A 70,514-nucleotide genomic window follows, 5' to 3' on the forward strand; every position below is an offset into this window, starting at 1 on the left:
AGTACTGGTTGATAACCCTTTTTAGTACAAATAAATAGCTCTCAACTGAGCCATTTTCTTATGAAAACCAACCATGATGGTAGATGAAATACAAAAAAAAAAAAAAAAAAAAAAACACCCCACAGTACCCTGAGGCTGCAGAAAGAATAGAGAGAAGCAGACATTGGGATAAAAACTTGGAGGTAGGCAGGAGACATGGCTCAGTGGTTAAAGCCGTTTACCAGCAAAGCCTGATGACCTGGGTTTGATACCCCAGCACCCACATAAAGCCAGGTGCACAAAGTGGCACATACATCTGGAGTTTATTTGCAGGGGCAGGAGGCCCTGGTATGCCCATATTCACTCGCTGTCTCCCCATTTCTTTCTGTTTGCTCCTCTCAAATAAATAAATATATTAAGACAAAAATCTTGGAGGCCATGTAGGGTGAACATCAAGTTCCTACAGCTTATCCCAAGGGCTTTGCAGCCACAGGTAGGAAGTCAGTGTGGTCCCAACTAGAGGAAAGATGAATGGGAAAGCGGGGTGGGGGCAGGGAGGAAAGGGAGCTGGGGAGGAGGCTTCAGGATCTCCCTGTTCAGAATCCTGCCAGAGGCTCTGGCTGGACCTCAGAGCACACCTGCAGAGTGGCAAAAAATAAAATCAGTCAGAATCAAGATTTGGGCTCTCATTGCAGTGGACAAGTGGGATGCATTTGCACGTGGATCACTTTTTCTATTGCCGCGACAAAACACTTGACAGAAGCAACCGAATAAAGGCGACGCTTCATTCTGGCCCAGTTTCCGTGGGGTGGGGCCATCATGGGAAGGAGGATGTGGTGGAGCACAGCAGCTCACGTTATGCAGCCAGGAAGCACAGAGGGAATGCCCATGCTTGGCTGGCTTTCTCTTGTTACCTTCTCCATCTGTTCTCAACTCATAGGATGGTTCCATCCACATGCAGAGCAGATCAGCCCCCTCGGCCAATTGTCTCTGGAACCACCCTCAGACATACCCAGAGGTGCGCCTCACCATCACGTAGATGATTCTAGATCCAGCCAAGTTGATGAGGGACATTAACCATCCCAGTCTGACTAAGGCATGCGGTGCCCAGAAGTTCAGCTTAACAGTGTATCTAGGGGACCTCTGAGGATGTTTTCAGGTAAGATTAGCATTTCCATTGATGGATTAGAGGGTCTTTCCAGGGTGTGCCAGGGAAAGCATCCACTCTACTAAGGATCTGAACAGGGCAAGAGGAGAGGAACGGCTCCCTCTGTCTGCCAGAACAGAGACATGACCCTCTCTCTCCTTTGCATTAAGCTTGATACCATGCCACCCATGCTCCTCTGGCCTTGGACTTAAACTGGAATTTACACCCACCTTTCGCTAGCCTCTAGCTGCACAACGTGGAACTTCTTATTCTGTATGATCACATAGGTTATGATCATATGAACCAGTTCAATGCTCTCTCTCCTCTCTTTTCCATTCCAACTTGGATCTGGTCAAGTAAATTGCTATTAAAACAAAAACATCAACCCTTTTAACAATATAACAGAATCCAGATTCTCACAACATAACAGTAATACCAAAATTATCTGACATTTAAAGAATCAGGACAAAGTGAGTCAGTTACAAAGAAAAGACTACAAGCTGAATCAACTCTAAGATAAGCCAAACATTGGGATTACTCGACAAAGGCTGTTGTTTAAAATTGTGATGAATGTAGGAAAGAAAGTATCTTCCGTCTCTCACAGAAGGAAGGGAAGTCACGTTGCTGAGAAACAAAGTAAAGATCCAAAGGGAAATTTCAGAACTGAAAAATAAAGCAGCATGAGAAAATCTACCTGAGAGACTCAGTAACAGACTGGAGGTGATGAAGGAAAGAGTTGTTATCTTACAGATAGAAATGCAAAAATTGGGGCTGGAGGAATGGCTTAGCAGTTAAGGCGTTTGCCTGAAAAGCCAAAGGACTCAGGTTCGATTCCCCAGGAACCACGTTAGCCAGATGCACAAGGGGGTGCACATGCCAAGTTCATTTGCAGTGGCTGGAGGCCCTGGCGTACCTATTCTCTCTCTCTCTCTCTCTCTCTCTCTCTCTCTCTCTCTCTCTCTCTCTCCCTCTGTCAAATAACTAAATAAATAAAACATTTTAAAAATGCAGAAATTGCCGGGCGTGGTGGCGCACGCCTTTAATCCCAGCACTCGGGAGGCAGAGGTAGGAGGATTGTCGTGAGTTCGAGGCCACCCCGAGACTACATAGTTTATTCCAGGTCAGCCTGGACCAAAATGAAACCCTACCTCGAAAAACCAAAAAAAAAAAAAAAAAAAAGCAGAAATCATTCAATCGGAAAGAAAGAAAAAAGGGCATCATGGACATTTTTATTAAAAATCTCATGTGAGCTGGGTGTGGTGGTGCACGCCTTTAATCCCAGCACTCTGGAGGCAGAGGTAGGAGGGTCACTGTGAGTTTGAGGCCACTCTGAGACTATATAGTGAATTCCAGATCCGCCTAGGCTAGACTGAGCCCCTACCTTGAAAAACAAAACCGAAAACAAATCTCATATGTAAATATAGAGATCTCAAAAGGAAAAGAAAAAAATGGGGAAAGGTTGAAGTAATGCCCCCACACTCACCAAATTTCATGAAAGACATAAATTTACAGATTCAAGATGCTCAAAGAAGTATAAATCAGACACATTCATAGAAATGTTATTTATGTGCATCAAGCCTAATGGCTAGAACCCAAAGATAAAGAGCAAAATGTTGGAAGTAGAATTAAAAAAAAAAAAAAAGACAAAAAGAGAACACAATTTAAATGATCTCAAATTTCTCATTAGAAATAATGGAGGTGAGCCTGACATGACTGGGCATTCCTGTAATCCCAGCACACACCAGGCTGAGGCTGCAAGGTGATGAGTTTTAACGTCACTTTAGGCTACAGAGTGAAAGTGTTCAGAAAAGAAAAAAAAAGAGATAAGAAGATAAAATAGATAACATTATCAGAGGGAAAAACATATGGGTATTTGAGTATGAATAAAGAGCCTCAGAAATGGGCGACTCAGAAGTAAATACAAAAAGGCTATTTCCCCTCCATCACTAAAGCACACAGCCTGGTTTAAGCATAAATACCCAGCATGTGATGGCCTGATAATGTCTGTGAAGTGACATATTTGACCGTCTCCACAGCAGGAACAGAGTGTGTGTGGAGCCATAGGAATGTGAAGTAGTGGTTGGCAGATGAAAAAATTCGGGAATGACAATCATCACCCTGGGATAGCCACCAATGCAAAGATGGACAACTGACAGCCAAGGGGTAAACTGAGGAAGAATTCTGAACATGGGTCAGGTAGCCCAAGAGAAAGAAGGAAAATAAGATGAAGAAAGGAAGGAACAAAGGAAGGAAGGAATGAAGGAAAGGAGAAAGGGAGGAAGAAAAGACAATGAAAGAAGAAAAGGAAAACAAGAAAAGACAGAAAAATTCCTAAATATCAGTAGAGTACAAACTCCAGAGAAAAAGTTAATCAGAATGGATTTTTTTTCAAAAGCAAGACCCACCTGAACTCCATTTACAAGAAGCACTTTAAATATTTAATTTTGGTTTGTTTGTTTGTTTGTTCGTTTGTTTTTCTGGGGTAGGGTTTCGCTCTAGCCCAGGCTGACCTGGAATTCACTATACAGGCTCAGGATGGCCTCAAACTCATGGCAATCCTCCTGCCTCTGCCTCCCAAGTGCTGGGATCAAAGGCATGTGCAACTATTCCCGGCTAGAAAAGTACTTTAAATATAAAGACAGGCTGGAAGTGAAGGGATGAGATCGATGTAGTGAGGTCAGAATCAGAGCCCTTTATCATGTCAGCGAATGTGGACCTCAGCACAGGGAGCCATTGCTGTCAACGTTAGGTCACATGCTTCACAAAGCTGAAAGCACAACTTCTCAAGAAGACAATACTCTCGCAAGTGCATATGCACACAAAAATCAGAGGCTCAATCCAGGCGTGGTGGTGCACACCTTAATCCCCACACTCGGGAGGCAGAAGTAGGAGGATCACCATGAGTTCGAGGCCACCCTGAGACTACATATTGAATTCCAGGTCAGCCTAAGCTAGAGTGAGACCCTACCTCAAAAAGAAAAAAAAAAAATCAGAGGCTCGAAATGTATGTTATACACATTGACAGAACTGAGGGATGACACAGATGCTCACCCACATGGTCTTCATTCTTAGATATCACGTATGTATGAGGATCTGCTCAGCTAGATGGTCCTCATGCTTAGATATGATGTATGTATGAGGATCTGCTCAGGCAGATGGTCCTCATGCTTAGATATCACGTATGTATGAGGATCTGCTCAGCTAGATGGTCCTCATACTTAGATATCATGTATGTATGAGGATCTGCTCAGCCAGATGGTCCTCATGCTTAGATATCATGTACGTATGTGGGTCTGTTCAACCAAACAGTCCTCATTCTCAGATACCATGTATAGATGTGTGTCTGCTTGCCCAGAAAGTCTTCATTCCCAGCTGTGAAGCAAATAGAGAGTATCGATGAGAACTAAGTAGCCGTATGTTTTCGGGCCACCATGGCATTTAATTAGTTGAGCCCCTCCTCCCTCACATGAATGCCAACACACTATTCCTAAGTAACCCCTGACTTGTCAAAGAAGAAATCACATGGCAGTTCAATAAATATCTCAAACTAGATAGTAGCAAAAGCACAACATAGGTTGTGCTGAACACAGGTTAAGATGTACTTGGAGGGAAATTGATCATTTTAAAGTGCTTGAAAATGAGTCAAGTTCTAAAATCTGCAGCCTATCCAGGCAGGACTTGAACTTGCTATGTAGTCAAAAATGACCTTGAACTCCTTATCTTCCTGTCTCTACAACCCAAGTGTTGGGAATCACAGATGTGTGCCGCCATTCCCCGTGTGATGGTTAATATTGACTGTTAACTTGACAGGCTCTAGCATCATCGAGGAGACAAACTTCTGGTCATGTTTGTGAGAGTTTCTAGATTGGTTAACCGAGGTGGGAAGACCCACACCCTTAAGTGTGGGTGGCGCTGTTTCATGGGAACTGGAGAAAGTGAGTGAAGTATGAACTCCCATCACTGCTCGCTAACTGCAGAGGCAATATGACCTCCTGCCATCGTGCCTTCCCTGCCATGATGAACTGTGTCCTTCATAAACTGTGAGTCAGAATAAACCTTCCTCCCTTGAAAAACTCTGCAACTTTCAATTCCCCAGCACCCACGCACCTGGAGTCCGTTTGCAGTGGCTAGAGGCCCTGATGTTCCCATAATCAGTCTCTCAATTTTTCTCTCTCTCCCCCTCAGCCTCTCCCAAATTAATAAAAATGAATTAATAAATAAATACTAGAACTTGGTAGATAAGTCAGTGTTTAAAGGTACTTGCTTGCAAAACCTGCTGGCCCAAGTTCAGTTCCCCAGTACCCACATAAAGCCAGATGCACAAATTGTCACATATATCTAGAATTCATCTGTAGTGGCAAGAGGTCACGGTGCACCGTATTCTTTCTTTCTCTCTCCCTCTCTAGCTCTTGCTCTCTCTGTTTTCACAAATAATTTTTTTTTTTCAGAGAGAGAGAGAAATCACACGCCAGAACCTCAGCCACTGAAGTCGAACTCCAGATGCTTGCACCACCTAGTGGGCATGTGCAACCTTGCATTGTCTCATCTTTGTGTGTCTGGCTTACGTGGGATCTGGAGAGTCAAACATGGGTCCCTAGGCTTCACAGGCAAGCATATTCACCACTAAGTTATCTCTCTAGTCCCTAAAGTTATTTTTAAAAATTCAGCAGCCCCAAGTCTACCTCAAGAACTAAAAGAAGCACACTCAGAGTAAGAAAGAAAAAACTAATCATGGAAAAGCAATCAAAGAAACAGGAAACCAACCACAAATAAAATTAACAAGGCTAAAGTCAGCTCTTTGAAAAGACTGAACACTTGAATACACAAGGTAAACAGTGAGGAAACAACACACAAGCCATCATCAGGAAGAAGAATGGCTATTTCAGATCTTACAGACACCAAGAAGATATCATAAAGAACAAAATGTCACAAGCTAAGCATCCTTTAAAAAAAATGAAAGAATGTGATGAATAACTGGTACCAACAAATTTGACAACTTTGCTAAAAGGACAAATTACTTTAAAAAATACAACATGCCAAAATTTATGCTGCCTGAAAAGAAAATCTGTATATCTGTATATTAATTTTTAAAATGACTTTTTGGGGGCTGCAGTTCAGTGGCTATCACCTGAGTTTGAGCCCCAGAACCCATGTAAAAAGCCAGGCACATGTCATAAATCCCAGCACTGATGTGAGCAGAGACAGGAGAATCACTAGGGCTCCCTGGCCAACCAATCTAACTAAAAAGCAGGGAAAGCCAGGAGTGGTGACGCCCGCCTTTAATCTCAGCACTTGGGAGGTAGAGGTAGGAGGATCAAAATGAGTTCGAGGCCACCCTGAGACTACATAGTGAATTCCAGGTCAGCCTGGGCTAGAGTGAGACCCTACCTCAAAAACAAAACAAAAAAAAAAAAACAGGAGAGACTCTGTCTGAGGGAAATAAAGGAGAAAAGTGATGGGAGGCTAGAGAGATGGCTTAGAAGTTAAGGCACGTGCCTTCCAAGCCTAAGGACACAGGATGAGTTCCCCAGTATCCACATAAACCAAGTGCACAAGGTGGTGGTGCGTGTGTTTGGAGTTTATTTGCAGTGGCTAGAGATCCTGCTGTGCCAGTTCTCATTCTCTCCCTCCCCCACTCCTTTCTCTCTCTCTCTCTCTCAAATGAATATGTAAAATAGCTTTTAAAAAATAATAGGGGAAGATATCCAAGATCCTCCTGTGACTTCTGAATGTGGGCACAGAGGGCGCATACATCTATATACACATGTATAACACACACACACACACACACACACACACACCATACTATACAAACAGACCAAAAAAAAAACCCAGAAAGCAAACAAAATTCAAGGTCAGTGCTGCTGCAAGTGTGGGGTCAAGGGACCCTCACTGCTGCCCCTGCCCCATTACCACTTCTTGTGAACCAGTGCCTCCCCAGTGTTCAGAGTAAATATGGTACCAATGCAGGCTCCAGCCCAGTCCAAAGCATCACTTGGAGAACCAGCACCCTCCCCGCAAAGGACCTCTGCATGGTCCTCCCATGGGGTCATGGCTTCTCAAGCATGGAAGTGTTCCATTTCCATCTAAGTTTCAACCACTATGCATAGGGACACTGGTGCTGGTAACTCAACATCTTTTTTAATTTTTTTTGAAATGTATGAATGTGGGTCCGTGGGGTTTGTGCAGGTATGTTGTGTGTGTGGAAGCTACAGACTGACGTTGGGGCCCCTCCTCAATTATTCTCCATCTTGTTCTTTGAGTCGAATGGAGGGGGGGCTCTCAATGAAGCCTAGAGTTCACCAATTCAGCTATACTGGCTACCCAGCAAGTCAAGTACCCCCCTGTCTCTGCCTCCCTCAGCACTGGGATTACAGACACACCCTGATGGCTGAGGGCCACAAGCGTGGAATTCCATTCAGAAGCAGTGGCCAGACCAAAGCAGAGTGATACAGGGAAAAAAATATTTATTTATTTGCAATGAGAGAGAGGGAGAGAATGGGCACGCCAGGGCCTCCAGCCACTGCAAACTATCTTCAGACGCATGCGCTCCTTGTGCACCTGTCTTACAATGGGTCCTGGGAAATCGAACCTGGGTCCTTTGGCTTCACAGGCAAATACCTTAAGCACTAAGCTATTTTTCTCCAGCCCACACTCAGCTTTTTAACATGGGTGCTGAAGTTCCCAATTTAGGTCCTCATGCTTGCATGGCAAGCATTTGACCCACCAAACCTACCCAGACCCATAACCAAGGTTTTGTTTTGTTTTGTTTTGTTTTGTTTTGTTTTGTTTTTTAAGTAGGGTCTCACTCTAGCCCAAGCTGTCCTGAAACTCACCCTGTAGACAAGGCTGGCCTTGAACCCATGGCAATCCTCCTACCTTAGCCTCCTGAGTTCTGGTATTAAAGGTGTATGCCACCATCCACCCCTCACCCAGGTATAACCGAGTATCTTAATTAAAAATTGGCAAAGGACAGAAAGGTCAAGCAATGACCTGCTTCATCTTGATGCACTGGGAGCCTCAAGAAAGCTTGCAGCAGCAATTATTCCCAGGGAGCGGGTTTAGTACAAAATCTCTGTCCTCCTCCTCCTCCTATACTCCCTTCCCTCCTGCCATGGTTAATGCTGACGGAGCGCAAGTAAGAGCAACAGTGGATATTGATGCCCCCCCCCCCATCGCATCAATCTTTACAAGTGCATTTAATATCCTTTGGTTTGCTTTAGGTCTTTATTCTCCAATTATACCCTGGGGAACCAGCAGGGGAAGCCTCGGAGACATGACAGCCCCCTCTCTGTGGACATACCTTTGTGATGAGTGAGACCCCCATGGAAGGGGGGGGGGAAGCTTAGATGAGGGAACTCAAGGGAATACCCCAGATGCAGATCCTGTGGGTCCTGGGATTGTGGTGGCCTCTGCCATTTCCTGGTCCTGTGACCTTGGTCCAGAAACCTCCCCCCACTTCCACCCTACACACACACACACACACACACACACACACATACACACTCAATTCTGTCTCAGTTCCACACCTGGGCAAAGAGTTGGCAGCAGTGCCCAGCTCAGAAGTGGGTAAAGAGCAAGACACCACCGTTGCATGGAGCTTGGCCCAGAGCCTGTGCAGTTCAATTCAGAGAGCAGCAGCTTGCTCTGGAATGGTCCATGTCCCCTGATGGCTGAGGGCCACAAGCGTGGAATTCCATTCAGAAGCAGTGGCCAGACCAAAGCAGAGTGATACAGGGAAGAACAGACAACCCTGAACCTCACAGAATTGAACTGGGGCTCTGTCACAGTCTGGGCCAGGGATTTCACACCTCTAAGACTCAGTTTAAGAAGGTGGAGGTAGAGAAGCTTAAATATAGACCAAGTGAGGATGCATGTTCCACACACGTGCCAACACACACACATGGTCCCTGGCACTGTGATCTGTAATCAGATCAGCAAATGCTCATCTTCTCCCTCCACCCTGAGGAACCCTGGAATCCAACAGTCCCACTTCCCAGAACCCACCCACCGTCTGCTGAGGGTCTTCACTTCCAGGCAGGAGCCAGGGAACCCAATCTAACAGTGACCTGTGAGGGGGTGGGGACTGGCTAGGAATGATGAGTTGTGGGGCCACTGCCAGCGACCTGGAGCCCTCCACCAAACCTGCTGAGCGCCATGCCATCTGTGGGAATCCATCAAGGATTCTTAGTCACAGTATTAAGTGACCCCGGGGCAGCTTTCTCTGGCCTGAGCTGCCCTGTGGCCCTGGACTTCAGGTGGACTCCATAAAAGCTGCCCTGTCCAAGGCTCCTGTTCTCACAGTCCTGACGGGAAGCGGGAAGTGGAAGGTTCAAAGCTAGTGTCTGTGGACGTCCTTGCTGGAGAGCCCACTGGATCCCTTTGGTGTGATATGGACAGTTGCCTTGAGACAGGAAGACGTGAAGAAATGGGGAAGCAGGCGACTGTGGCTGAGGATGCTTGGTAACTTGGCAGATTGTGCCAGAGAATTTGTTCATGGGTCAGATGCGAGGATGGTAAGAGCCCAAGAAGCCGGGCCGAGGTCCTGGAGTTTCATCCCAAGCAACAGGAAGAGCAGAAGCAACGTCCAGAGGACTGGGAAGAACGGGGTGGAGTCAACCTCGTGGAGATGGCCTGCCGGGGCGCCATCAGCTGCAGACGGAGTTTGAGGGAAGAGGTCATATACTATGCATAAGAGGGGCGGTACCAGGTCCAAAGAAATATCCAGCAGGAGGCACTGAGGCCTGAGCCTAGCATCACCCCAACCTTTACAGATGGCAGAATGATGAGAAGGGTTAGAGGGCATTGCCAGAGATCAAACCACATCCAGAGGGTGTCAGGGCTCCAGTGAGGAGGAGGAGACGACCTTAATCCAAGCCTTGAAGTTCTCCGCACACAAGACAAGATGTTGGAAGACATTGTTGTTGTCCAGAGCAGTCTTGAGGCGTGGCCTCCACTGCTGGGGAGGCTGTGGGCTCAGTCACTGAAATCCCCCAGTTCTGCACAGGCAGCCACTTCCATCCTGGATGGGGACACGAGAAATGAGTTCAGTTAGAGGGGGCGGCAGGAAAGAAGGGTTCTTTGCTGATGATGAGCCAATGCAACAACACTGTTGGTGCAGGCAGAATTGGACAGGCAGAGAAGAGAGGGCAGGTGAGTCAGGAGAGGCTGGTCCCCTGTGGTCTGGAGTTCTGCCACCTCCATGATGGCATGGGCAGAGAGAGCCCAGTGTGTGGTCATGGATGTGTGGACGGCCGCACAGCAGTAACCCGAGCACTGCCAGTTGGCCTTCCCAGTGGAGTCTGGGGAGGAGCAAGCTGGAGTGGGAAGGAGGGTTGGGCCATCTCTGGGGGCGCCCGTGGGCCCTTGGGCTGGGAGGTCAGCAGATCAAAGTGCGAGAAGAGTCCATAACGCTGGAGTAGGGGAGGGGAGACAGGGAGCTGGGTTTACCACCACAGCTGGCGTGGCCTGGAGGGGCAAGGTGGGGACAGCTGGGAGCTGCTGTGCCAAGAGTCTGGGGAATTGGAGGGATGTTGAGAGACTCTGGAAAGACTCTTGAAGCATCCCAGGCCTTCGTCAGACCAAGGATTCATAAGCTCCTGGTTCATGCCCATGCAGTAAAACTAATAAGAATTACAAAGGAGCCGGGCGTGGCGGCACACATCTTTAATCCCAGCACTCGGGAGGCAGAGGTAGGAGGATCACCGTGAGTTGGAGGCCATCCTGGCATTACACAGTGAATTCCGGGTCAGCCTGGACTACAGTGAAACCCTACCTCAAAAAAAAAAAAAAAAAAAAAAAAGATTTGGATGGTCAAATGGGTCTGGGTCTTTGTGGCCACGACTCTCAACTGCAGATTCAGTACACAGAACACAGAGATGAACATGGCTGCCCTGCCTCTTCCTAATGGCTTCCAAAGAGAAGCAGCTGGTCCTGATGCCCAAGTCTACTGTCCTTGGTATAAACCCTTCTGCCATTGCCCCAGGGAGATGGGCATGTCCACAGTCCTAACTAACCAGTCTCTAGCCCAGCCCAGGAAAGGCAGCTATTAAATAGTTGGTTCTCAGTAAACAGCTCTTGCTCCTGAGACTTGGTACAACAAGGACAGTCAGGGGACCCAGGGAGCTGAGAGGTGGAGCAGAAGCTTTGAGGTGCCAGGCTTCCCGGGGTTGCCCAGCTCAGCTGCACCCCAACAGGGTGAAGCTGCAGTCTGAAGGCTCTGCTGGTGACAGAGCCCACGGAGGCTGGACAGCTCCGGAGGTTTCAGGCCCCATTTGCTAGGAAATTCAGAGAGGACCAGGGAGTTAGTGCCGTTGCCTTGGCAACACTCTGTCACATTATAACGAGGCTGGGTGGTAGCAGGAGGCCTGCCTTAAAGGAGCACGAAGCACATCGACTCTCTGGTGTCGCGAGGAGGCTCAGCAGGAAAGTGGCTGCTTCCTTCCTAGTTCTCGCTGGCTGAGTCCATCAGGAAGACAGTGGGAAGGGGGAGGAGGCTATCAGAGGGGTCGGCACTGTGCCAGCCCAGGAACGCAGTAGTTCTACTGGCTGGGCACCCACTGAAGCATGTCTAGGGCAATTCTCCAAGGGGCTCTCTCCAAGGGTGGCTGAGGAGAACTAGCATCAGCCTGCAGCACAGGACATGACTGACAAGGCCCACATGAGGACCTGGGACAGAAACATGCCTGGCCCTGATCCATCGGTGGTCTCCACAATCCTCTCAGAACCTGTCAGAATCGCCCTTCCTTTTTACTGCTGAGTACGACTCCATTGTGGATAAAACACATTTCTCTAACAATTCATCTGCTCAGGGATGATGTCGCCTGCTTGGGTGTTTCCACTTTGGGCTATTATGAGCAACGTTGCTATGAGTGTGTGTGTGTGTGTGTGTGTGTGTGTGAGAGAGAGAGAGAGAGAGAGAGAGAGAGAGAGAAAGAGAGAGAGAGAGAGAGAAAATCGCTGTTGGGGGGAGGGGTCCTGCATTTTATTCACTTGGTCAAATACCCACAAGTGAAGTTACTGGGTCATGTGGTGATACAATTTAAAAGCTAAAAGCAAGCCTTGCTACAATCGGATCTCTCTACCTGAGGAAAGCCATACTGTCTTTCCAGCCTTTGAAACAGAACCAGTAAGAGCAGGATTCACACCCTAGTTCTGTGTCCCACATCCTGCATCTCTCTCGCTCTCTCTCTGAGTCTCTGTCTTATCCTTTACACACATGGGCAGCCATCCCAGAGCGTCACATGACAGCTGAGGAGAACTTGGGGGGCCAGCAGCTCTTGCATTCAGAACTCTCCTTTCAGTTCCTGATCTCCACAGCTAGTAAGATACACAGCACCCACATCATTCATTACTGTCCATTCCACAGATGTGGAAACTGAGACATAGAGAGAGCCAGGACCTAGAAGAGTCAGGACAAGACACCAGCCACTTGGCCCTATGGAGTAGTCTCTCATTAAGGCCATGGACTTGCCAAGGGGGGTCACAAAACACTGTTCTTCCTTAGTTAAAAATGAAGTTGGGAGGCTGGGCATGGTGGCGCACACCTTTAATCTCAGCACTCGGGAGGAAGAGGTAAGAGGATCACCGTGAGTTCAAGGCTACCCTGAGACTACATAGTGAATTCCAGGTCAGCATAGGCTGGAGTGAGACCCTGCCTCTAAAAAGAAAAAAAAAATGAGAGCAGGGTTGGGGGAACCTGGAAAGATTGCTCAGTGGTTAAGAGCACTTTGTGTAAAAGCACGAGGACCCGAGGAATCCTGTGAGACCTCTCAAATTTGATCCCTAGGATCTACACAAACAGTTGAATGTGGCCGCAAACATCCGTAACCCCAGTTCACAGAGGAGCAAAGACTGGAGAATTGTTGGGGCTCGAGGGAAAGAAAAAAAAAGACAAGCTCCAGGATCAGGAAGAGACTCCTGCTCAAGTGAGAATGGGCAGGAGAGGGCTGGAGAGATGGATTAGTGGTTAAGGCTCTTGCCTGCAAAGCCTAAGGACCCAGATTCCATTCCACAGTACCCATGTAAGCCAGATTCACAAGGTGGCACATGCATCTGGAGTTCGTTTGTACTGGCTGGAGGCCCTGCCATGCCCATTTTCTCTCTCTCATAAATAAATACAGACTGGAGAGATGGCTTAGCAGTTAAGGTGCTTGCCTGCAAAGCCTAAGGACCCATGTTCGACTCTCTAGATCTCAGATAAGCACAAAGGTGAGGCAAGTGCAACGTCGCACAAGCCCTCAAGGTGGCGCAAGCATCTGGAGTTTGATTTCAGGGGCTGAGGCCCTGGCATGCCAATTCTCTCTGTGTGCCTCTGTCTCTCTCTCTCTCTCTAAAATAAATTAATTAATTAAATATTTTAAGAAAAAGAATGGGTGGAAGCGTGATGGAGGAGGTCACCCAATGCTCCCTCTGGCCACTGCAGGCAAGTGTACCCCATCAATGGTGAGTTCATGGGGCACTGCATGGACACATATATTTGCATATCACACACACACACACACACACACACACACACACACACAATACAATCAGGTTAGGGCTGTGGCACTGGCTCAGTGGGTAAGCGTTTGCCATGAAAGCCTGACAACCTGGGTTCAGATCCCCAGAGCCCATGTAAAGCACACAGTAGCAAGCATCTGTAACCCCAGCCCTCCTATGACAAAACAGGAAGTGGAGACAGGAGAAACCGTTGGAAGTTTTCAGGTCAGGTAGCCTGGAAAATGCAGTGCTGAAGAGCAAGAGACCCTGTCTCAAACAAGGTGGAAGATGAAGATGAGGAGGGCCGAGGAGGCCCTTAGTTAAAAATCCCATCTTCTCCTTAAGCCACCTCATCTTAGACCCACGGGGGCCCGACCTGCCGTCCCGTCAGAGAGCATAACCCCAGAAAACCCCAGAAACTCACCTCCTCCTCGACTAAAACCCAGCTGATCCCTGCTCCCCCATCTGGAGTCTGTCCTCGGGAGTTCAGAGGATGAGTCCCCTGGTGCAGCCCCTCAAAGGGACGTGATGCCACCTTCTCTTCTCAAAGGACCCATGCTGTGATCCCCCCCCCCACATTGGGAGCCCAGCTGCTTCACGTTTTCCCTACAGGAACTACCCCAGAGCTTGCTCCGAAACTCCCTATGTGACTTGAGTAAGCAGCACCCCAAGACTTCAGTATCTCACCTGTGACGTGAGAGGGTATGACTTATGACTCTGCGACACCCCCCCCCCCCGCGCTCTGTAGCTCTCTCCTTGCTTGTCCCAGGACATTTTCTGTATGCATCTTATTTTCCAAAGATGGCAGGCCAAACAGTAGGGAGCAGATGAATAAGATGTTTTGAGATGCCACTGGCAACCAGAGCTCCTCAGGATAACAGAGGTCCCTTGAGGCTTCCTCCCCAAGTGCAGAATTTAAATAAACAAACCTGGCCTCAAGACGAGGTCCTCATGGTCTAAGGCTGTAAGTACCAGGAAAAGGATGGAGGTGCCTCCCGGATGGAGGTCGTGCTTTCAGAGAATGGGAAGAGGACAAGGGCAGGTTGGGCCCAGGAGAGGTCTGGTAGCCCCAGCGCTCTTGGAGAGTTTCTCTCCTGGCCCCGACCGCAGCCAGCGAGTCACCGATACCAGGAGAGGTGTGTCACACACACTGCCTAATGATGAACCCCCATCAGCATGCGTGTGTCCCACACACTTTACCCAAGAACAGACTCCTGTCCCGAGCCCCACCTAGGGGCAGAACCCGGCACCTTCCTGCTCCCTTCAACCTCTGGCCGACCACCGACAGGGACAGGAAAAGACCCCTCGCTGTCCCAGGTGACCTGCATTCCAGTCCTCCCTTCGCCTCTGCTTCTGGAAACATCTAAGCCTTAAAGACCCCACCCCAGCCCCTCTGAGGACCTGTGCAGATTAGGCGCCCTACCTACGGGCGATGCCACCCTAGCTCCTCTCTCCCAGAACCTCCCCACACGGTGGTCCCCGGACTGCATCCTAGGTCCAGCGTCCCCACCAGCTCTCAGAGCCCCCTAGACTCAGGCAGGCCAGCATGGAGTTGCCTAGCCCAGTTGAATTTCCCCCGCCTTTTTGATGTCACATCCTGTCCCAGCCTGCCTCCCCGCCGGCCGCCGCCCTCCCTCCTCCCCGCGCGAGCGAGTCCCTCCGCCGGGCGCGCGGGTCCCTCGGCGCCGCCCCCGCCCGCGCCCCGCAAACTTTTGGCACCGCCGCAAGCCGGGCGCGCGCGGCCGAGCTCCGCAGGGCGCGCCTCTCCGCCCGAGCCCGGGGCGCGCGAGCAGCGAGCGATCCGCCGAGCGGGGAGAGCAGGCGCAGCCCCCGCCCAGCCGGCCCAACCCTGCCCGGGAGCCACAGCCGCGCCGGAACCCGGACCATAAATATGCGGAGCGGAGGCTCGGCGCAGCACAGCCCGCGTGCCGTCCGCCCCGGCTGCTGAGCAGGCGCCGCTGGAGCGCGAGCCGAGCCCCATCCCGAGCCCGAGCCCCAGCGCAGCCCGCCGGCCCGCTGCACCCAGGCCCCCCGCACTCCAGTACCCCGGAGGGACCGCGAGACATGCAACCGGCCAGGAAGCTCCTCAGCCTCCTCGTCCTTCTCCTGATGGGCACCGAACTCACCCAAGTACGTGCGTCCAACGCCATTTTCCTCTGCCAGGGCCAGAGAGACTCGGAAGCCCGGGCAAAGTCGGGGAGCTACCCCGTGCCCAGCTCGGGGGTGGTCTGCAGGGCTGCAAAGGGGACCCGGGTCCCCGGCTGCTCCTGGGTTTGAGGGAGGAGGGATGCAGGCCGACCGAGAAGTGGGGAACCCTCTAAGCCCTGGTCCAGAGGGGCATAGCTGGCCCCTCTCCTAGGATCCCCCTCCACCCCCCCACTCCCACCGAGAAGTTCAGGGCAGCGTGCGGGGGTGGGGAACTGTTTGCTGTGGTTGTCACCTGGGGAGAAGGCAGAGGAAATAGCCCAGTCTTCTGGCATTGTCCTAAGCAGAGGGACCTAACTCCGACCTCCCTACACACCCCCCTCGGTGGCCGTCCCTCCCTTTGGGTCAACAGGGGCCCTCCATCCAAGCTGGGAATGGTGCCACGGAGCACTGGAAGGGCAGGTTCATAGTCGGCTGACTGTAGAGGGCTTGAGGGGCTGTGGCCACATGTGGGGCATGAGGCGTGAGCGATGAGCTCGTGTGTGTGTGTGTGTGTGTGTGTGTGTGTGTGTGTGTGGACGCTGGGCATCTCCGGCACTCGTCATCCCGGAACAATGAGCGTGTGTGGAGGGGGTGATATTCTCCATGTTAAAGATGCAGCTGGGGAGGCAGGTCTGGGAGGGCGCTGTCTGTGAGCTCCCAGCTGGGATGCTGCTTTGGCACGGGTGGCTCGCTTGCTCCAAGGAGCCTGCCAGCTTTGGGCTGCTGGGGAGTGACATTAAAACGCCCTTTCCGTGGTGCTGCTGTGGCGGGGCTCTGAGTTGAGTCTCTGACCCTTGGGAGTTGCAAGTTCAGGATGAGGATGGGCAGCCTGCCTCCTTGGCCCGAACCCCAACTGCCTGGACCCTCTCTGTCTCCGTGTGTGTGTGTGTGTGTGTGTGTGTGTGTGTGTGTGTGTGTAAAAAAGACAACAAAGGGAATGGAAAGGCGCTAGAGCAGGAGGAGGACCACAGACAGAAGACTCTGGAACAAGCTTCTCTTGTTCACCTGGAAGCTCTTGCTGGCTCGAATGGCTCTGTCCAGAATGTACAGTCCAAACTCAACCCAAAAGTGACAGCGGGGTTTATTGTCCCACTTGTCCTCTGTGCCTCCTGACTGGTGCCTCCTGGGCAGCTGGTCAGTCACACCTAGAGAGGCTCCATGCGCCTCGGGGAGTTTCATTAGCCCCTGTGGGAAAAGCCTAAGGCAGGGTGCTAGCTGGGCACAGGGCATGGGCAAATGAATTCTACACACACACATACACACACACACACACACACACACACACGCACGCACATACATGCATGTACCCATGCATGTATGAATGAGCACATGTTTGTGGAAAATAGTCACACAGGACCTGCTTAGCAGTGGGCTGTATTGCGAAGGGTGGTACCTGACTGACACATCATGGCAAAGAATGGCTGGCTCCGGGTGGCCCAGGAAGTGGCCACCTCCAAAGTTCCTCCAGGATGTAGGCCCCTGAGCTTGCTTGCATTGTCCGACCAGAAGGAGCGATTCCTCCCAGAGCCACTCTGTGTCTTTTCAGAGACTCCCCCTGTCCGGGGGAGAAACTTTTGGTTCAACTTCAATTAGAGGCTTTGTCTAAGCGGCGGTGTTTTTCCATCCATGCTAATGGAGCCCGCGCTCTCAGCTCGCTGCTGAGTCCTTCAGGGCCCCTCTCCCCTGCGGGCTGCCATCAGGACCCTGGTCAGCTCCTGCAGCCAGCAGGCTCCGCTGTGGCTAGAATTGTTTTCTTTGCTTGCCTGGGAGGCTCCACTCTTTGAGACGGAGTCACCACAGGATCTCCCTAGGGTTTGTGTCCCTCAATTCAACCAGGATGCGCCTCCCCTCCTCACTTCTCTTGGGCCCTCCCTTCCCCCAGGCCAGTCTCTGAAGAATCTTGCCTTGGAAGCCTGTTACCCCTGCTAGCAATGGGATTTCAGCACCAGCTCAATAGGGCCAAAATCCCTCCAACTGCTTGAGTCCATGAAGGGTCAGAGAGGAGCTGGCTCTGTGCCAAGCCCTCAGATATACCCTGGCTCTCCTTCCAGAAAAACTGGGGACAGATGTAAGCATAGACCACCCGGGGTGTAGGATTGGGCCATGCTGAGTCTGAAAGTGCCGTAAGGTATCCATACCCAGGAATTTTGCTTTCTTAATCCCAGTGTGATTAGTGACAAGTGACACTACTCACACACCTCCAGGCCTTGGGAAGAGCTTGTCTTCCACCTCTCCAGCAAGAAAAGTGTCACACCTTATCTTTTGGCTCCTTCAAGGGATGGAACCTAAGATCCCAGGGTACTGAATTTGTAGACACAGGAGCCGGTCCAAGACACATCATACCTGTCCCCAATGAGGGCTGCTTGCGGGATCGAAGCAGACAGGTGGGGACAAAGAGCACGGGCTAGCCGTCTGTTCTCCCAACAGCTGGCTCAAGATGAGCCACCCAATCACATGACAAATACTGATTGACGGCTTGCCATATGCAAAGCCCTAGGCCCATGTGAACTTTGTCCTCAGGCAGAAAGACAACATGGTGCGGTTTGGCTCTGTGATTTTCAACTAAGGGCTGGCATTTCACGCTCCTTGAGGAGCAACGTAGGTGACATCATCACATGCCCCATTGGGTGCTGAGCTGTTGATCTCAGTCCTGGGGTGGGAGCAGGACTGGGGATCCCAGAGCTGCAGACCCACCCACAGCCCACCCAGCCCCCATTCAGCTGGAAGCATGATCTGTGTGTGTGGTGTGAGAAGGGCTGGGAGGCTCTGTAGCAATGACCTTGAACCAGGGGTCTCTGTTCTTACTCCCATCTGGGTAAGCACTGGCTGGGTGACCTTGACACAGGTTCTCAACCTCTCAGAGTCTGATCTTCCATCTGTTTGGGACCAGGAGGATTAAACTAGATGACTTCTAGGATTTTAACCTCACCACATACCCCCCAAACCTCTTCCTGAATCTTGGCACTCGCCCTTTATTCCAACAAGCTTTTCTTGGCCACCAAATGGTTGGATTTAACCCCATCATATCTGGACTTACAGTGACAAACTAACTCAAGCTATTGCCATCTGGCATCTGGGGGTGACTTGGTCTGTGGGGAGACCTGAGGCTTTGCCATGTGGTTTGACACAAGATTTGCCCTCATGAAGTACGCTGGCTAAGGAGAAGGGTGACGTTCCAGCCGGGTCCCCACAGTGACTGTAGGTGAATCCCAGGCAGGAAGATGAAAATGAAGGAAGAAGGCAGGACAGAGGCTGCGGTGGACAAAGGACTGTGCAACCTCGACTCTCATACTCTGTGCTCCTCCGCTGTGTGCTGAGGGCGTCTGGTTCACTTTAGGACTAAAGTGGCACCCTTGCCAGTGGCCGTCACATCTGCCCAGCCCCCTCGGATCTGCCATTGGTGTGGAACATCCCCATGTGCTGCAGGGTGCCCTTTGCCTTCTGGCTTTATTGAGTGACAACTGTATGTTTGGGCCTGAAACTTGGTGGGTTGTTTGCCACTCTGGAGACCTGCATGGAGTTGTGGATATAAGCCCTCGCCAACACTGGGCGGCTGGCCACACCAGAGGACAGATTGCGTGAATGGGGCAGGTGCGTGGGCAGGGCAGCTTGTGGGTGGGGCGCTGGTTCCAGAGTAAGCCATGTTGACTTCACATCTTGGAATCCTGTTGATTCTAAGCCAGGTGGTCCCATGGACACCCTGTCCATCTACCAAGCCCTCCTCTCCCTGCCCCTCCCCCCACCAGCCTTTATCCCATCATCTGGCTCAGTCAGCACTGGGGGACAGAGCCCCTGATAAATGGAATGACAGGGAGCTGGGCAGAATTAGGCTCTTGTTCTTCAGCCCTTATTTCGGAACACATGGGACTTACTCTGTCTTTGCACATTGGAGCTGGACATATGTACTCAGAGCCACGGTATTGGGCCGGCTTCCTTGGGGACAATAAGGATGGTCGTGTTGTGAATCCCCCACACCTGACAATTTGCTACTTATTTCGACTTCAGCCTTCCCCTGTCAAAAACCCAGCAGCTATCTGCCTTAGTGGTGTTTATTGCTCAAGTTATCAGGCCCTGTGATCAGTATTAACATCACCGTGCAAAGTAATACAAAACTAATTACCAGCCTCACTGAATTAGATACACCGCAACCACGAGCTGAGCTGGCAGGGAGAGGAGCCGGTTTCCGGCCCTGAGAGACGCCATGGGTCCTGCGGGTACCTAGATAGCAGCCGTGGACTGACTGACTGTCACAGCTGCCAGGCGACCTCGGTCACCACTGAGGGGAAGAGCCTCTTTTTTACTTTTTATAGATTATTACACATGTGAGAAACTCTCCCCAGGGGTTCAAGACACCAGAAGTTCAGCCAGTGCCAAGGGCTGGCGCTGTCCCGGCCTTCCTGGTGTCAGGCTCAAGCTGTGAGCCTGCTTTTTTTTTTTTTTTTTTTTTTTCATGCCATAATCGTCCCTGCAACCTGGGGTTATTGTCCTCATTCTTGAAATGAGGACACTGAGGCTTGGGGAGGGTAAGTTACCTGTGAGCACCCTGCCCCCTCAAGGGCAGCCCCGGCTCTGTCTGACACTTGGGACACCTGAATTCAGGTGCCTGTTAAGACAGAAAAAATAAACAAGGAAACAAGTCAGTGTTACAAGGCGCCAGGAAGAGGAGGCGCTTGCCCTGCCCTCAGATCACGCTTTCCTCTAGAAGTGCATAGCAGAGCCACTGACATCTCTCTAGTCATATGGCCAGATGCTCTGTGGTGGCCCACCCAGAGACTTGGCTTTCAAGGGGGAGCGAGTTGCAGAATCAGAACTCCGAGGCTGGGGTTTCATCCCCCACGAAGGCTCAGGCCTCTCCCTCAGAAACTGAGGAGCCTCCGAGAGCACACGGGGAGCTCCTCGCCTCGGTCTCTCGGTGTAACATGAGGGCTTACATGTTAGTTCAGTATCCCCTCAGCATCCCAACATTGGGGAAGTCATAACTAGGGCCTGCACTTAAGGAGTAGATGTCACCTCCTACCAGGTCCCCAGGCCTCGGACACACACGGGTCTGGCCTTGTCACTTGATATCTCTATGCCGTTTGGAAGGGACCAGTGCTGCCTGCATGTGACCTACCCCATCTGCTTCTTTCCACACGCAGGTTAAAGCTCACGACCACTGTCCGTGTGGCAGCTAACTAACAGAGGTGGCTTCTTTGTAGATATAGGCGTGTCTTCTTGCTTGTTCCACAAAGCTGTCGGTTTGCTCTGAACCAAGGCCTGGCCCAGATGTCTCTTGTATCCAGTGACGAGGGCTGGGAGATGGATCAGTGGGTAAAACTGCTTCCGCACATATACGAGGACCTGAGATCAGTCCCAGAACCTGCACAGTCAGCTGGGTGTGACCAGCAACCCCCGTGTTGAGTATAGAGACAGGACATTCACTCAGGCTTACTGGTCAGCCAGTCTAACCAAAAGACGGAGCTCGGGCTTTAGTAGAGACTCTGTCTCAAGGAAACAGAAGCGCTACAGGAGGATTCTCCACATTCTGTTCTAGACTCTAGTGCCCCCCCGCCCCCCCACACTCCATCTGAAGCTGGGCGTGGCAGCTCAGGTCTCAGGCACTCGGGAGGCTGAAGAGGAGAATTGCTGAGAATTTGAGGCTAACTGGAGTTTGCAGAATAAGAGCCTGTCTCAAAACAAAATAACCAATTTGATAACAGCAAATGACCAGTGAGTTCCAAGACAGAGGCAGGAAGATGTGGATTTCCTAGCATTTCAGATTAGGTTATAGTGCCCACCTTGGTCACTGAGTGTACTTCCATACTGTCCAGTGGTCTGAGTGGGCATACCCCTTGCCCTTGAGGACTTGCCCATTGCAGAGTGGTCCCCAGCATGAGAATAGCTTTCGTACAGTTTCTCAAAAGAAGGAGATGCCCACTGTAAACCAGTGATGCTCCAGTGTGTGAGGGTAAAAATAAAAGAGAACACAGGTGTGTTGGAAATTATCTTTCTTGGGCCAAAGAGATAGTTCAGTGTTGCAGCCAAGTTCATTTTGCTGGCAAAAATCACCTGACCAAGAGCAGATTTGGGGGTTAAAAAAAAGGGTTTATTTTGGCTTACAAACTCGAGGGGAAGCTCCATGATGGCAGAGGGAAACAATGGCATGAACAGAGGGTGGATATCACCCCCTGGCCAACCTAAGGTGGACAACAGCAACAGGAGACTGCACCAACCACTGGCAAGGGGACACTGGCTATAACACCCATAAGCCCACCCCCAACAATACACTGCCTCTAAGAGGCATTAATTCTCAAACCTCCATCAGCTGGGAACCTAGCATTCAGAACACCTAAGTTTCTGGGGGCACCTGAATCAAACCCCCACACATGACTTTGCTTTGTACGCATGAGGAGCCGAGCTCAGATCCCCGGCAGCCACGGAAAATGCCAGGCATGGTGGCATGTGCAAGGGAAGCCAGGGTAAGAGGATGTCTATGGCTTGTTGACTAGCTATCTAGCCAAATTAGTGAGTTCTAGGTTCATTGTGAGACCGTCTCAAAAAAATTAAGGTGGAGAATGACTTAGGAAGACATCCAGCGCAGGCTTCTAGCCTCCACCTTCATGCATACACATGTGCACGCACATACCTGCATCTACACATGAATAGGCACACCACACACAATACACACATGGAAAAGGATCATCTCTCTCAAAGCGCCCCACGTAGCTAGGACGCTTACTAGGACTCAGTGAAACAGAGACCCCCTTTGCCAACGTCCGTGCTGACGGGCATGAGAGCAGCTGCGGCATCCCACATACGTCTGTAGCTGCTCCAGTCCCCCAGCCTCTGAACTGGTTTCATGACTCAGCTGGGCGTGGCGGTCAGCACGAAGGCTTGGTTTGGGTCCTGTGTCTGTCAACAGCACCCGGGACAGGGCGATGCGGGGGTAACGGGTTCTTTGATAGAAGGAGCCGAGAAGAGCTCCCGAGGCCCAGCGTCGGCTCATCACTGCAGCGAGGGACAAGCAGCGGAGGGTGACGGTTGGGAAGGGAGCCCCTGCCTAGAGAACAGGTATCCTCGAGAGCAAGGTGTTCATCTCCAGCACATTGCTTTTTTAATTTTTTGCTTAATTAATTAAGTTGAGAACGACAGGCAGAGAGAGAAAGAGAGAATGGGCGCGCCAGGGCCTCCAGCCACTGCAAATGAATTCCAGACGCGTGCGCCCCCTTGTGCATCTGGCGAACGTGGGTCCTGGGGAATTGGGCCTCGAACCAGGGTCCTTAGGCTTCACAGGCAAGCGCTTAACCGCTAAGCCATCTCTCCAGCCCTCTCCAGCACATTTAAGTGTTCTACATGGGCAGCTGGGCCTGTGGTGGACTCCTAGAAGTTAGTAATGATTTAACTCGCATCTGGGCCCCGGGCTCTTCCCACAGAAGGCAGGCAGGCTGCCCTCAGCTACGGACACTTCTCTCAGCTGGGAAGGTACAATGTTTGTAGCTCCAGAAACCAGAGTTCTGAGAAAAAAAGACACTGAGTTATCTCACCAGAGCTCTGCAAGGTGCCACTTCCCAACCTGAGACCCAGTTCATCTGGGAGCTCGGGAAACTGGGGGCTGTGCTTCCCATGGACATGTATTTTTATTTTTTTAAAAAAATGAAATATTTTACAAAGAAAAAGAAAGGCACTCCCAAGAATGGGAGTAGGATAGTCAGCAGGGAGAAGACATACACTTCAAAACCGCCACTGGCATTTATGAAAGCAGCGTGGAATGTGCTAGAATAGAGGGACAAAGGATTGGGTCAGGTCATGTCACACAGGGCCTGGGATGGGGACAGTTGGGCATTCAGCTCCAAGGATGAGCAGAGAACAGGTGGGACTCAGTGGTCAAGGGTTGCAGACGAGGTTCCCTGTCCTTTGGCATCTCAGAGTCTCCCCTTAGAGGGGATGTGCCTCCCAGTCGCTCTGTCAGACTGGAGCAGCTCAAAGCCAGGTGGAAAGTAAAGGGATGAAAAACGAGGACATCCACTCCCTGGGTTTGCTCGCCACCAAATACAGGGCTCTGAGGGCCACGGGGCTTTTCCTGCCCACGGCCAGCCAGACAAAGCCAGTTCAGTCTTCCAACCCACAGGCCTCAGAGGAGGAGAGCTCCTAGCTCCCTTCCTATTGTAGGATGGGGAGGAAGGGCACTGCCAAGATAAACGTGACCGTGACCATCTCTCAGGTCACCAGCCTCTCGCTTGCCACATGACAAAATGGCACGGCACACAACCAAGCGAGGGCTCCGAGGGGTGAGGGGAGATCTTTGGCCCACAGGTGGCGGTGCAGGATGCATGGAGCCAGAGGGGCAGGGGGGAGGGGAAGAGAGAGAGGAAGAAGGGCCCCCACCACCTATGATCCCAGAGGCCACAGGGAGGAGAATGCAGGAGACAGATGTGTGGCTCGGCTGCCCACGAGACCTTCTGTGGTTGCTGGGAGAGTCGGGAATTCATCCTACAGACTGTTCTGTCCGTGTGAGCACTCTCTCTCCCACCTCTCTGCATCCCTCTAGCTATCACTCTCTACATGTCCATATCTGTCTCTCTGTCCTTCTGTCCTTCTGTCTCCAGCCCTCTCTCTTTCTGTGCCTTTATCCCTACCTCTGTTGTTCTTTGTGTCTCTGAGTTCTCCATCTCCGTCCTCTGTCTCTGTCTCCACACCTCTGACTCGCCCTCTCTATTTCTAGCTCTCTTTCTCTCTGCCTGTCCATGTTTCTGTTTCTATCTATTCTCTATCTCTTGTCTCCTTCTGTCCTTTCTGTGTATCTTTCTGTCTTTCCTTCCTCTTTCCTGCCCCAATTTTTTTTCTACTTCCCTCCTAGTTTTTATTTCTCTCTCTCTCTCTCTTTTCTCTTGCCTCTCTCTGTGTCTCTCTATTCATCACAAACTATTTGAAAATAGCCCACGACTGACATGCACATTAACGCTGCACAGTGCCATCTGGATTTTTGTCCTTTAAAGCTGTTCCTTTGACAGAGAGCATTAGGGAGTGACCTGGAGACCTGCTTCCCTCGAAGTGGCCGCTGATTAATTTTACCTTGGGACCTGAGCAGCTTCTCACATTGTGACCTCAAAGCTCCAACAGTGAGGCCGTGCCAGTCTGGTGGGTGTTCCTGGTCACGGTGGCATCTAGTGATTGTCTAACACCCCTGTGTGCCAGCCTTGGCAGGAGGGCGGAAAGATTCTTTCCCAGGGAGTAGATTCAGCTTTGCTTCTGAGCTGTGGGATGGGCACTGCAGAGGTAGGTCCCCCTTGTTGTTTCATAGGATCTGGCGAATTTGTGCAGAGTCCGGGCCAAAGCTTGTAAGAAGATGGCATGCGGACAGAAAGAGAATGGCACAACGCCTCAAGGCAGGTGACAGCACCATAGGCTGATACCAGGAATTGTGTAGGGACGAGCTGCCTCCTGTCCTTCAAAGCTTCAAGGCCAAGAGCCATGGAAGGCTCTGACCGATACCAGAAGCCACCAGGCCTCTGAGCCTTGTGCAGGCAACACCACTCCTGGAACTCGGGAGACTGAGTGGTGCCAAAGCATTGAGAGGCAGGGACGCAACCGTGCATATGGGTTTGGCTGTGGGAACAGGCTGTCCCACCACATGATGTGGGCCGGATCTGGTCACTTCTGAAGCTGAGACACTCACACGTACAGTGTGGTCGGCAGTAGCACCACCCCACGGGATTCTGTGGGGGATCAAGTGGCATCGTGTATGGCAAATCCCCAGGGCCATCTGGGCACAGCACCTGCTCTGCCAGTGTGATGACTATGCAGGGGAAGTCGTGTGGAAATGGGGCTCAAGTTCCTCCCTGGGAATACTTAGTGTTGGCTGGCACCACGGATGCCTTGATGAAGATGCCCGCTCTCCTCAACAGGGCTCTCTAGGCAAGTGCTGTGTGGCCTGCTGGACCCAGTCACTCCCTGATGACCCTCACCAGCCTATTAGGAACAGGAGCTCCTCCTGCAGAATCTGGATAGGACTTTGGTTTGGAGTGGGGAGCTGGAAGCGACTTGCATGAATGCACCAGTTCCTTACAAGTGCAGGTGGAGTGCTCCAGGACAGGTGGAGCACTTCAAGTTCCTGTGCAGCAGCTCAGAAGCAGGTGAGCAGGAGCAAGTGAGAGAGGCTCAGGCACAGGTAGGGAGCATCTGGTGCAGGTGCGCTCCTCAGGTGCATGTCGGGCTGCTTAGGCAGGTGAGAGAGGCTTCTAATGCAGGGGAGTGGCTCAGGTACAAGCAGAGTGACTAAGACACAGGTAGATAGGCTCCACGGCGGCTGAACAGTTCAGATGCAGGTGAACATCTCAGGTGCACGTAAGAGGCTCGGATGCAGGTAGAACCGCTCTTGTGCAGGTGAGACACTCAGGTGTGGGTGACCGGCTCAGGTGCAGAGAAAACGTCGCAGGTGCCTATCCAGCAGCTCAGGTGCAGATAAGATGCCCAGGTGAAGGTCGGCAGCTTGGGGGGGGGGCAGGTGAGAGGCTCAGGTGCAAATTGGAGGTGGAAGGCTAGTACTACATTCACTGTACGCCCCTGCTTCGTTCTCAGTCTCTGTTGGGGGTTGAACCTGTGTATCTCTTCCGTTCTCTGACTGCAAACAACATGGCGCTGACCTTGTTGGACATGTATCAAGGTTGGCATTACTTTCCATCTAGATAAATGCTTTAACCTCCCCAGCCAACTTAGTTCCCAGGGATCTTAGGAATTCCACAGCCCAATTCCCATCTGGAGAGCTCGATATGAGTCACCATCAACTGCATTATGCCTCTCAGCCATGTCCTTAGGGGAGCAGTGCACCCCTTGGCTCCCCAACCTGTCAGAGGGCTCAGGCGAACTGTACTACCTGGGGAATCAAATTTCCAGATCAAGCCCTTAATGGCCCGTCCCCCAGAGGGTGGGTGAGAGTCCCGAGGCCAGCAGTACTGGAGACTGTCTGGAGATCCTGGGTCTTGAGCTCCATTGTTGCCAACAGCTCAGATTCCATTTCCTTTCAAAACTCCACCAAGTTAAGCTCTTCAAATTCACAGCACCAATCCTCAATCCTGTGAGGCATTACTGACCTAAAGCCAAGCCAACCATTCTTGTAAATCAGTCAGGGGCCGGATGTGGTGGCGCACGTCCTTAATCCCAGCACTCGGGAGGCAGAGGTAGGGGAATCTCTGAGTTCAAGGCGACCCTGAGACTACATAGTGAATTCCAGGTCAGCCTGGGCTAGAGCGAGACCCTACCTCGAAAAAAGAAATAAAAGCAAATCAGTAAGGTCACATGCCTCCCCTGCCCCCACCAGTCCTAACCCCTAGAATGGAGCTCTTTTTATTCTTAGTACTCAGCAGTGAAACTGCTCCAACAACACCGCTTGTCCAGGGTCTGACTGACAGCAGCTCTGGAGTGACCATGGAGGTCTCTGAGGGCATCACACCTCACATCTAACCCCGGCTGTGGATGCTGGCTGAGGTCATCTCAACATAGTTTTCCACCTGCACAGTAGGTGACAATGATAGTCACTTTTGCTGCATGTCACGTTTCTTCCCGCGCTGGTTCACTAATGGCGTCTCAGAGAAGAGAGTCACTATCATAAAGGCCATGGTGCCGGTGGGGGAGGTAAGGCAAAAGCTTTAGCTGGGCCTCCACCTCCTCCTGTGCTTAGCAGAACCCGGCTGGACCCCAGGCGAGGAGAATCCAGCATCTGTATGTGGAGCCATCAATCGAGTGGCCGCCTTGCCAGGGACCACCTGCCCCGTAGGTGGCAGGGAAGGTTTAACAATAGCGCCTAGCCATGGTGAGCTATTGTGATCTGTGTCGCATCTGTACAGGGGTCTGGGGTGGGGGGGCATCTTGGCTTCTGAGATGGTCTGAGGGTTTTTGTGGACTGTGTTGCATTTGAACTTGTAGCAGAATCAGTGGTCCTTGACCTTGTGTAGTGAGAAGCAGGTGAGATTTGAGAAGGCGTGGCTGTGGCCCTGAATCTGTGTAAAATATGGCAGAACAGGCGGCCAGAGCGCTCCATAGAAGATGACTCCTGCAGGCCAGCCCGGTTTGACTTGGATCCCGCTGATTCTGAGCTAGGCTGCAGTACCGGCTTGCACTGGGAGGTGGCGCGCTTCCCCAACAGTTGCAATTTGCTGGCATCCAACCCAGACCCGTAGCACACAAGCTTTGTATTAACCACAGAAACAACTTGGGGTGAGGGGGGTGAGGACTTCTCGAGCTAGGGCTGATCCTCACACCCAACCCTCGAGCCACAGTCATCTTGGCTGTCATGGAAGTCCTCTCAATCAATGGGAACTGAGCACAGGAAAGCCCCAGGGAGGTGCAGTGTCCTTCCCAGCGGGCACCAGGGAGGGCTCCCCTGATCTCAGCATCTCTTCCAAACCTCCTTCCAGGTGAGGGATTCACTTTCACCCTCTGGAAAAGAGTGCTGGGGTGGGGGTGGGGGGCAGGATTGAAGGCGGCGCTTTCCTTACCGAGGGCCAGACTGCTTAATGGTACCCTACAGGATTGAAGGCGGCTGCAAAGTACAAAAAAAAAAAAAGTGCTGAGATTTCGTGTCCTAGTACAGGTGCTGTTGAAGGTGGAAAACCGGGAGCGCCTGGCTCCAGCCTGTCTTGTCCCTTAAAAGGCCACCCGTCCATCCATGACCCTCAACACAGAGCCAGACCGCCCCGCCCCTCCCCTCCCCTCACTCATCCCAAAGTCCACACCCAAACTCGTGGGTGTGGTTCCTGAGCCCCAAGCCTACATTCACTCCTGCGGGGGGCGGGGGGGGGTGTAACATTCACCTGAACCCCGTGCTTCACACAGCCATTCCTCCTTACTACCGCGCTTCAGAAACCCCGTAATCCCTGCTAGGAATGGCCAGCTGTGTCCCCTCCTCCTGAGACAGCTGCCCCAGCGTTCCAGGGGACCGTCTTCTCTTTACACCCATCCCTCCACCCCTGCGCTGGCACTAGAAACCCCCGCCAGGCCTAGGAGCTCCATCTCTGCGCAGGTCCAGGCCACGACCCAGGTTGGGTGGAGAGCAATCTACCTGGGAGGAAGCCCCCCCCCCACACACACACACCCCGCAGCAGGGGTGGCGCGGTGCCCACCAGCCGATCTGAGGAGCTCTCGCCGCCGCCGGGCAGGGCGGGGAAGGTGGCCGAGAGCGAACGGGGACGGGTAGTGGACCCAGGAGGGCCGCCTCGCGGGACTGTTTAGTGATCTGGGGTTGTGTTTTGTCTGTCCTCCCGGGTCACTCCAACTCCCCGGGCCGGCAGGGTTTGCAGACCTCACTGCCTGCAGCCAGGGGGCGGCGGGGAGCCGGAGCGCAGAGGAAAAATCCACCCATTTCCTGGGCAGATTGCGTCGGCCGCCGCCCGGCCGTGTCCCCGCCTCCCGGCCGCGGCCCCCGCGCGCAGCCCGCGCCGCGCTCAGAGCCCGGTGAGCCCTTCTTGGCGGCGGAGCGCGCGAGGACCGCGGACCGGCAGCGCGAGGCGGGCAGGGCCGCCTGGCCACCTCCCAGCGCCCGGGGCGGCGGCGCGACGATGGCCGGAGAGCGCGGGGCTGCGGTGGCCGGCGGGAGGCGGCGGGCGGAGGGGGCGCGGGGACACGGCCGGGCGCCCCTGCCCGCCGCGGTGCCCGCCGCCTGAGGCTGCCCGGGGACGCGGGAGCCGGCGCCGGTGCGGCGCGGGCGCAGGAGGCGACTGGAGGCGCGATGTCGGTGCCGCTGCTCAAGATCGGGGTCGTGCTCAGTACCATGGCCATGATCACCAACTGGATGTCCCAGACGCTGCCCTCGCTGGTGGGCCTCAACACCACCCGGCTGTCCGCCGCCAGCGGCGGGACGCTCGACCGCAGCACCGGCGTAAGTGCGCCCTCCGCCCGCCCGCCCTCGCGGCCTCTCCTCCCCACTGTCTTCCCGGTCCGTGCTCGCTCGGGGGCGGGATGGGGCATCCTGGGAGGGCCAGATGCCCCGGGGGCTCCCCCGGACAGGGGTCGCGAGCCGACCCTCAGCGCTGACTGCCGACGGGGCGTGACCCCCCACACACCCCTGCGCCTCCGGGGGGATGCTTCCCCTCGAGGGGCTGAGGAAGACCATTCGGCGGAGGTGGGGGGGGGGAGCGCTCGGAAGTCTTCACTCACTAATATTAGGAAGTCCGTGTTGAAAAGCTTAGGAAACTGAGGCTGGGGACTTGGGGACTCATCCAAGGTCACTCAGCAAGTAAGGAGTGGAGGCGCCTCTAGACCCCAGGGTGGGTTCTGTCCAGCCAGCACTTGCTCCGCTCTACTTTGTGCACGCAAGACTGGGCCCTCTGGGATGAACGCTGAGCTCGTGGCTTCACTGGTGTCCCCCAAATCCCAAGCTACCCTTCTCTCCCCATTCCCATGCGAAGGTTCAAGAGTCCACTGGAGGAGGAGGAGGATGCAGAGGGGCTGGGCGGGGCCCAGGCACTCCGTCCCTTGGTGTGCTTCCTCAGCCCTCATCCACCCCTCTCTCTTGGCCTCTGAAGTCGAATCTCTTGGACTCTAGCTGGGGGAGGAGGAGTGACGGGAGGGGAGGAGGTCTTCTGGACAGGGCTGACTTGCGTGGTAGTCGGAGCAGGTTGCGGGGTGCTGGCCCTCCCCTCTCAGTGGAAAGGAGAGGTGAAGGACAAGGCTCATCTCTTCTCCCTTTCTGCTCTTCGGGGCTCCATGCTGGGTCTTGGTGACGTGACCCTCACCTGTGACCCTTGTTTGGTCTACCCCACCTGCTGTTTTAAAATCAGTTCCTTCCTAACCACTTTGCTGTGCCTCCGAGTCCTGAGCTGCCGGGGCTGGAAATGAATGAGATGAATATATCACTACTATAGGTTCTCTGCCCAGCCCTCCTCCTTGTCCCCATCTAAAAATAGCAGGGAGGTGACTGATGCCAGGAAAGGGCTTGGAAACAGTGGGCAGGCTGCGGGCTCAGGAGGGTGTGTGGCGTGGGCTCAGGAGCAGCGAGGCCTTGTGGTCCCTTCTCTCTGGAGGTCAGAGCTACTTCGAGGGGCTGCAGGGGAGCCCAGATGCGCAACAATTTTTGGTTTCTCCATGGTCTTTGGGCAAACCTCAGGACTGACGTTGGGAGTGACCCTTGCACAGCATGTCGCCGGCGGTTTGGTGACATCCACCAAATGTCTCATGGGTGGGAGCCACTTGGAGTTGGAGGGCAGGCTGCCGGGGCGGGGAGACCGCCCAGGTCTCAGCACACAGGCACGCACCCGAGCTGTCTCCCAAGTGCCAGGGAATGGCAAAGTGGGGATCAGGAGGGGAGAGTGTCATGATTCCCTAGGTCACCAGCTACTGGCTCTCTTGCCTTGTCCCCCTCATCCATCTGCCAAACCCTTCCCATCTCCCCAGGCATCAATTTGGTTAGATTTCAAAACTTCAAACATCCTAGGTTGAACTTGAATCTTAAAAGCTTCAAGGCATCTTGCTTCTTTGACTTGCTTTAGCCCCGGATGCTCTGGTACACTGATTTCTGACACCCCTGTCCCTCTGAGGCTTGGGAACATATGCTTTTGGACCGATCTCTTCCACCTTCTTGCTGAACAGGACATGAGCAGTGTCACCAAGTAGTTGCCTCCAATGCCTGACCTGGTATTCTTTTCTCTCTTTCCCTCTCCCTTCCCCACCTGCTCTGTCCAGGTGTTGCCCACCAACCCTGAGGAGAGCTGGCAAGTGTACAGCTCTGCCCAGGACAGTGAGGGCAGGTGTATCTGCACGGTGGTCGCCCCCCAGCAGACCATGTGTTCACGAGATGCCCGCACAAAACAGCTGAGGCAGCTACTGGAGAAGGTGAGTGTATGTAGGAGGCGGGCAAGCTCACGTGCTTGTTGCCATGTGCCAGCGCCAAGGAGGCCTGGCCAGCCTGTGGGGCCCGTCCCAGGCTTCTCCTGGCATGTCCCCGTTCCCGGTATTTATGAATGAGTGAGTGGGTGGATGAGTGGACAGATGGGGAGACGGAGAAGCCAGAGGACAGCCCTGGGCGGGGGATGGTGACTACACCTGCCTCCTGGTCCCTGGGGGAGGGGGGCTCCACAAAGAAGCCAGGGACAACATGGCAAGATGGATGCTCATGGTCTAATCCAGAAGACTTAGGATCAAGGGGACGGTAGACCCCGGGTGCCTGGCGTGTGGGTTTTACATGAGGTAGAGGGCAGCTCTGCCCCAGCTGTTGTGTGGACAGTTCTGGCTGTCCAGGCGTTCCTACCATGGCGTCATCCAGGTGCTCCTTTGCAACCCACCTAGGGGCAGCATTTGGACTCTACTGTTTCACCTGAGTTTTACAAGACTCAAGTACAGCTGATGAAGTTTGTCACTCCAAATCTGGGTCCCAAAGCCAGGTGTGACAACACACACCTTTAATCCGGGAGGCAGAGGTAGGAGGATTGCCATGAGTTCAAGGCCATCCTGGCGTAGTGAATTCCTAGTCAGCCTGGGCTAGAGTGAGACTGTACCTCAAAAAACTAAAAAAAAAAAAAAAACAAATTTGGGTCCCAAGAGGAAGGCTGACATCTCCAGGCTATACAGAGCCCATTGGCAGGGGAGCTGGCCCCAGACACTGGCCCATATTCCCCCCTCTTTGGCCTCCACTCCCCAAGGGTGTATACAGGCCACTCCAGGGACCCAGGATTCTGCATGTAACCTCAGTGTCCACATTCCTTCCCAAGCTACCAGGGGGGGAGAAGGAGAAATAAGGGGGTTTTCTGTTCTGCCTCCCTCCCTACTTCCTTCAAAGAAAGGTACCTTTGGGGCACAGACCCTTCCCACCCAGAGAGAATGGTGTCAACACCACACATGCGCACCACCACCACCAGAAAATCCCAGGCATTCGCTGCTGATTGACTTTGGACTTTGCAAAAGGCAAAGACCTTGAGCTGCTGGGGAGGGGGTGGACTGTCCTCTGTGACCGTGGGGCAGACACAAGATAAGTACAGCAGTGGAGGCCAGCTTCCCCGGGGACCAGTCCTCCACAATCTCAAGCAGAGGAGTCCCTTGCTTGGACTCAGTTGCCCCAGCTGTCCAGGAAGGCCACAGGCTGGAGGACTCCCAAGTTGCTGCCAGTCCCTTCCTGGGAGGGCTGTGGGTGTCCACATGGCCACCTCACACTCTCCTTGAAAGAGTGTATTTTTGTTGGTTTGGGTTTTTGGGGTTTTGCCATCTTTAGCACCAGAGTAAATCACTTGAAAAGAGCTCAAGTAAAATGCATTTAACAGAGCCATGAACATTTATTAACAGCAAACTAGATGGGAGCCTAATTAAGCTTTTTAATTATTCACAACCCTAGAGAAGGGGGTGGGGCTAAGAAGGGTCTTCTGGGGCCTAGGCAGGAGGGGGGCCCTGGTGGGAGTACAGAGCTAGGACCTGGTTCCAGAAAGCTCTAGGAACCCCTGGGAATGAGGCCGCACAGCTTTCCTTTCTGCCTACGCAGGCCACAGCGTTGCTGCTTAAATTTTTAAAGCCCTATTTCACGCCGTGCGCCACTCTATTTTGGGAGGGCCTAAGCATTGGCTGGGAGAGGGCCCTTGGCTTACTTGCGCATGCCCAGCATTGATGGGGCCTCTCCTAGCCCTTCTCTCATCCCCTGGCATGGGGGCCCGGGCCAGGCCCAGCGCAGAGGCTGGACCGGAAGCACTGGAGTCCCACCCAGCTCCTGGGCTCTGCCCATGGGGTGAGGCCCCGCAGAGCATCCTGTAACAAGTTCTTTGTCTGGGTTAGACACACCTGGAGACATGGCAGAGGAAGCAAGTCCTGTCCCGGGTACTCAAAAGAGTCTGCTTCTGTCCTCTGAGGGTACTGGCACAGGTGTAGGCACCAGGATGCTGCTGTAACCCCTCCAGGGTCTGACACACAGCCAAGGTGGGAAACGTTGGGGGATGAGGACCAGAAGGAGAACTGTGTCTTCTAAAGAACACACATTCTGAGTCTGAGAGCAGAGACTTCAGAGGCCGGAGCCTTGAGCTGGCTGTGTGACAGGATCAAGTTTCTTAACTTCTCTGAGCTGTCCCATCCATGTGGGCAAATGGGCTTCAGCACAGCCCCTGGATTTTGTGAAGACAGAGTGCGAGGAAAGAGGCTCAGGCCAGGGCCTGGGACGTAGAAAGTGCTCCAGGAGTGCTAGCGGTTAGTCACCTTGAGAGGCCGGGTGTGTGACGGTGAGTCTGGATGCCCCCTCCACTGCCCAGTAACGACTGCTGTCACACCGGCCCAGGTTCCAGGTGGCATTGTGACAATGAGGTTGGCTTCTCAGGGACAGAGGTAGGAGGGGCCCTGATGAGAGGTGCTCCCTAGGTGGGACCCCAGGATCCATTATGATTGGCTGAGTGGTTGGCCAGAAAGCGTGCATTCGGGGTCAACCATGGGTCATTTCAAGCAGTCAGGTAACTTGGCACCTTTAAAATGTGCTTTCCAGGGGCTGGAGGGAGGGCTGTACAGGCATCGGGAGCCCAGTTCATATTCCTGGAGCTCATGCTGAAGCTGGGTATAGTGGCACATACCTGTACTCCCAGCACGGGCATGGGGGAGGGGGGCCAGAGACAGGGAGTTGCCAACCAGCTGAGTCCGGGATCTTCAGGTTCGGCGAGAGACCCTGCATCAAAAATAAAGCCAAGCACCAGGCGTGCTGGCCCGTGCCTTTAATCCCAACACTTGGGAAGCAGCGGTCAGAGGATCACCGTGAGTTCAAGGCCAGCCTGGGACTACATAGTGATTTCCAGCCTGGGCTAGAGTAAGACCCTACCTTGAAAAAAAATAATAAGTAAGTTCAAGAGTGTAGAGTTAGACATCTAACATCAACCTCTGACCTACACACACACACACACAGACACACACACACACACACACGTACCCATACATATATACCACACATACCTGTTTGCACAAAGATAGATATGTTTTTGTTTTTGTGGGTTTTTTTTTTCTTTTTTTGTCATTTTGGTTTTTTGAGGTAGGGTCTCACTCTGGCCCAGACTGACCTGGAATTCACTATAGAGTCTCAGGGTGGCCTGGAACTCATGGCGATCCTCCTACCTCTGCCTCCTGAGTGCTGGAATTAAAGGCGTGTGCCACCACACCCGGCTTGTTTTTTGTTTGTTTTTTTTTTTAATTTATTTAAAGGCTAATCTTTAAATTTTGTTAAAAGTATTTTCCCCCTGGGGGACAGAAAGCCCTCACAACTGTGTGGTCTCCTACAGAAGAGGTGGCCAACACTCCTTGTGCCAAGAAGGCCAGGTTGTTTCCAAGTAGTGCCCAGCCTCCTGTGTCTGAGCCCATCCTGGAACCTCCTCAGGAGGCTCTGGCATTTACTGGGACTTGACGAGGGGCCACAAGCAAACTTGACAACTTCCTGGAAGAAGTGCTGGAGCTATTCCGAGATGGAACAAGGGGAGCAGGCAGAGAAAGGCCCCAGAGCAAAAACAACCCAACCCCGCATAGAACACCTAACAGGGGGCTGGGAAGATGGCTCAGTAAAATGCTTGTCTTGCAAACAGGAGGGAGGACCTGAGTTCAACCCCCAGAACCCATACAGATGCCAAGTGTGGAGGCACACGGCTGAAATCTCAGCTCTGGGGAAGTGGAGACAGGAAGATCCCTGGTCAGCTAGTCTAGCTTAATTGGTGAGCTCCAAGCCGATGAGAGACCCCTGTCTCCAAGGAGGTGGACAGAACTCCTGAGGATGATAACCAAGGGTGCCCTCTAGCCACCACATGCACACGCGTGCGCGTACGCACACACACACACACACACACACACACACACATCATACACACATACACCTGAAAAAAAAAAACTAAGAAAAGGGCGCAAAGACAGGGTCAAAGTCAGCCCCCCCAGAGACTTGTAATATTAAGGTGAATTTCTGCATGGTGCTTTCAAGCCCCCGAGCTCCAAGCAGCTGTAAGTGCTGAGAGAAGCAGTAGTGCTCCTCACCTTCCAAAGGCTCGTCCTCTTGATTGTACTAACTGGGCCTGGTGGACCCACAGTGAGGGGGGAACCCCATCCTGGTTCTGACTACCCACAGTGAGGGGGGAACCCCATCCCGGTTCTGACTACCGAGCAGCCTCACCATGTCGTTACCCGGATGACTTTGCTCCCAGAAGGAGAGTCTTTTCAAACTCAGCAGAAATCAGCAAGGAAGAAGAGCTGTTCCCGGCGTCCCTTCCTCACTAGTAATTGCATTAGCTTCCGAGAACATGACCCGGCCCACTTGCAGCATCCTCAAGCTGCCTTCCACCTCCTCTCCCCGGCGCCCGGAGCGCATTTCCACCTAAGCGAACAACGCTTTCCTGGGAATGCAACCGTGCTGGCAGGTGGGCACACCAAAACGGTTTTTCTTTGAAGCTCTCTGGAATCCTGTTGAATATTTAAGGCCCATCTTGAGGCTACACTCCATTCAGTTCTGCCTATAAGGATGTAAAGCAGCCATCCTTCATTTGCTGGGTGACTGATTCGTGACTGTAGGTTCTGAATGTGTGTGTTTGCCGAGCAGTCATCTGCCTATGATATTGTGGGGGTGGGGGGTGATGGATGGCAGGCGTGCAGCCTAGCTGGGAGAGCAGCTCCCTGTCCCTTCGTTCTATGCTCTTAATGCCACCAACCTTCTCAGAAGACACTCAGGGAGATTTAAAAGGAAGGAGAATTTGTGCCTGGGGTGGATCCAGCATCCAGCCTCTATTCATCTCTAGCTGTGCGTGCTCGCCTCACATCCCCAGACAAAAAGAGAATAACAAAAAGAGCCCCAACCCCAAATACAAGAGAGAAATCACCCTCAGCTCTGTGCCCAGAAGAGGACAGAGAGAATGATCGCCCAGCCCATTTGTTTGGGGAGTTCTCGGTCCTGGTGATTGATGAGTAAATCACGCTTGGGCCATTTCTAGCTCCCAGGGCTGGCGTGGCGGCCACGCAGGCAAATGAAACCGTCTGGCATCGGCTACAGCTCTTGCCTTGAACCTGTTGCCCTTTTGACAGGTACAAAACATGTCTCAATCCATAGAGGTCTTGGACAGGCGGACTCAGAGAGACCTGCAGTATGTGGAGAAGATGGAGAACCAAATGAAAGGGCTGGAATCCAAGTTCAAGCAAGTGGAGGAGAGCCATAAGCAACACCTGGCCAGGCAGTTCAAGGTATGTGTGTCCCTGTATGCCCACCCCTCACCCCCCCCCCGCACCTAGCCACTCCGCTTCCTCTCCTGCCCTTCCTTATCCTCCACTAAGAATAGAGTTCGTTCCCTTCCTGCTTCTCCTTTCTCCACAAAAATAGTGATTTGGGGCCCAGAAAAATCCAGCAAGAAGTATTCTTTTTTTTTTTTTTCCTTGTAAACCTTTGCCACCTGGGAGCAGAGAGGCCACCCACCTTGGGCCTGGACAGACAGACAGCAGTCCCACTGAAGTGGGGGGCTTGAGAAGCCCATCCAGCATAAACTGCCCCCTCCCTTCACCCGCCCATCTCTTTCCACCTGGCTTGGAGCTGGGTTCCCGAGCCGTGGGGTTCCTCTGGCCAAGGCATATCAGCCAGGAAGGAACATCATTGGCGGGTTGGGGGGGGGGTTGTCTTTGCACAGCTGCCGCAGGTAAATCACATTATCTGAGGATTAGCTTAATTGATTAGAGCCATTTCTGGGCCCTGGATCACTCAGGGCAGTTTTTCACATCTGACCTAATTTAGCTGTGACAAGGCACACTGTAGACAGAGGGAGAAAAGCGAGGGGCACCCACGGCGTCCAGCTCGTGGTAAGTGCTTTGCATCTGAGGGTGAATCCTGGCCGTTCGAATCCAGGTCCTTTGACCTGAAATGACATATACATATGTACAAGTATGTATGTGTACACCCACCGTTTGCTGTGACTAAGTTGGGAATTATCTGCCACCTTAATTAAGGTACTCATGCATGTTAATTAGGCATCGGCCCAGATGTAAATGAACAGGTCAAATTACACAGCCACTAGGCTGGGAATGGCTGATGGGCTTCTCCGTCTTCCTGTCCTTTTATGCTAATGTTATCCTTTGATGCGCTCCCTACGTGAGTCAAGAACTAATTCTCCTTTAAAAGCGATACATTAGGCAGGCAAAATGGCAAGCTAATGAAGTTATAAATCTGTATTATAAATAAAATAGTAGCAGGCTGATCCCATGGAGGTGAAATGAGCCAGGTGCTCTTGACCTGGGCAGGTGAACACTCTGTCCTTGTTTACCTTGGAGAAATATTTTTGACCTTAAGTGATCAAAAAGAAGGGGGACTGGCATACTTCTGTGTTCTGCAGATTCTGCTAAAGATGGGGTGTCTGGAACAAATATGAGGTAGATCCAAAAGTGGGGACACTGAGGCTCTGGGACAAAGACAATAAGCCTTTGCTTTGCATGCTCTACTCATTGAACGAAGGAATTCCGGCAGGGCTGTGAGGAAATCTCACCATTATTAAAGCAGCTGTTTTGCTAGTATTAAGGTGTGATTTTTTTTTTAAAGTGACCATGCAAATATGTGTCTTTTAATGGTTATCTGTTTAAGGCAGGCTAGTGAGCTAGCTTTTCAACGGTGTTTCATTTTCTTGCTTGCAGGGCTAACTTAAAAGAGTTTTTTCAATGCTCCAGTGACTGAAGAGGCAGTTCACTCCCATGAAAGAGCCAGAGAGCTTTTTGCACCATGCATTTTTACTATTATTTTGCAATCCTTAGCACCATTTCACTAAGGAACCTTGAATCCAACCAGGATCCTCCTTTGCATGCGACTCTAGATGCATTTCATGAATAGTTTGAACCCTTGTCAATGCATTTTTTGAAAAGAAAGAAAAAAAAAAAAGAGAACTTTGTGTATGTGACTTAACGCATGTAACCTTAAGATGTTGCATTCTAAACTGACAATAAAGACCTTTCCCAAATATGTTGGTGTTCTGAGGACTGTTTAATATGCTCTCCTGACTCACTGGGACCAGGATAAACGAATAAAGCAGGAGTGTGTGCACCCCTTCCCTCGCATAGGGAGCAAACGGCAGGCCGAGGCAGGGGGTTTCGAGTTCTTGCATGCATCGCACTGAACCAGCTTATTTTAACCTTGCAGGCAATAAAAGCGAAAATGGATGAACTTAGGCCTTTGATTCCTGTGTTGGAAGAGTACAAGGCCGATGCCAAATTGGTATTGCAGTTTAAGGAGGAGGCCCAGAATCTGACGTCAGTCCTTAACGAGCTGCAAGAGGAGATTGGCGCCTATGACTACGATGAACTTCAGAGCAGAGTGTCCAATCTTGAAGAAAGGCTCCGTGCATGCATGCAAAAACTAGGTAGGCCCAGCCCCCTGCGCACACACACGCAGGTGTGGGGAGCGGTGCTGAAGGGACAGCACCTGCCTGGCCTCAGCAGGTGATGGCTGCATTAGGGCTCCTGGGCAGGGCCACTCAGAGAGACAGCAGCAAGAGGTGTAGGTAGCACCCGCCCCAGGGCACCCTGCCCAAACTCCGTGCCAAGGCCAGTTACACTGAATTGCACATTTAGGAAAGCGAGGATGGTATCAGACGTCGCGGATTGTGGTGTTGGGTGAGAAAGTGTGCAGATGTGTGTGTGCATGTGGTGTGTGTGGGCGTGAGCGTGTGTATGTTTGATGACCCACTGAGGTAAATTGGGGTTGCTTACATGAGCATGGGGGGCCGTTTACTGGGCAAGCTGTTAGTGGTCTCGCCGCTGAAGAACATGCGACCTCCCCCTTTCCCAGCAACCATTAGCTCCAGTGGCTCCTCTGGGAGGAGTGGAATCTCATGAGTCCATCCCCTATCCATAATGGACTGCTGATGGGCTCAGGCTTCTGCAAGGAAGCAGAGCCGCTATGAATTCACAAGTATAACAGCCATATATCCACATGATTGCATTCCACAGCACTCCTCCCCATCCTCCAACTCATAAATCCTTTTCCGCCCCCCTCTCCTGCAGCATTCCTGGAGCCTTGGAGGGGGTGTTGTAGGTGTCTCATTTAGGGCTGAGTAAGCATGTATTTTTAAGACAGGCCTGAAAGCGCTGGAGACACGTTTCTAGGAGGGCCAATGACATGCCTTGAATAAAAAAGAGAGATGCCCACATATACCATAGCCGCAGGTTACAGTCAGAGCAGGTAAGGACCCTCCACAGGGGAGCAAAGGGGTTTCCCTTTTCAAGGTTTTCGTCCCAGGCCTGATGGGTTAGCCAGGGGATAGCTTCAGCTGACCGCACATGCAAGCGCTGGGTCAGCTTCATGTCCCAAGCCCAGCTTTCATGTTGGGCAGCCTTTCCCGCCAGCTATTTCCTAACACGAAGCTCAGTCTTCTCTATAGCATACACTTTTTACGATGGCTTTATGGTTCTGTGGGATTTTTTTTTTTCAGGCTCCACCTCATGTTCTGGTTTGTGTCCCATGCCATAACCACCCCCCCAAAAAATCTTTAAAATTCCTGGTGCCAGATGAGAGAATATTCAGGAGGAAAGGAGAGTCTTCTGGCTTCCAGATACTTCCCAGTGCTTGTGCCAGGCTGGTCCCCAGGAAAGGTAGAAAGCTTTGGCAGCTAGGAACTAATTGTTGGGGTTTTTTAAAATATTTATTTTTGTTTATTTACTTGAAAGAAAAAGAGATGTAGGTAGACAGGGAGAATGGGGCATGCCAGGGCTTCCAGCCACTGCAAACGAACTGCAGACACATGTGCCACATTGTACATCTGGTTTACGTGGGTCCTGGGGAATCAAACCTAGGTCCTTTGGCTTTACCAGCAAGTACCTTAACCATTAAGCCATCTCTCCAGCTCAGAACTAATTGTTTTAAGGGGACACTTGCAGGACCATTTGAGGACTCGTCTCTGAGTATGTTCCTCCTGCTTTGCCCTCCCATGAAGCCCACAACGTGTCCCAGCTAGTGTGGCCAGGCCCGTGGCCTCAGGCAGCCTGAGGAGGGGTGTGGATGACAATGCACACTGACATTCTGGAGGCTGAGTTCGTGTCAGCAGGGCTGGGGCACCGTGGCTGTGGGCCCACTCCATTGTTTGCCTGGGTTCCTACATGGCTCTGAACCGGGCACTGCCTCTCTCCCAACCTTCCCAACACTGAGCACCTCAGGGTCTCTCTGGCCTCTGAAGAGCCCAGAAGTGAGATGGTGTCTGGAGTTTGTTATTTATCTTCCTAAAAGCAGTGTTTCCCCCTTGTTGATGTCCAGGCTGGGCATAACGAGAAGTGGGGGGGGGAAGCCATGAAAATCCAACAAACTCTCTAGGAGCAGAGGGTACAGAGCAGAGTCCAGCAGTGGGAAGCCATCAGCACACAAGCTAAGGCTCTGGCGGGGAGGGGGCCTGGCCCTCCTGGCCAAGCCAGACTTTCCCATCTGTCCTGGCTTATTTTTAGCAGCTGCGTGAGTTTACCTTATGGTATAGGATCTTGAGTCTTTCGCATGGCTGTCCTTGGGCTGTTAAAACCTGTGATTTAAGGAGTGAAGAGAGAAGATCAAGGCCAGAGCCGGATGTTCCCAGCCTGGGGTGCAGTGACGTGATTACCTGGGCACATCATTCTTCCCCTTGGCAGGGCAACAGCAGGCAAACACGCTGGGAGGCAGAGCAGCTATGGGCAGGACGGTGGGTTCCGAGCCCCGATCTGGACAGTGCTAGAGGGGCCAAGCTAGAGAGGAGGAAGAGCCACTCCACAGCTGGTGCCTCCCCCCGGGTCTTTGGCATCTGCAGTGGCAGCTGCCTCCTCACTTGTGACACAAAGGTCCTGGGGTCACTGTGAGACGTCACCACAGAGGAGTTGGAAACGATGGTTCCGTAAGAAGGCTCACAGGTAGAGGTGGGGATAGGAGGCAGGTGGAGGGATGGAGGGAATCTTAGCGGGTGGATGGATGGATGGATGGATGGATGGACAGACCGGGACATGCTTGGTCAATGATTGAGCGGTGGGTGAGTAGCTGATAGAGAAAGGTGACCAATGGTTGACTGATAGATCCAGAGACAGGTTGAGAAGCTAGTTCTCCTCTCAGCCTTCCACGCTTAATCCCCTCCCCCGACTGCTGCATTCTCTTGCTTCAGCCTTGCTGAGAGGTGCCCATGGCAGCACCACCCCAGCAGCCCAGTGCCAGGACGGTGACTGTCCGTCAGAGTTCTGGGCAGCCCTACAAGGTGGGTGGGACTCTGCACTGCACATGTTGAAGCTCCATAGCTCTGTGTCCCCCCCCCCCCACCTTGTGCTCTGCCCCCCTCCATCCTTGCCTTGCGGTGCTGTGAGATCTGATAGAAGAGTCCCTGGCCTGTAGCCGTGCAGGGTCTCTGCTTCTTCCCTGCGGCTTGCTTAGTCAGATCTGTCCTGGCCGCCTTCTTCCTTCAAGTTACTTCCTGAGAATCCCTGGATGCAGAATACGTGCAGAAACAGCAATTCATGGACCAAGGTTCCAGTTGCTTCTGGTCCCTCTTGCCAGGGCAGCATGCTTTGTTTTTTGGATTCCCCCCGCCACCCCCCCACCCCGTGGCCCAGTGGGGACCTGGAATCTGAAACTTATGAGATCTGGCCTCTTCTGGAAGGCACATTGTTTTCCCAGTGTCTCCTGGAGCAAATCTTGATCCCCCAGAAAGAGAAAAGACAGTGTGTCCCAGCATCCCATTCTTATCCGCTGAGAGGACATTGCAAGGTTAGAGCCTGCAGGTCACCAGAGAAAAGCCAGGACAGGGGAACCTCAGCACCAGCTGCTCAATATGGTGGCCTCTGAGGCCTTGGCTGAACCTTTCCCACAGGCCTCTGTGGTCCTCCCTACTGTGAGCGTGAGCTGGCTTGGGGCACCTCCCAATCTCACCATGCTGTCACTGGTACCAAAAACCACCTCCCCTGGTTTCTGCTCTTTTAGAGGATGGGGCTGATGTCCCCAGACATGTAGAGCCAACTGGAAGGTAGTTTTGCTCCACCCAAGGACACCTCTTAGCAGCCTGCGAGCTCCAGCTTCTCAGGTCCCTGCCAAGCCGGGGAGCTGTGGCCACCCAATATCTATGCTGATTGTGACTGCAAGGTTTCCCTCCCCACCTAGTGCTGGGCTCTGGTGAGAACCCTACACACTCCAGGGAGACGAGTGACAGGGTACCCTCCTGTGCCTCTTCTGGAAAAGTCACCTGGTGGAAGTGGACCTTTGCCCCACCCCCAGGGCCATGCACCATACTGAGCCAGTGAGCCACTGGCAGGCGTGGGGGGAGGGGGGTGACCTAAAGGTATCTCAGGGAGACAAGCTGCACAGTGGCCATGAGGAGGCGAGCTAACCCAGAAACCCTGCAGTCCATAGCAAAGAGGAGGCTGGATCCTGCTGGGCCAGGCGTGGCTTCCCCATTCCTTCTGGGCTGCGGTCAGGGTGGGAGGCACTATGTGTCGTTCCCCCCCCCCCCCCGGGGGCCTGGCCTTTGCTAGCCAACTCAAGAGGGGAAAGGAGACTCCAGAGTGAGTTCTGTCTCCGGCCCGCTACAGGCTCTGCGTCAGAGCATCAGCCTGAGGTGGGGAGTGCTCACATCACAGCTATTTTGGCTACATCTTGGACTTGTTTTTGCCCAACCCTGCAGACTTTGTCCTACTTACCTCTTCCCCAGCATCAGGGACCAAAACCTGAGAAAGGAGTGTGCTTCAGACCTCCCCCCAGCAGGCCTCCACCTGCCCAGAGAGTTCCGTCCCGGTCTGGGCTTCTGTTGGCCTTTCCTTCCGAGCCTCACCCCTCAGGTAACCCAGGCTGCTCTCAGAGCAGCCTCTTCCCAGGAAGAGCTCCAGACGCATGGCTTCATCCTTGGGTTCATAGGCTCATCCAAGTTCCAGCTTGACTGGGCATCCCCTTCCTAGGACTCTCCCAGCTGGGTGCTGTCTTTCTCTCGGGACACTTCTCAATGTCCCAATGCTGCCCCCTACCCCCTACGTGCCTGTGTCTTGAGCATGTGACTGCAGAGGGGCACTTTCCAGAACCTAATGTGCCAAGATGCCGCCAAACCTCTGCTACGGGCTTTTTTAGATCCCATCAGTTCCTGAGGTCTTGGCAGAACTTGTCTGGATGGAGAATCAAAAATAAACTCCTTGAGCCGGGCGTGGCGGCGCACGCCTTTAATCCCAGCACTTGGGAGGCGGAGGTAGGAGGATCACTGTGTGTTCGAGGCCACCCTGAGACTACATAGTGAATTCCAGGTCAGCCTGGGCTAGAGTGAGACCTTACCTTGAAATAACAAACAAAAAAATAAATAACTCCTTGACTCAAGGAGAGTGGGCAGCCTCCAGCCCCTTGGGTCCTGTGCCCACCAACAGCAGATTGGTGATCCAAGTGCATGGTAGCCGCGCTTCCCTGCCCTCCTCAAGCCTGCTGCCCAGGGCAGCTGTGCACGTGGAGGGTGGGGTGTCTGTGGCCAGTGGGCTGGAGCCACTGCACAGCCTTCCCCTAGAGCTCAGGCATGGGAAAGGGATAAGTGGGCAGGATCTGGTAGTCTTAGCCAAGGCTGCCCCTGACCTGGACCTCACAGAGCAGAGCGCCAGTTTCTGCAGGTTCCCGGTGTAGCTCCACAATAGAATGTTCCAGGAGCCCTATGCTGCTCACCTGCTCTGGCTTTTACAAGGCCAGTGCGCTGAGGGTACTGGTGGCATCTATCTGTCCTCTGTGGCTAAAGCAAACACAGACAATGTGCAGAGCAGTCTGTGTCCCCCAGAGGCTCACCTGTGTCCCCACCATCCCTGGTCAGACAGCGCACAATAGACTGAGGAGAATTTTCCGAGAGTGGAGTCATTCATTCATGCATCCATCCATCCATCCATCCATCCATATAGTCACGTTTGGAGAAATAGGGTGACTGCAGAAGGGTTCTTACTCAGAGCAACAGAGCCCAGACAACCCCGTTGGTAACATCCAGGAAATGTGGGGTCTAGATGAGGTCACTGCGATAGGTATGAATGAGTTCAGGATGAGGACACCCTTGGGGAAAGAGCATCTGTCTGGGCCCAGCCCTAGACGCTGGCTGGGAAGGTGGAGCTGGTGTTCCAGGGCCAGAGTAGTGTGGGCAGAGCTGTGCAAACCCGGAGGGCTGGGCCCAGGGCCAGGGATCTGAGCTAAAGTGGGTGTCCTCCTGACGCCTGTGCCGTGTGTGGGTATCGCATGGGACATATGTCTGGACTGCTTACGGGGAGGCTGTCCAACCTAGGATGGAGCTTAGAGTGAGTTGACATCTCTAAAGACCTGGTATTCATCTGGGTGTCAAGCCATGACACCTGTAGGTGATGGCTACTTAGGACCTGTCCATCCAGGCAGCCAATAGACCACATCCCTGCGTTCAGTGGGAGACCATCCATGGAAAATCCCTGGAGAGCAGAGAAGGGCTGGAAAGAGGAGTGTGCAGTGGTGGGGAAGTCGGCCCTTCTTATCTTCTGCCATCTGCCACCCTCAGGAGCTTCTGTGTCCTGCTAGCCCAGGACCTACACCCAGGAGCAAAGGAAGAAAGTGGGAAGGGTAGAGGCTTGCTCTGGCTTCTGTCTCCCCAGGCCCTCCCTCAACAAGCAGTCCTTGGTGAAACCATCCAAGCTCCAGGAAGAGAGAGAGAGAAAGAGTGAGAGAGTGTGTGTGTGTGTGTGTACACAGGTACACATGTGCGTGCATGTGTGGGTGAAGTTGGTCTGAGCTTTCCTGAAAGCGATTACTGGAAATTTCTAGCCCCTGAAGATGCTGGTCAACCTTGGCCATCACCCTGTTCCCTTCTTCTCCCTCCCCTTTGCCTGGACATGTCTCCTCCAGACCCAAAGCTGGGTCACAGCAGGGCTGGCGTACCTTGATCTCTGTGATGGGCCTGGAAGACGCTCACACCCACATTGCTGGGCAGCTTCAGGCCTTGGACTGAGTCGATGTGGGAAAACCAGGAATCCCTCCAGGGAAGAGGGGAGGTGCCTTCGAGGAAGGTCTAGAAGAGCCAGCATGGTACTTGTGTCATTTCCTCCCAGGCTGGGCAGAGGCCATAGTGCCAGGGCTACAGTGGGAATCCAAGCACAGAGCCAACTTTCTTCTGCATGCAGTGGGCTCTTGATCTCACTAAGCTTCCCAGGGACCCACTTTTTGCCAATACTTGGGCCAAACCTAGCAGTCTTATCTTCCTAGTCTTGGACAACACTGCTGTGGATATATTCACTGTAGGATTACCCTCACCTCCCTGTGGTCCCAGGTTAAGTCGCTGACAATCTCCCATAAACGCCTGGATCTTCTCTGAACTTTGCAGATGCTGTGTACATATGCTAATGTGGCCCTTGAGGGGTATCCCATAAGACTTACAGGGGGGTCACACACAGACCTAACCTAGAAGGATGGGGGCGGGGGGAACTGTCCCTGCAAGTGAACAGCACACCACCTACCCAGAATGAATGAGATGCCCCCCAGTTCTGGAAGCTGGATGCGGCTTGGGCAGACTAGCTATTGGTATTTCTGAGCAGTAGCAAAATATGGTGACAGTCTTGCATCTCAGCCATGAGCTAGAGCCCCCTAGAGGGTTACAAGTTGAGGCAGAAGTGCTGGGCTCCAGGCTTAGCCCTGCCCGAATGAACCCCGTGGCCCTGAGCACGTCCTTCAACCTCTGGTTGCTGTCTGAGACTTGGGAGGGCTATGGAGGTTCACGTCCAGCTCCCCAAAGACCAGGCTAGAGTATTCAAACCCCGCCCGGGGCTTCTATAGACACTACCCAGCAGGAAGGTAATGAGCCTTCTTCACCCTGGGCTGGTTCCAAAGGACAGAAAGGTATGTTCACAGGGGAGAGTGCATTCCTGGCCCGCTGGGGGTAGTCCTGTTGCTTCTTGCCCCTGGAGCCTAAGTTGGTATCTGCTGCCTGCCAGGCTGTTTCAATGCTGTATTCAGCAGTACACAGGGAATCTAGGTCTGCTGTCCCATTTCCCGGAGGAGAAAACTGAGGCTTGCTGAGGCCAACCCAGCCTTCCCCAGCTCTCCTGACCTCCCATCCCCAGCCTTCTCCAGGAAGGACGAGGTCCAGGTAGTTGCTCACTGCTCTTCCCTGCCCATCTTGGCCTTGGGTGTGCTGTTGGAGAGGGGTTCCTCAGGCCTCAGAGACCATGACAGGACTTGTGAGAATGTCCTGAGTCACCGGTCCACAGTATCCACCTTGAAAGGAACAGGACGCGGTGCCCATCCTCAGGGCCAGCCTGTGTGCTGGCAGAGGTGGTGTTGAGGGTGCGGGGCCCTCAGTCCCTGTTGGTCCTGATCTCTGTGTGGTCTCTTCCAGCCTGTGGAAAGCTGACAGGCATCAGTGACCCGGTGACCATCAAGACCTCAGGCTCAAGGTTTGGGTCCTGGATGACAGACCCACTGGCCCCAGAAGGTGACAACAGGGTAAGTGTCCCCAGGGCTCTCATGGAGAACCTGGTGTCTCTCAATCCAGTGACAACCATGCAGTCAGGTTCGCATTGCTGGCAGAGATCATCTGACCAAGATCAGCTTGTGGGGGGAAAAAAGGTTTATTTTAGCTTACAGACTTGAGGGGATGCTCCATGATGGCAGGGGAAAGGATGGCATGAGCAGAGGGTGGACATCACCTCCTGGTCAACTTCAGGTAGACAACAGCGACAGGAGAATGTCCCAACAACTGGCAAGGGGAAGCTGGCTATAACACCCATAAGCCCTCCCCCAGCAATACACTGCCTCCAGGAGATGTTACTTCCCAAATCTCCATTAGCTGAGAACCTAGCATTCAGAACACCTAAGTTTATGGGGGCACCTGAATCAAACCATCCTACCACCTTCCAGGCAACCCAGTCCATAGACTATAGATGGGAAGAACCAGAGTAATTCTAGGAAGATCTGGGGGAGGACCCTCTAGAACCTGACTCAGGTCCCTGTGTTAACCCAGAGTCCCAGCCAGTGGAATAGGGGAGGATGATGGTAACAATGAGGGAGCCAGCAAGGGCTGCTTCAGTACCTCCCCAGGCTGGGCTCTGTCCATTCATTGCTTGGGGCTGTTCCCAGAGCAGCTGCTTCTGCTTGGGGAAGAGACTCCATCAGCCTTTTGTGTTTTAATGACATCTCATTTGTATTTCATTTGCCTTTCCTTTCATGGCTGATAGAAGCTGTGTTCCCTTTTGATTTCGGGAAGAGCGTTCCTCCTGGGCAAACCTCAAAAAAGGAAAGGAAACCAGACACCTATTCCTCTTGCCTGGGGCCTAGTTTACTGTCTCAACCTCTTGGGAACTGAGGCACCAAGTGCACGTCCATCCATCCCCATCTGGTCCCTTGGTAGTTCCAAGTGTGGAGCAGCTCAAGGCCTGAGGGGGTGGGGGGAGTCTCTAGGATACTTTCCCAGAGATGGGAGAAGCTGGGTTTCAATGCCTTGCTGTGCTTTGGTGTCGTGACCCCAATTACTGTAGCCAGATTGAACCCCCCCAGAGTCTGGGCACTTCTCCCCCCGCCCCTTTCTGTTTGGAGGTTTATAGGACATCAGACCGTAAGCACTTAGCACTCACAGCTCATCCTTGGGCCCAGGGGAAGGGGCCTGATACCCAAGACCCTCTAAGCTTCATCACAGTTCTGGCATGGCAGGTACAGTAAGACAAGGGCTCCGGGCAGCTGACCTTCTCTTTCCATGGAGGTGGACTGGAGCCAGAGGCTGGGGGACCAGACCCTCCAGAAGCTATTGGCACAGGGTGGAGGCATCCAGCAGCTCCAGTGTGGCCTATGACTCCCCTAAATGCCAAGAGCCTCCCATGCTTTCTCCTTGGCAGTTCCAGAGGGCAGGCTGGGCAGCCCCAGGACACACATTTTTGGGCACAAGTCTGTGCCCTATTTCTTGAGTGGTGATGGCAATGCAGTTGAGTTGGCAGTTGCTCAGATTACACCTGTATCCCACACCCCACCAGGACGCCAACCTGTGCTCAGAGTTTGTTAGCATCAGCCCTTTGCCACAGATGGGGTGTGATACTCACAGCAACATGGGGATAAAAACAAACAAACAAACAAACAAGCAAAAAAAACAGCAGCAGATTTTAGAAAGCCTACCCCATGTGCCAGGGCTTATGTACCAGCTCCATCTCTTGCTCACAAAGGTGGTAACACTGTGTGGTTCAGCCACATCTGCGCCTCCTCCCCAAGTTCTGTATGTGCCCTGCAATACCAGGCCTTCCTTCCGTGTTGCTGAGAAAGTGGTGACCACCTCCCATGCCAAAGGGCCATGTCCTGCCCACCGGCCAGGAGCTGGTCACTGGCTTTGCCAAATGTCCCTGTGGCATTTGGGGATGAGGTTTCTGACAGCACTTCCAGGACCCTTTCCCCACTGCCTGTCTGCACTCTTACCCTGCTCACTTCACGGAGCAGGAAACCACCTGCAGACCCACAGTGGCGAGCCAGGAAGAACCTCAGTCCTGCCTCTGCTATATCTGACGTTATCGATGGGCCTCAGCCTCGGGGCCACAGTTCCTTTGTCCTAGAGGTCACTAGCCAAGTGGTCTTTTCTCAGACACTAAGAGTCTGGGTTTGCATTATAAGGCAGCCCAGCAAGGGTATAGTTCTACGAAGCTGTCGGGTGCCCATGGGTGCTTGTGACGACTGACATCTATTGTCTGCTTCATGGGAGGAGGCTCTGGTGGCAGACAGAGTGCCGAGAAGACGCTGTGAAATGACTGGTCTTTGCGGGGGGTGGGGGAGAGGCTGACAGCGCAGGAAAGGGGGGTCAGGATGCATAGCATCTGGTACTCCAGCCACATGTAACCCGCAGTGGCCTGTGTCTCCCAGCCTGCTAAGTGACATGTCACCAGTCCTGCCATTGATCTGCTCTAGCAATGTTTTGTTTTGCTTTCTTCCAAACTCCTATCCACTTTTGATCACACACACACAGGAGACCGATAACTTGACACACACACAAAAAAAGAGAAATCGATGTTGGCTTCAGAGCATGCTGCTGTGGAGGGCACTGTGAGATGGGCTGTGACAAGGCAGAGTGGTGGGGAGAGAAATCACCTGGGACCACTGGGGAGAGACCGCAGGGGGCGCCCATGCTGAGGGACTGTGCCCATGCCAAGCCAGCCTACAGTCCTGACTGCCTTCATGCTTAGCTATTTGAACAAGGTCAACTTGGGACACTTTTACATGAACCATTCTTCCAACCATTTATTAAGCACCCACTGTGTGCAGATACTGAGCTGAGCACCAGGACCTCCCATTACTTCTCCAGCAGTGAGCTACCCACTGGCAGAGGTCTGTCCCATTTCACCAGCATTTGGGGTCAGCAGGGGCTTCAGGGAGGCTGGCTGCACTCTACTCCTAATACATGAATCTACCAAGCTGTCTGCCACCTCACTCCCCAGAGATCCAGGGGCCCTATTCCTGACTGTGAGGTGCACAGTCTGCTCCAAGTGGGCTACCCTGACAGAACCATATTCCTCTTCCTGCCTTCATACTCATTGCCCCCGCAGAAGTCCCAGACTAACTCACATGAGACGTCAGAAAGGGGGGATGTGCTAAGCTCCCACCATCCCAGAAGGTCCGTGTTCAAAGGGGCGGCATAATTATTGTGATCCTTTCTGCACACGCAGCGGAGCTTGGCTCCACATGGAAAGGCCTTTTCCCCTCCATTGTACAGCATCAAAGCTTTCAGATGCTTATAAGGGTCTTAGGAATGGAGGCTGGAATTATCCAGAATGTTCTAGATTATGCAAATGCACCAGTGCCTGCAGCTCCATCAGTGATGGGGCATCCCTCCTAACCCTTTCTCTAGAGGAATAGGGACTAGGATGGTCCTGGGGCTGCTGGCCTCTCTCCAGTCAGCTCCAGCCTCCACCCCTGGTCTCTACCCCTTCGCTAACAGCTCCCTTCAGAGCATCTTTGCCAGCGCAGAGCTCCTTGATGTGAGCAGTTCCAGCAGGACTTGTGACAGATGCTTGCCAAGCCAGAGGGAAGAGCAAACCTGGGGCCCAAGGTACTCAGAAAGGGCCTTAAAATAGCATCACTCTGCCCCATACCCTCCACTCTTATTTCCTAAAGCACTGGGCAGAACCCTTGGCAGCTCTGTCCTGGCCCCCTCCTTGTTGAAAAGCCACTGATCACAGGACAGTTAGGCAACCACACTTTGGGTAAGCACCATCCTATGGGCGTGAAGGGCAGTCAGGACGTGGGAGACCCAAGGCTGGATGCTATTGCTGAGAAACCTCAGAGAGAACCCCATGCAGGCTGGTGTGCGAGGGAAGGACAGCCAAAGCTTTGTTCTCTCCTTCCTTCAAGGTGGCAGAGAGAATTGGGTGGGGTAGAGAGGACCCCATGGCGGCAAAAGGCTGCCCTTAGCTGCTTAACAGAAAGGAGTCCGTCTTGGGTACATCCACCGATCCTGGGCTAGAAACAGAAGTGGCAGGTGTAGTTAACATGCTGGCGTGGCTGTCTCTGCCACAAGGGGACTGAGACAGGCAGAAGGCAGGCTGCCCAGCCTCGCTAAGACCTCTCACTCCCTGGAGTCCATGAGGGCCTGTTAGTAGGAAAGCGGGGAGGCAGGTCCCCTTAACTAAGCTATCTATCCCTCAAGCACTGGGAGGCACTTCCTTGTTCATTGCTAAGGGCAGCCAACTCTCTCAGTCTGTCTGCAGGCCAGGCTTGGAGTGTGATGTGGGGACACGGGATTTGCTCTGCGGAGCAGCCGTGGGCAGAAACGCTAAGTGAACAAAGGGAGTTCATGGGCAACACCCTTGGTCCTGACTTCTGGGATCGGAGCCTTCTGTGCTATTTGATGTCCTGTGAGCTGGAAGGGAGTAGCCCCTACCTGCTGGATGCCACCCACAGCAACCTTCTCTCCACATGTGACGGTTGCTCAGTGTTGTCAAGGAAAGGTCTGGGGATCCTTTGGCTCTGCCCACTGGAGGGCTGCCAGACCACTCTGGCCTCCGATGTGATCTGGGGGCTTGGAAGCTGTTTAACCTGTGGCTAGTAGGGTAGGAGTTTCGTCCTTTCCTTTTGCCTATACCTGGCGAGGGGTGGGATGCACGTGTGTGTGCATGCGTATAGAGCTCAACCTTGGGCGTCTGCACACATACCTTTTTGAGACAGGGTCTCTCATGGGCCTGCAACTTACCAATCAGGCTAAATTTTCTGGCTAGTGAACCCCAGGGATCCTTCTAGCCCTGCTTTCCCAGCACTGGAATGACAGTCTGTCACCAACCCTTCTGCTTGTCAACAAACTCAGGGCCTCGCGCTTGCAAGGCAGGCCCTTTCCAGACAAAGCCATCTCCCCAAGCCCTTACTTCTCTTTCTTTTCTACTGAGTGCTGTCTTTGAAGAGGAGACTTTTGTAGGTCCACTGTATAGAGAAGGGCACCCTAAGAGAGATAAAAGGGGATCCTTGTTTTTACATGGGTCACAGGGGGGTTAGGCTTAGAGCTCGACTCACACGCTGTTTAACAAGCTCCCTTGTGAAGCTTCATAGAGAGGGGCGTACAGATAGCCTTGTCAGTTCTGTCAGATTTCCTAGGCATCAGCGAGGGAGAGATGGAAATCAGGACAGGATGGAGGGGCCCTTCCTTCTCATGAGCCCTCTGTCTCCTAAGTGGATGTCCTGCTTCCGAAACAGCCCTACTGGTATGTGGGCTCATGTGAGATGGTGCTCAAGTCCCACACAGTTTAACAACCCCACCTGAGGTCACACAAGTGCCCATGCACCCCGACACCCCATGATGTTTAACTGGTCACCTTGCGTCTAGTTACAAAGAACCATAGGTCTTTCCAAGAAGGCATGAGAGCCAGATCTCCCTGAAAGCAAGCACTATCTGGGGTACTGACTCCCAAGGACAAAGGTGGCCAGTGCTGAATGGGCTTGTTCAGAGCTCTCGGGTTTTGGAGAAGACATAGGCACTTCAGGTGGGGTGTCACAGAGCCTGGAGAAGGGCAGCCCCTGTGGAAAACGGGACCCTCTCATGAGGCTCTCCAGATTTGGGGTCATGTGGCTCTCTCCTGCAGTGTAGCTTCTAGAGTAACAGGTGCCATTGTCACAGTGGGAGCATTCGCCACCTTTCTGACCAGAATCCTCCGCCCCTGGTGTCGCCTCACTGTGTGTTTTCACAAAGTGTTGCATTTATCAGTGTCCTGAAGAAAAGGCCATTGAAAACTCCTTAGTCATTTGGAGGCAATGTTACCTGGTTCTGCCCACAGGAAGGTGTCACTGGGCCCTGAGGGCACAGAGACAAACCACTGGATCTCACTGCTGAGGGCTGTCTGTGTTGAGATGGGGAGAGGGGCTTGCTGCACAGGTGGGTAGGCTGGAGAGGGCTGGGCAGAAGGTTGTTGGAACAGAGGCTACAAAAAGATAAAGAGTTTGGGCTTGGGCTTTAGTGGTAAAGGGCTTGCCTCACAAGCATGAGGACCTGAGTTCAATCCTCAGAACTGGTGTTACAAAGACAAAACAAGAACTACTGAGTGTGGATACGTGCTCTTACAATCCCAGCTCTTAGGGAGGTAAGAGACAAGTGAGTCCATGGAGTTTGCTGGCCAACCAGTCTAGCCTGATTGGCAAGCTCCAGGCCAATGAGAGACCCTGTGTCAAAAAAAGGGGAGGCTGGGCTGGAGGGATGGCTTAGCGGTTAAGCGCTTGCCTGTCAGTCCTAAGGACCCCGGTTTGATTCCCCAGGACCCACGTTAGCCAGATGCACAAGGGCCACACGCATCTGGAGTTCCTTTGCAGTGGCTAGAGGCCCTGGCGTGCCCATTCTCTATCTGTCTGCCTCTTTCTTTCTCTGTCTGTTGCTCTCAAATAAATAAGTAAATAATTAGGGAGGCTGAAGAGCTGGCTTAGTGGTTAAGGCACTCACCTGCAAAGCCTAAGGACCCAGGTTCAATTCCTCAGAGATCACATAAGCCAGATGCACATGGTGGCGCATGCGTCTAGAATCTGTTTGCAGTGGCTAGAGGCTGTATATGTAAAAGAGGTGGAATGACGTTCCTGCCAAGGTTGTCCTCTGGCACATGTACCCAGGTGTATGCCCACACATACTTATGAGCATGCATGCATACCATGTACGTACATGCTCCTCCCCCCTCAGGAGGTGAAGAGCTGTCTGTCTCATAAGGCAACCAAGTAAGGTGGGGCAGAAGTGACAAGTGGGCTGTTTTTCAGCAGGAAGACCAAGGCAAGGGGTGGCTGTGCATAGCCTAGCACCTCTGTCGCCCTCCTCGTTCTAATCCATGACCCACATCATTGAGGGCTGATCTGAGGGAAGCAGAGGATAATAACAGCATCGAATGAGACCCAGTTTAAAAAGGAAAATCTCATTAAAAACAAAGGCGCATCTGCTTCCGGCGTCTGAATGGATGTCTCAGGAACAAGGCTATGATTTAAAAAAAAAAAAAAAAATTTAACGCATGTGTCATGCCGAGCCGGAGAGCTGCCGCAGCCCTAATCCCTGCACAGCTTCCCCGGCTCTCGGTGGATAAGACAGCTGTCTTTATTGCTAGGCAGATGCCGGAGCAGCATTAGGGGCCCGGCCTCCTCTGCAAACTGCTTTTTCATTTGCTCCCATATTGGTTGAAAATGATTAAAGTGTTTTGTTCAAAGTCTAGACAGTTCTCCGGTCAATTGGCATCCAAGCAGTTGCTGGAAATCTCTTTCCCAATAACCCCAACCTCGGTCCACTGCCGGGCTTGTTATCTTGGTTGGTTTCCACAGGCAGAGCTGGCTTCAAGGCCCACGTTCCTCCCTCGAGAAGTGCTTTCTGGGATAAGGGCAGAGCAATTACCCCCACAACAAACCAGAGGTCCAATTAATGACGCTCCCCCTTGCCCCACCCAGACACAGTGACTCAGACTGGGCCTCTGTGATGGTCTGATGTGGGGGAGAACCTCATGCATAGTGTCTCATTGGCACCTAGGAGACAGCTCGTCCCTTTGACCTTGAGAGCTAGTCAGCCCTACAGACAGGAACTACCCAGTGTGTAAGCATCTGTGCCCATCAGGGCTGGCAGCTGTGCCCTGTGCAATGCTATCTCCCCACCCTTGGGCTCCTCTACTGATGCGGCTCCTTTCTCCCTAGCTCTTGGCTATAGGACAGTAGCTACAACAGCATGGTGACATCCCAAGCACAAGGGGGCCCTGCTTGGGTTTCCTGGGCCACTCGCTGTTTTGTATAAAGGTGGCTACGGCCACCGCCCTGGCAGCTTCCCATGCCCCTCACAATCGTGTCCCTTTTCTCGCCTTGGATGAATCCTTCTCAGGGGTGGAAAAATGGACCTGTCTTCTGGAGGGAAAAATTCAGGGGTTTGCAAAGCCTGTTAGCCCCAGGTTCAGTTCAACAGCCACTCACATAAAGCTAGATGGGCTTTTGTTTGCGGCAAGAGATCTCAGCATGCTCACACGCATCTGCTCGCACACATATACACACACCACACACAAAAAAAATTAGTTAGTTAATATGAAAGGTCCTGTGGCCTTATAGGTAGGACAGGGTGCCCTACAACCTTAATGATTTCCAGCTCCGTTGGTAAATTCCCAATGGGAGGACAGATCCCCACCCCCCCACACACACACACCCAGTGTTGTCTCCCTAGTCGTCCTCCCCACCTTCTGTGGGGTGCTAATCAGGTGTGCTGTTCTCCGCACAGGTCTGGTACATGGATGGCTATCACAACAACCGCTTTGTTCGCGAGTACAAGTCCATGGTGGACTTCATGAACACGGACAATTTCACCTCGCACCGCCTCCCACACCCCTGGTCGGGCACGGGCCAGGTGGTCTACAATGGCTCCATCTATTTCAATAAGTTCCAAAGCCACATCATCATCAGGTTCGACCTGAGGACCGAGACCATCCTCAAGACGCGCAGCCTGGACTACGCGGGCTACAACAACATGTACCACTACGCCTGGGGCGGCCATTCTGACATCGACCTCATGGTGGATGAGAACGGGCTCTGGGCCGTCTACGCCACCAACCAGAATGCGGGCAACATCGTCATCAGCAAGCTGGACCCCGTCTCGCTACAGATTCTGCAGACCTGGAACACCAGCTACCCCAAACGCAGCGCCGGCGAGGCCTTCATCATCTGTGGGACCCTCTACGTCACCAATGGCTACTCAGGGGGCACCAAGGTTCACTATGCCTACCAGACCAATGCCTCCACCTACGAGTACATCGATATCCCCTTCCAGAACAAATACTCCCACATCTCCATGCTAGACTACAACCCCAAGGACCGCGCGCTGTACGCCTGGAACAACGGCCATCAGACCCTCTACAACGTCACCCTCTTCCACGTTATCCGCTCCGACGAATTGTAGCTCCCACTACCCGGAAGCCAAGGGCCCGAGTCCTCTCCTCCCCGGGGGGGGGGGGCGGGCGGGGGGGGGGAAGCTCCCAAGAAACAGCTGTCAAAACGATGCTGAGAGAACTAACGATACTTATTTTGAGGAAACATCAGCAATGATTTCATGTCATCGAGGGATGGCATTGACCTCCAGATTCCTCCTACCCATGCCAGTAGGCCACAGATTTCGCAGCCCCCCACCACCAAAAAAAAAAAAAAAAAAAAAAAAAAAAAAAAAAAAACCTCCCTGTATTTGTGGCTGGAACTTGCAGCCCAAGGCCTCCTGGCTGTCCGCACCCCGGTCCCTCACTGGTCAAATAAGATACTAAAGAAGCAAGGCGATGACTGTTGGTCCCTCACCCGAGAACAACCCACTGTTAGGATTGCATGGACATCTCCTTAGGTTGTGATCAGCGCGATGGCGGTGACGGCCGGCCGCAGCTCCCCAGGGTCCTGAGGCGCTCGCTCGGCGTTGGCTGGCGGGTTTAGCCCACCTGTATCCTCGCAGCTGCCTTTTTCTTGACTGTGTTACTGTCTCTTAGATTTACCGTGCTGAGACTCCCAGTAGCTCACGGAACCCGTGTCTAGTACTTTCCCGAAGCGATGGTGGCCGTGCGTAGAGTGAAGTTGCCGTGCCCACGTTGTTGAATTCGCGTGCCCCGTAGCTAGATCGTGCGCTGTCTGTGTTCCCCCTGAGGTGGTAACCCTGTGTGTTCAGTTTATGCAATGAATGTCGTAGTGCAATGCCGTAGTTCGGATTGATAAGTGGATGGTTTTTGTTTCTAAAAAGAAAAAAAAAATCAGTGTTCACCTTATAGAGACATAGTCAAGTTCGTGTTGATAATAAAAGAGTTCTCCTCTTCTTGTTATCTGAATTGTATAACCACGGATCATGGGAAGGAAAGCGTTTGTCTGGAAAACTTCGGTTTCCAATTGGAAGGAAATACCTGAGGGTAGCAGGGTGTGGAAAGGTCATTTTTTTTAAAGTTAAAAAACAAAAAGAAAAGAAAAAAGAGGGAAACTTTGTACTATCTAGTTATCTGAGGAACAATAAAAGTATTAGGAGACCTTTTTGTTTTGCTTATCATTTCTGAGGGTTAAGAAGTGATGGAGTGGAGCGATGGCTCACACCTTTAATCCCAGCACTCAGGAGGCTGAGGTAGGAGGATCTCTGTGAATTTGAGGCCAGCCTGAGACTACATAGTGAATTCTGGGTCAGCCTGGCCTAGAAAAAGACTCTTACCTCAAAAACGAAAATAAAAGTAAAATAAAAAACCAGAAGAAGAAATAATGGAGACTCAAGGTCCTTACAACAAATAACATTCCACATTATGAGTGAACCTGGAACCCACAATCACCTTGGAATTCCCCATCCTCTTAGTCTGCCCCGAGACCCCACCCTGAACTCTGAATCCACCCCAGTCTTCTCCACGGCACAAAAGGAATGGGACCTGGAGCAGGCACTGATTTCAGCAGAGACCCCACCGATGATTCAGTAAGGGTGAACCCACCCCATCATCTCTGGCCAGGCCATTCACCTACAGCTGCCACAGTTCTGAGGGACAATGACTGGGACCCTGAGGAGGTCTCTTGGTAGTCTTTGAGCCCAACATACAGGCAGAGTCCTGAGAAGCCAAGTCAGACAACTGTATCTAAACACACTTTGGGGTCTCTACAGAAGTCACAGTCCTGCAGACATACTTTCTGGTGTGCGTGCGTGTGTGTGTGTGTGTGTGTGTGTGTGTGTGTGTGTAGTATATATGACATATGGTGTGTTCTGTCGGTGCACGTCCTGTATACATGTGTGCAGAAGTGGACACCTGCCATCATCCCTCACTCTTCCATCTTGTTCCCTTGAGACTGAATATCTCAGAGAACCCGGAGCTCACGCTGTTTCTCAGTTCGAGCGGAGATCCTCCTGTCTCCATTCCCCTCAGGGCTGAGATCACAGGCACAAAGATCCATGCCTGGCTTTTTTTTTTTTTTTTTTTTGTATTTTTGTGAGAGCACGAGAGAGAATTGACATGCCAGGGCCTCCAGCCACTACAATTGAACCCCAGACACATGTGCCACCTTGTACACATGTGTGACCCTGTGCTCTTATGTCACCTCGTGCGTCTGGCTTACGTGAGATCTGGAGAGTCAAACATGGGTTCTTAGGCTTCACAGGCAAGTGCCTTAGCCGCTAAGCCATCTCTCCAGCCCCCATGCCTGGCTTTTTTTGTGGGTGGTGGGAATTGAACTCTGGTCTTCGTGCTTATGTAACAAGTGCTCCTGCCTGCTGAGCCACCTTCCCAGCCCCCCCCCAAACTTTCCGGGGTCTTATGGCAGCCAGAGAAGAAAAGGCATGCAGGGAGCTCTCCCTGCACAGGGTCGTACTTAGGGCACCGGGTTAGCTAAGGCTGCTATGTCATGGGATAAGATGGAGGAATCACTTTTCACCTTGCCTCTTGTGATAGGCCACTGGTGCCCTACTCAGGATGCGTAGCAAGACAGCAACACAAGGTAAGTGCGTCTACCACTGGCAGCAAACCCCTGGCATTTCTGTCACCTGTCCTGGGATAGGAGCTGATCTCCTACTAGGGTGTTGGGTGGCACTTGGGACAAGCTGATGCCCATGCTGCTTGGTGCACCATGAAGTCAAAAATCCAAGGATGTCTAAGGACAGATAATGCCAGCCCTAGTGCCCACGCAGAAGTCAGAGTTGCTGGTATCGTGAGTGACGGGAAGGGAAGCAGCCTGTGGCCATTTGAAACCCTGTCCAGCTTCGTCACAGTAGGTGTCCCGGCCCTGGACCATCAAGTAACAGAAGACAATGTTTGGGATAAAAGAGGAGAGGGGGTGTCAGAGGCCTCTGGAGAGGCCTGCCACAGTCTTCCTGGAAGCTGCTACTCACGGGACCACAGCCTGGTCTCTGGGTCCTTTCCACAGTGGTTGGTGGGCTGCTGAATACAGGAGGTTCAGACCTGCCCTGCGGAGGACAGGCCCATTTTGACTCTGTCCATGCCCAGCCCTCCTCACTCTGTGCTCACTAGACGCTCACACCCTCTCCCACTTCATCCTCACCTCAAAGGACCCCATCTTTTAAGAGGCTTCCCATCTTCCTCACGTCCACCAAGAATATAGTCTTCCTCCTGCAGGCTCCCAGTCCTTCCATGACCTGATGGCTCATGGAATACTCTCTGGGATCTGAGCAAAGTGGTCTTAGTATCCAAAATAGATCACTTGGGGATGCAGAGCTAGCTCAATGGGTCAAGCGCTTATTTTGCAAACATGAGGGCTAGAGTTCAATCCCCAGAATCCACATAAAGATGGTGAGCATGGTTGGGGGGGGGAGCACGCACTTACAAGATCTCAGTGCTGGAGAGGCAGTGAGAGGAGGATCTCTGGGATTCACTGACCAGCCAGCCTAACTTAACTGGTGAGCTCCAGACCAATGAAAGACACTGTTTCAAAAAATAGGTGTATGGCCAGAGGAATCGGGGAGATGAGCAAGAGTGCTGCTCCATGCTGTTCCTGACAATCAGGGCCAGGGAGAAGGAGACAGACCCTGAGGATACTCAGCACGTACCAAACCAGAGATCCAGAGGCTCCTGAGAGCTCATCACTGAAGTACACATAAAACTCACCCACCATGGGCTGGAGAGATGGCTTAGCGGTTAAGCACTTGCCTGTGAAGCCTAAGGACCCCGGTTCAAGGCTCCATTCCCCAGGACCCATGTTAGCCAGATGCACAAGGGGGTGCACACATCTGGGGTTCGTTTGCAGATGCTGGAGGCCCTGGTGTGCCCATTCTCTCTCTCTCTATCTGCCTCTTTCTCTCTCTATTTCTGTGTCACTCTCAAATAAATAAATTAAAATAAACAAAAATAAGAAATAAACTCACCCACCACGACTCAGGAAATTTTGTAAAAGAGGGAGTGGAAAGATTGTAAGAGCCACAGGTTGAGACATCATGCCCAGAGGCATTCGCTCCACACAAAAATAACTGACTATTGCTCCCACAACGCATGAACCACGATACCATGGGGAAGACCTGCAACCCCACTGAGGAGCGTCCCCAGCGGAATGGTGTCAGGGACAAGGGAAAGGAGGGTACCAACACTTGAGGTATCCATATGAAACATCTTGTGAATAATAATAGATGTTAAAAAACAGGTGTATGGCATTCTGAAAAACAACACCCAAGATTGTCCTCTGGCCTCCACAGCACGTGCATACATGTGCACATATACCCACACAAACATGAACATATGTACACACAAAATAAGTGTGGTGACGCTCCAAACTCAAGACCAAAAAAACAATTTCTTTCTTTCTTGTCATTGCTAGCACCTATGTTTCTTTGGCCAGGGAGCTCAGCGCATCCGCTGGGAGGTGACATAAAGGAGAGGGGAGGAGGGAGGTGTCGGAAGCTAAACCTTAATTACAACCTCATTAGCTGGAAGTGGCTCCCTGAGCAAGTCAACCTCACACCCGCCACAGGACAGGCTTCCAATTAAAACTTTCAGAGGTGGGAGGCATTTTCCTACTTTCATGTTTACAAATTATCTTGGCGTGAGTCCGTGTGCAGACCCCGGCCCACATGAGACCAAACAGCTTGTTATTAATCTCAAGGGGCCGCATCTCAAGAAAACTGCAATTCACAGGCTGCGAGGCCACCGTCTGATCCCCGTGTGGTGGAGCCCTGTGTGAATACAGTCGCATGGCTCCTCTGCAGTCACCAGCTATCATTCTGGGCTGATTTCTGTTCAATTTGTCTTTGTGACACAGTAAAACAACAGATGTGCAAATTCCTTCCCTGTTAGTCCCTGGAAGACGAAACAAGGACTCGATGGGACCAGCGTGGATTTGCTTTCTCGAACTATTTTCTAGGGAAACTATCCTGCCAGAAGATTAAGTATGTAAGAAAAACAGTTCTATCCAGAGAGCAAATAAAACAAGTGCCTGCCACTAAATCTCTCGGATTCCAATCACTGGATATATCTGCGGATAGCAGAACATCCGTGGATGAATTTTCTTTCCTAAAAAGTTTGCCCTGGAATCAAAATCTGGCAGTTCTTAAGGGGTTCTCAGAGATTAGAGTGGAACGCAGCTGGACACAAAGGAGTTCCCCTAAGTCCCATAGGAGTCTGGTCCCTGCAAACCTGCTCCTGGTGGCTTACGCTAGCACCCTGTGCCCTCCGCTGGAGCCCGAGGCCTTGCGCCTACAGAAGCTACGGAGCCTGAGGTCCACAGGCTTTTCTCCCCATCCATACTTGAGCCACAAGAGCAGGGGACAGCTGCCGGCTGGGATGACCTTTCTGTGGGGCTCGTGCAAGTGCAGCTGGGTGCAAGGCACCAACCTTGGACAGCGATGGGGACAGCGCCATCACTTAGGCCAGTTCTGTTCTTTCTTCTTGCGCTTCCAGAGCTCCCGCTGCATGCCAGCGGTTGAACTGTGTAACTCTGTGGAGTCCCTTGCAGATAGGTCCAGGCTGGTCCTTCGTGTCCTCATTCTGGTTATGGAATAGTCCAGTGTGGTCAGAACTATCCAGTGTCCTTCTGATGTTCTGGTGCCTTAATCATACGCAGTCTTTCCCATGTTGTCCACTCTCGGGTTTTGGTTTGGTTTGGTTTGGTTATTTGTTGCCATTGCTGCTGCTTTTACGTTTTTGTTGTTGTTGGTTTGAGGCAGGGTCTCACTCTGTAGTCCAGGCTGGCCTCGAATTCACAGGGATCCTCCTAGCTCAGCCTCTCCCAAATGCTGGGATTAAAGACATGTGCCGCCACACCCCACTCTCTCTCTTAGGTTTTAAGGATGGACCTGTGTCTCTTCTGGGGCTTGGGGAGGTTCCCTTACTATGTGGAGACTATAGTGCCTTAGGAGTATTCCACAGAAAAGTGGGGACCAATTTTATCTTTGTCCAAAGCATACCTACTTTTTCCACAGAACCTATTATAATTTAGATGTGAAATGTTCTCTAAAAGGCTCATGGGTTGAAAGTCTGGTCCTTGGCCGCTGACACTGTTAGGAGAGGACTGGATCATGAGGGCGCCTGCTTCATCCCTGGGCTGATCCTTCATTGATGAGCCCACACTGAATGTTCTACTGGGAGTCAGGGCCTAAGAGGAAGAGGAGGAAGTAGGTAATTGGGGGTGTGCTCTTGAAGGCTATTCTCTCTCTCTCTCTCTCTCTCTCTCTCTCTCTCTCTCTCTCTCCTTCCTGGTGGGTGTGAGTTATCATGCCCTGACACCATGATGTCTGGCTTTACCACAGACCTAAAAGCAACAGCGATAGCTGACCATGGACTGAACCCTCTGACACTGTGAGCCAAATAAATGTCTTCTCTTTTAAATTGTTCTCCCCGCCACCGTCAGATATTTCTGTACTTGAGCATTTCTGGACCCTTCTCTTAGTCTGATGCTATCCTGGGAAACCCCACCCTGAAGCTCAAGAATCCATTTATACAAACTGGACGTGTCATCTTTTTCCTACATATGTATTTGTGTGGTACACATATGTGTGGCTATGCATGTTCATACACATGTGGGTGCTCGTGCATGTGTGTATGTGTGCATGTAGAGACTAGAGGCCAATGACCTGGTGTCTTCCTCAATGGATTTCTGCTTTATTTTCTGAGATAGGACCTAGAGACTAGCTAGCCCACAAGCTCCAGTATCTGCCTTCCAGATATGGGTATTACAGGTGCATATTGCTGCACACAGCTTGTTTGTTTATTTTTTTATGTTTTAGTTTTTCAAGGTAGGGTCTCACTCTAGCCCAGGCTGACCTGGAATTCCCTATGTAGTCTCAGGGTGGCCTCGAACTCACAGCAATCATCCTCCTACCTCTGCCTCCGAAGTGCTGGGATTAAAGGCGTGCGCCACACCTGGCTGCATACAGCTCTTACATGGGTGCTGGGGATGTGAACTCAGGTCCTCAGGCTAGCATAGCAAGCAATGCACCCTGTGAACTATCTCCCCAGCCCTGGGCATGGCATCTTTCCGAAGGCTCTGTACCATGCCAGCTGGACCCTGTCATTCTGAAGTCTTCCCTCAGGAATATTTATGAAATCTGCACAGGAATTCAGTGCCCTCACTCCTCCTGATGGGTGTGAAGACTGAGGTGACTTTTAAGTGTTGTTCCTCTGTCTCTCTCTCTCTCTCTCCTTGTTGTTCTAAGCCAAGGAAGGGATTTCCAAGTGATGTGGATTAGGAACAAAGTAGCTGTTTTCTTACAGGTAGCTGGCTAGGGACTGGCCTACCGAAACATGGATGCCACCGTGTTCAGCTCAGCAGGACTGAAACTTGCGTCTGGTCCAGCCTCATCCAGGATGGCTGAAATCAACAACCTCCAGTTGCCCTCTCAGCAACAGCAACCGCTTCCCGTTTCTTCCTCAGTTTCACAGGTTTAGCCCCATCGGATGGGTCCTTCTGAGGCAGTGTTCCTCTTGGGCCCACTAACCAATCAGGTTTCTCCCTACACACCTTCTGAGCCCGAATAAGGATCATTCTAATTAGTGACCTCATTCATATAAATGAGCCTGAGTGTGTTATTTTTTCCCCCTTCTGTCCTCCTTCCCTTCTCCATTTTTCTCCCCATCTCCCCTTCATCTCCTTTCCTTCCCCAAGAAGCATTTCCTGTTTTCTTAATTCTCATAATGTACCTTTCTCTGAGTCTATGTTTTCAATTCATTAATAACTTGGCCAAGAATCCAAAGTTGGGGCTCTTGGTACTGGGGAGGGGGGGTCCCCTGTACCTTCATGGTGATCTAATCCCTCCAGGACTCCAATCCCACATCACAAGGCTTTGTTGCACTTCCAAGTCATGCTGGGGTCTGCCCTGTGGTCCTGTGAGCCCTTTCAGGGGCTCCCTTGCCAACCTGTGGCTGCTTCACCTCCTCTTGTGCAGAAATGGGCACTAGGCCTTGAAGCAAAGCCAGAAGCAGACTTGACAGGCGGCGGGGCCAGCCACACAGCGGGCCGGGCTCCCAGCACGCACCGTGAGTCACCGATGCCTGCTCATCACACAACGGGCAGTGGAGGATGCCAGGGCCACACGCAAGCACGACCCAGGTTCATCCTACAGCCCCCAGTGTCTGTGAGTCACTGTGGCCTGGCACGAGAAGGGCCTCAGAGGGAGGTGAGGTACTGGCCAAAAAAAAAAAAAAAAAAAAATGGAGCCAAGGGTTGAACAGATCCTTCTGCCTCTGGCTGCACAGAGAGGGGTCAGCAGGCGGGGAGGGGGCCTTCTGTCCCTCTGTTCCCATTACACATGAGGACACAAGCTAATACTGAGCACCCAGCCAGCAACAGGGCTGTGTGAACACGTGGGCCACGAAAACTGACTTCACTGCCTCCAAGCTTTCCTCCAGGCAACACATTCATGGGGGAGCTTACATGACCTCCCCCCATCTACACCCGCGTGCTCCGACTTCAGGACCCTCCAGCCCAGCCTGAGCTCTGGATGACTATAGCAAGCAAGAGGAAAGTTCTGGTGGGGAATGTCACCCAGACCTCAGCCCGACTGTTCTCCAGCTAACACACACCTGCTGGGCCCATTTCCTCACCCAACAACCCAGGGATATCACTGTTGGCCTCTTGGCAGAAGCTTCAGAAGAGTATAAGACCCCCCTCCCCCACCCCACCCCCCGCACCAGTCACTCTCCCCTTCATGAGGGGCAGCCCTGTGCTATGACGTCATCACCAGCTGGGCAGAGACCCCAGGCAGCACAGCAAAGGACTCTTCATGGGAAATGCTTCACGCTGTACCCTCCCGGCCGCCCGTTCCTCCCGGGCAGCTCCAGCCTCCCTCTCAGGCTGGCAAAGCTGCCCCTCCCCCGCTGACGGCACAGCGCACTGCTCGGCCGCTCTGGCTCGGCTCTGCCCGCTCTGCAGGTGAAGACGGGGCAGTCCGGAGAGACTAGTTAATGCCTGCTCAAGCTCAGCGCAGCTAGTTTGTAGCCACCTCAAGGTGGGACCCAAGTCCCCCGGCAGCAGCTGTCTTCTAATTGGCCCGTTTCCAGGGTCCCTGGGGCACCGGAGGCTGGCTACCCCAACCCTACCCCATGCTGTTTGCCTCCTCGGAGTCCAGCCCACGGGGAGCCCTGGGCCCAGAAGTGCCCAACAGGCTGATGGGAGGGAGGACCCGCGACTGTTTACTGATCTCCCCCTCTCCACCGAGGGCTAGGAAATAGGGTCCCCGAGATGCGTGTTATCGGTAGTTTCAGTTCAGTTTACTGACTCTTCTGTGATTCCTGGAGGGCCCTGTCCCGCCCCTGGCAAAGCCCATGCCTTCTTACTTTCAGGATGAGCAGTCCATGTTAGACCTGCGTGGCACTTCCCATGCCACGGCCCCACCACAGCAGCAGAAACACACACACACACACACACACACACACACACACACACACACACACACAAGCCAGCGTGACAGCTGCCCCTCCCGCTCCCATGGCCACCTCCTTTAATTAGCCGGATGGGCCCTTCTATCAGCCCAGGGCTGTTTGTCTCGCTCAGCCTGGCACTGTCCCTGCTAAATTGGCTGTGGCAAGCCGTAATAAAGAAGACGAACAGTAGCTGCATCAGGTCATCATGAGACGTGCACTACCTCAGGGAGGGCCTGGAGAGGAGAGATCCAATTAAAGGCAAATGCAGTTGGACCTGGCCTTCCAGCCCTGAGCTGTGCGCTGAGATGCGGCCACCCCCTCCCCTGCCTTGGGGGGGGGGGCGGTTCTTCATCTCTTCTCCACCAGTCCCAGAAGGTTGTGTGACAGCAACCCTGCCTGCAGGACACCCCCAGCTCCACAGGTCCCCAACCCCTTGGGAGACAGAAATAGATAGCTCCAAGGCTGTTCCTGAATCTGTAGGTCTGTAGCCAGCAGCTGAGTGAGTCCCACCCCCATAAAAGTGCAATATGACAACAGACACCTTCTCCTGACCCTTTCCCGTTCTATAAATGCGCATCCAGGCTGTTTTCTAGGGACAAGCCACCTCCTCCTCCCACCCATCCTCTCGCTGGTGCTGATTTCTCAAGGGAACCATCCATAAGTGAAATGAAAAGGAATACGCGGATACTTAGCCCTGTACGGTCCCAGGTCACTGAGGTAGGTGGAGGCTAGACTGGGGAGACCCACAGGGACCTGAGCAGTGTGTGCTCCTGAGCACACCACTGCCCTGCATGGGCCTTGGGCTCCCATATGTCTAGTGGGATCGGCAAGGTGAGAACCCCTATGGAGTAGCCGGACCAACCCTTAGAAGGTAATAAGGAGAGGCTGACCCAGGATGCCTGACAGGGCTCCAGGAATGGGATGGAGGGAGACAGCAACAGCCCTAATGCCACAATCTTGATGTCAGATGCAGGGGGTTGGGGTAAGGTGGTTCATTCAGCTACGTGGCCCTGCTTGTGTTTACTAAGCTCAATGCCCATTGCAGCCCATTGCAGAAATGAGCCTCACTGTATCTCATCTGTCAACAATCCACTCCCCACCCCATTTCTCTGATTGGAAGACTAAGTCTGGATATAGCCAGGACTTCTACGCCCCCTTTGCTGCACTGAGGAGTAGAGCTACTTCCATCTCCCAGCCTGCCTGCCCTGGTGGTGGCACTGTCGTGGAGCCACAAAACCAGGCGCAGACAAGGAAGCCATGGATGTCGGCTCCGCTTGCATGTTGGGATCCCCGGGGCCACTTGTGAACTCAGTCAGGGGGGTCCCCTGAACATTCAACCACGCCCATCACCTTCCTGCCCAGTCTCCCGTTGGTGAGTGTGTCCGTGTCCCCCCCCCCGCCCCGCCCGCAGAAGGTGTCTCCAAAGGAGTCAGATATTCCCTCCTGGTCTGTATCTGGCCAGAGGGCTTCAGTCGCTGGCTCCTCTGCAGGCCACAAGTTCTGCTGTGGTTCTTTTGTGAAGGTAAAATGGCCCCTGTGTGAGTGTGTTTGAACATTTGCTCTACAGCTGGCCGTGCTGTTTGGGAAGCTTGTGTGGAGCCTTAGGAGGCAGTCTTGTTGGAGGAGGTGGGTCACAGGAAAGGGGTGCGCCCTGAGGGTTTCTAGCCCTGCCCCACTTCATCCTCTGCTTCCTGCCGCCAGTGGCAATGTGACCAGCTGCCTCAGGCACCTGCTGCCGTGGCTTCCCCATCCTTGTGGACTAGATCCCCTGGAGCCATACGCCAAAATAAACCCTTCCTTCCTTAATAAGCTGCGGAGGTGTCTGACCACAGGGACACATAACATTCATATTCCAAAACCCCTGCACGGAAGCCACAGGTAGAGAACAAGCCACTGCTGCCTTTTCTCCGCGTGTCTCCCAGCCACGTCACACCCTACCCAGGCAGTTGGTCTTCCAAGGCTGGTGACGCCTGATGCCTTCTCTGTACCATGTCTCTTGTATTTTTGAGCCATGACACACAAAAAAAAAAAGTAAAGTCAATGTTACCTGAACACAGACGCTGAGACACAGTGACGGTCACTCTGATAATGGCCATGGTCACTAAGTGACTAGCAGGCAGAAGCAAGTACCACAGGGTATGCTGGACACGGGAGCATTCACACCTGGACAGGACAGGCTGGGCTGAGATGAGATCCCCACACATGGCTAAGAATGGAACCACTGGAAAGCTTAGGAGTGGATTAGTTCTGGAACTTCCTATTTGTCAGAACCTAGCTGATCACAAAAAAAAAAAAAAAAAAAAACCTGAACCTAGGAAAAACAAAACTTCCAACACAGGGTAAGACTGTGTGGAAACAAGTAGGGAGGATGAGCAGAAACTGGGTACCATGAAGGCAAAGAAAGAACGCTGTTTCCCACTGGGCACATGCCTTTGGGTACAGACTGAAATCCAGCAGCACTCCATGCCTTCCTTCCAGAACCTTCCAATCTCTATCCTGGTTTGATAAACATCTTCAGAATTTCAGGAGATACCTGCTATATGCTAATATGGCTGGTGGTCCCTCAAGGCAAGAGCTGATGAGGTTCTGCTCCTGTCTCTCTCAGAAGGTGTGACACATGTGCCAGGGGCTGCGGGCGGTGGGGACTTCAGTATGCTCTACCACTGACCCATCTCCCTGGCCCTCTTTTATTTTTGCCCGACACCCAGGTTCCATGGGTTTCCCAGGCTGGTCTTGAACTTTGGATTCTCTGGCTTTAACCACCTGAGTGACTAAAATGCCACCAGGCCTGGCTAGATTCCCTGTATGCACCTACTTTGCCTCTGCAAATTGACATTGGTCAGGGCAGAGGGACAGAAGCTCAGGAAGCCTGGCCCACACTCCCAACCCTCTTGCCTTTCACTTTACCTTCAGATGGCCAAAGGCCCTTGGTCAGGGGAAATGCTCCCAGCTCCAATCTGCCCGTGCAGGCCTGGGGAGTCGAAGCGAGAAGCAATTTGGTGTGTGTGAATTATTCAGAGCAGGCAAAATGGAATGGAGAATTGAGGCGGCATGTACCGACACCGTGAGTCAGAAAGCAGATTTCAACTGCAGGGAGCTCACAAGGTTGATCCAGGAAACAAATTAGCTATGAGTTATAAGAAGCGTTATTTGATTAGATGCCACCAGTTGTTTCAAAAACAATACTCATGAAAAGGTTTTCTCCATGCAGCTGACGGTCTCCCTCCTGACACCGGCTATGCCCCACGGCTCCTGGAGAGGAGGCCCCCCCACCCCACCCTCTCCACCACCCCCACCACCCCCACCCCCGGCTATTCACACTGCCACAGGCACATTACAGAGGACAGCCGTTATCAGAGGCTAGGGAAACCCGAAGAAATGGCAAGGGATGCTAGAGGTGTGAAAGAGGGGACGGAGAAAGGACCTGGCGGTGGCGTGGGAGAGGAAGGGACTGGGCAATGGCTGGCCGCGGTCAGTTGCAGGATTGCAAGGATCTGAAGGAGGAACGATGTGTGAGGAGGGTGGTGAAGCACGAGCGAGGCCACGCCAGGCAGGGGACAGGGAAGGGGAGACAGAGTGGCATACTCCACACTGACATGGCGTGTGGTCCTGGAAGGCAGTGTGGATGCTCAGTGAGGAAGTGGGGGGCAGGTCTGGAATGAAATCCATCCTCGAGGCCTTGTGCCAGGAATGTGGGGCAGTTGTTCAGCGGCAGGTCACGAGGGCCAGGCAATCAGCAGACAGGTCAGATGGCTCTGAGTGAAGGAGAGCCTTGTACTCTGGGGTGGGGGTCATGGAGAGCAACAGGAACGCAGAAGGCAAGGGTCAGGTGGGACTAAAGAGGGAATGTGTGGGCCGGGAGATGGCTCAGGGGACAAGGCCCTCGCCGTATAAGCCTGTGGACAGGAATTGGGAGTCAATAGCACCCACATAAATGCCGAGTAGACATAGAGGCCCACCTCTATACCAACACTCCAGAGACAGCGATAGGGGAATCCCTGGGACAAGCTGCCTAGCTGGGGTGGACAAATCAGGGAGCCCTGGGTTCAAGTGAGAGACCATGCCTCAGGAACTACCATGTGCAGCCATCGGAGGATGCACACCGTGTCAGCCTCTGGCCTCCACAGGCGTGCACACGCACACACACGCACATACATGTACTCACCCATATGAGCATTCACACACATGCAAACGCATACACAAACATACCTCCTCACACAGTTGCACACAGGAAAAAAATAAATAAATAAAGGAAAAGTGAGAATGTGCCCTGGCTCCAGGGTTCAAATTCCAAACACAAGACCTAGAAGGAATGTCAGGTACTCTGATGAGAGGAAAGGAGCTGCCAGTGGACTGACTAGTCACAGGAAGTAACTTCAGAGGGCTGAGGCTCATGAGCCCAGAGGGGGGGCTTTCAGAGGCTTCCAGGGGAGCTGGGGCTTCATCGGGATGGGCTCCAACAACATGGAGAAAGGAGCCCCCGAAAGCGGTTAGGGAAATAAGGAGGCCAGGACCTGGGGGCAGGAGGATGGTTGCAAGAGTTGAATTGAGGGTCACAACAGCAGGACTCAGAAGGGCCATGAGCTCGGGCAGGGTGGCCCAATCGGTGCTCAACCCTGGGGTGGGCTGCAAGGCAGATGTGAGGTGGTCGCAGACAGTCGGAGGGCCACACCCATACGAGGTGGGTGGAGAGGCCTGGACAGACCCAGCCAGGCCTAGAACTCCCCACCCCAGCCCAGCTTGGCTTTCTGCCATATTCTCGATGGCTTACCCGGTGTGGGAAGGAGACTTGGAGTCTAAACCAGAGATGTGTCTTCAACTCACAGAGTCACCCTAGCTCTCTTTGGACTGAGTCTAGAGGTGCCACGTTGTGTGTCCAGTGCCACGGTCCTGGAGTACACGGACCCTACGAGCCAACATGTCAGAGACACCCAGAGGCGTGCGCACGTGCATGCATACACACCTGGTCCACCCACGTATGTCACACACAACGATCAGAGAGGCATAGAGTGACCAGGTCTTGAGAAAAACACAGAACTGCAGAGAGCAGCAAGAGCTACAGAGCAGAGCAGTCCTGGCGGACGGGTGGCCTCAG

The 70,514-nt window shown here is 52.7% G+C and overlaps 1 protein-coding gene across 3 annotated transcripts; it reads left to right on the forward strand.

Moving 5' to 3' along the window:
* Positions 1–15,561: 15,561 nt before the first annotated feature.
* Olfm1 (olfactomedin 1) lies at positions 15,562–57,121 on the forward strand. 3 transcript variants are annotated; one of them, XM_045137090.1, is made up of 6 exons: positions 15,562–15,736; positions 31,448–31,597; positions 36,770–36,925; positions 38,856–39,075; positions 47,014–47,120; positions 55,348–57,121. In XM_045137090.1, the coding sequence occupies exons 1-6, from the start codon at positions 15,671–15,673 to the stop codon at positions 56,020–56,022; spliced, it is 1,374 nt and encodes a 457-aa protein (XP_044993025.1). In that variant the 5' UTR covers positions 15,562–15,670; the 3' UTR covers positions 56,023–57,121. The 3 variants fall into 3 exon arrangements, with proteins under 3 accessions (XP_044993025.1, XP_004654125.1, XP_004654124.1); XM_004654067.3 differs by lacking the exon at positions 15,562–15,736 and adding an exon at positions 29,471–29,645; XM_004654068.2 differs by lacking the exons at positions 15,562–15,736; positions 38,856–39,075; positions 47,014–47,120; positions 55,348–57,121 and adding exons at positions 29,470–29,645; positions 38,357–38,678.
* Positions 57,122–70,514: the final 13,393 nt, after the last annotated feature.

The sequence above is a fragment of the Jaculus jaculus genome, chromosome 1 (genome assembly GCF_020740685.1).
Source record: "Jaculus jaculus isolate mJacJac1 chromosome 1, mJacJac1.mat.Y.cur, whole genome shotgun sequence".
Taxonomy (NCBI): domain Eukaryota; kingdom Metazoa; phylum Chordata; class Mammalia; order Rodentia; family Dipodidae; genus Jaculus; species Jaculus jaculus.

What these genes read in the sequence shown, in the direction of transcription:
- Olfm1 (XM_004654067.3), top strand. Translation starts at nt 29,496, where the DNA reads ATGTCGGTGCCGCTGCTCAAGATCGGGGTCGTGCTCAGTACCATGGCC. An exon ending in TGCATGCATGCAAAAACTAG is followed by an intron (nt 39,076 to 47,013) that starts GTAGGCCCAGCC and finishes GGTCTCTTCCAG; the next exon opens with CCTGTGGAAAGCTGACAGGC. An exon ending in CCCCAGAAGGTGACAACAGG is followed by an intron (nt 47,121 to 55,347) that starts GTAAGTGTCCCC and finishes TTCTCCGCACAG; the next exon opens with GTCTGGTACATGGATGGCTA.